The sequence below is a fragment of the Pholcus phalangioides genome, unplaced genomic scaffold (genome assembly GCF_987345545.1).
Source record: "Pholcus phalangioides strain wild (caught in Gottingen) unplaced genomic scaffold, Ppha-v1.0 ptg000009l_1, whole genome shotgun sequence".
NCBI classification, from domain to species: Eukaryota; Metazoa; Arthropoda; class Arachnida; order Araneae; family Pholcidae; genus Pholcus; species Pholcus phalangioides.
In genome coordinates, this window is record NW_028301602.1 from 30,335,807 (window position 1) to 30,407,895 (window position 72,089).

The window sequence follows — 72,089 nt, forward strand, 5'->3', positions numbered from 1 at the left end:
AGAAAGCAAATTTAATCGTAGCAGAATTCTGTGAAACACTGATGAATGTGCACCCGCCGATTTGCAGCCTTTGCGGGATTGATTAATTTATTGTCCATGGCGATAGACCTGAGCTGCGCTCGGTTTGAAAAAAAATCCTTTATATCGAAATTTCATTATAACGAAGTGAATGTAAATTCAGGAATTGTTTCTCTCATTATTTTACAATTACCTTCAGGGATGAATTTGTATTAATTTTTGCGTTAATTTACTACATTTAATTATGCGTTAATTTTTTTTTATGTGGTTATTTCGCAGCATTCCTGTATATTCTGAAATGAAATAATGGATGACACCCTCTCCCCCCCACAAAATATAAAAAATCGGGGAAAAAGGGTAATTTTTAGTGCCTCGGAAATGTTTAGACACACCTGACACCACTGTAATTTTCGCACTCAGCCCTCGTCTAATATGGGTGGCCCTGACTATGAATGAAGAATAGGGTTGAGAAAAATCCAATTTTGATTTTCATCGGAGATGACAGCGTGTATTGGGACGAAATTTGACATTGTCTTGCGATGTGTGTATATGACGGAAATTCAAATAATGTCGGAGTATAAACGGAAATTCCTGGCTTTTATGAAATCCATTACATTCCATACTTCGCGCCTATGAATATCATAATACCTGATGATGGCGTGCCAAAGCAATTCGGTAATTGATTTATCGTGAATCGGTTGTCCCAGGTCTCATTATGTCTGTTCATCTGTTCCCGAAGGAGTCAGGTCTGTCTCGATCAATCATCCGTTATCTAGACTTGTCATCAGAAACAACGGCGATGGTTCGTCGTGTGGTCGTTGCTGTTGTTTCTTCGGTCTATAGAGTTCTTGCGGGACAATATATTGTACGCGTATCCTTTAGGCTCATAGAAGAATCTATCGTTTTGGTCGGTGTCTCTATATTGTCTTGCGTGAAGAAGATAAGAATGTAAGGATAAAAAAAAGAAATATGAATGAACGATTTTTTTTGTTTCTTTACCGTGTAATGATCCCTTGCGTAGATTCACATCATCATCAAGTTTGGTCATAAATTCGCTATAGGTACACAGGGATATTCGAGTACGGGAAAAGACGCAGAATAGGAACTTGGAATTAAATTTCAAAGAAATATTGTTTGGTATAGTTTTCTTTTGAAATTTGTGGAGTTGGGAAAAGAAAATCTTTAAAAATTGTATAAGAAATTACGTGTGATGCTGGCACATGCGAAATTTCTGGAAACAACTGTAGCAGTTAATTCAGAATAAAACTATTATAATCACGGAAATATTTTGCATGGTGAATATAAAACATAAAAAAAGAAAAGGAAAAAGAAAATTGCGTGCAATAACCAAATGATGATTCAACTGAATGATTATAATAAAATGATTGAACTGAACGATTACAATAAAATGATTGAACTGAACGATTACAATAAAATGATTGAACTGAACGATTACAATAAAATGATTGAACTGAACGATTACAATAAAATGATTGAACTGAACGATTACAATAAAATGATTGAACTGAACGATTACAATAAAATGATTGAACTGAACGATTACAATAAAATGATTGAACTGAACGATTACAATAAAATGATTGAATTGAAATGATTAACTGAATGATTGAACTGAACGATTACAATAAAACGATTGAATTGAAATGATTAACTGAATGATTGAATTGAAATGATTAACTGAATGATTGAACTGAACGATTACAATAAAATGATTGAATTGAAATGATTAACTGAATGATTGAACTGAACGATTACAATAAAACGATTGAATTGAAATGATTAACTGAATGATTGAACTGAACGATTACAATAAAATGATTAAATTGAAATGATTAACTGAATGATTGAATTGAAATGATTAACTGAATGATTGAATTGAAATGATTAACTGAATGATTGAATTGAAATGATTAACTGAATGATTGAATTGAAATGATTAATTGAATGATTGAATTGAAATGATTAACTGAATGATTGAATTGAAATGATTAACTGAATGATTGAATTGAAATGATTAACTGAATGATTGAATTGAAATGATTAACTGAATGATTGAATTGAAATGATTGAATTGAAATGATTAACTGAATGATTGAATTGAAATGATTAACTGAATGATTGAATTGAAATGATTAACTGAATGATTGAATTGAAATGATTAACTGAATGATTGAATTGAAATGATTAACTGAATGATTGAATTGAAATGATTAACTGAATGATTATAATAATGGTAATTTTGAGAAATAAAAATGATGAGAAATTGATTTATAAAAACCAATTATGAAATGATTTATGAAAATGATTTGTAAAATAATGAGAAATTGATTTAAAAAAACCAATTATGAAAATGATTTGTAAAATAATGAGAAATTGATTTAAAAAAACCAATTATGAAAATGATTTGTAAAATAATGAGAAATTGATTTAAAAAAACCAATTATGAAAATGATTTGTAAAATAATGAGAAAATGTTTTACAAAAATCATTTTATGTAGAAATTTTAATTTAATCGCCATATACCTCTGGCCACTTCGATCATTGATTAATACTTCGTGTAAAAAGGTAACATTTACTCAATATTTTTTTAAATAAAACTTTTTTCTCCATGTTTTATATATGTTACTGCCAAAGCCGGAATTTGGCCAGTTCGCGAAGGGGCCGGCCGCTTCGCGAATTGGCCAATTTCGTTATATATTGACCCGGCCAATGTTCGAAATTCTGACATTAGCCTGCCAGTTCACGAAGTGGCCGATGTACCGATACGTATCGGTATGCCGACCGTAAATACGATAACAAAAGGCATAATTCGGGATCATTGTGAAGTTGGCTTGTTTTTCGTAATAATTATGCCCACGTTAGTTATGGCAACCCATCAAACTGCAGTCTATATGCTTCAATAACTTTCCCCCCCCCCCAAAATTTGGCAGAAACAACTATATGTTTATATAATTATTTTACAGTTTTTCTCTCAAATTTAACTTTTTTTTCTATCGTCACATGGAGCTAATCCAATGCAGCTGCTAAATATAGACAAGTATCACATTGGCGTTTAAAAAAAATGGATTTGGCCCCTACCGAGCCGTCTTATATGAGAATATCGAGCTTTGGCCAAGGATCGCTTACTACTTTGCGAAATGGCCGGCCAAAGTTCGAATCATTTCTACAGTGTGGACATTGGCCAAAACTCTTGGCCATTTTGCGAAGGAAGAAAATCACCAAGGAGCCAATTCACTCTTATTAGTATCAAGAGTTTTATACTTATAGTATTCCTAAAACAATGGTCGAAGAAAAAAACAATCAAGGAAACAATCTTCGTTATAAAAAAAAATATCATTATTATTATTAAAGTTCAGAAAGAAGATTTGAAACCCTCGGTGTTTGAAAAATATGAATTAGTGTGATAAATATTTGTGATTATCATAATTCTGTGCTTGATATGAAGCGGGAGGCTATCGCTGAATATAATTGACGTGTTTTATGATTATCGGCACGACAAGAAAGAAACGGGGGGATGGGAAGGAAATTCTCCCAAAAAATGAATTGCCAAACTTTTCGAATGAATTCACCTTTTCTTGATGTGTTTGAAATAAAGTGCCACTATACAGTATTAGCTGAGCAGAAAACAATGAAATTTTTCAAAGACTTCTGATTTACTTAGATCTAGAAACGTATGAGACTAGATACCTTTACTTTTTTGTTGCTCTCATTAGTAAAAAACTTCTATGAGAGAATGGGCCCCCTATAGCAGAATATGATTTTGTTTGGACTCGGTTATATTCTAAAACTATCAACTAGTTGTTCGAATGACACTCGGTCAAAGCATTCATTACATTTTTCTGAATTCACGGAATTAAGATGACTGAGATTATCGAATTGAAATGCATTTTGATGAAAAGAAAATTCAATGAATTTTACGAATTTTATTTTCTTATTTTATGAATGATGCTTCCATCAATACAGTATCTAAATTTTTTTTTTCAAATGAACTTGATAAATAGCAGCGGGGACTAAAACCTAAGAGGTTTATTCCGTTGCGAGGTTAGTGATGAGAGGCCGAGTAAATTCTTTCCTGATACGGAATGACCTCTCCAGAATCTTCTTCCGCTCATGGTTTCGTAAAAGTTTAGAATAACACATGTATGTTCATGTGGGAAAGAGACGAATAACGCATTTTACACGCTTGTTTTTTGACAAATGAACCAGACAAGAGCACCGCGCCATGTTGGTGAAAGGTAGAAACTAATTATAAGAAATATGACTCACTCACTCACGAGAGTTTCAAATGTTCCCACACCAAAATGAATTTCAAAACTCTATTTCAATTCTCTCAAACACGGGATATGTAAAGCAGCAGTAGCAGCGGCAGAGAGTAAAATATCTACTTAACCTTCAGCAACGGTTATATAGACATAGGCTATTCCCATCTTTCTCTCGACACAAATCCATGTTTGTTCGGAACAGGAATTGACTGAAATGAGATTGTTTCATACAAGTTCGAGAAGTTTTCAATGCGAATAATTAATGCAGCGTTTCTCATCACAGACCTGCGACTGTATGGATACAATAACGAACAAATACCCTCTTTTTAGTTTAAAGGAACATCAATTTCGACATGTTCGTATTTCAGAGTACAATCAATCATATTTTAATTTCGATTTGAGTATTTCTTATTATCACAAAAAAATGAGTAACTTTGCCTGGTTTTGCCTGGTAACTTCAAGTTTCATGATCTCTTCTATCTTAAAGAAATTTGACTTCCATACAATATTCCAGCCAACAAATATACTCACCTTTTCCCATCTGAAAGATCCTATCTCACCCTCCAAAGAATCTGGTATCTACTTCATCCCATGCAAGAATTGTGAAAATGGATATATTGGCCAAACTAGAAGAAATCTAAATATTCGAGTTCTCGAACACCGAAGGCATGTTGAGAAGGGACGGACGGATAATTCGGCTATTGCCCAACACTGCTGGCAACATTCACATCATTTTGATTTTGACAAAGCATTTGTTTTTAAAAAAGCAACACACAATTCGGAATTGAATTTTCTCGAGGGATATTTCATCAGAACATGCCAGAATTTCCTCGTTAATGATGGAAGAAACACACCACCTATTTCGTCAGCTTGGACAGGCTTTATTAACCTCAGTCGTGAAAAAACTTTCAACACTTTACAACAGATGGCTCCCCAATTCGCATCCAAAGACCACTCGGACGCAGCAAATACAAAGGCGAACTCTTCGGACGACCAGACGTAAACATCACTCTTCATTCGTGTGAGTTCTGACCACGAGGTCCTGATGACGGCTCTCCATTGAAGAGCCGAAACGCGTCGACCATTCGACCAGTGTGATTTATTTGTCTTAAAAACGTGGCAATTTTTGTGTAAAAGTATTTCTTATTGTTAGGAAACGGGGATCTGTGTACAAGAATGAATACATTAATGTTATATTGAAGGACATTTATTAGAGTGAATGGACATAAGTTTGGTTGATAGTTATACAATATCAGTGGGTGTCAAAGCTGTAAAATAGCAGTGGGCGTTCAAACACAAGAATTTTGCAACATATATATATATATATATATATATACACACACAATAATACCCTGACTCACATCACCCTGCATTTACGTCGTCTAGCCCAAAAAAGCTTATGCTATTATCTGTGAATAAGCAGAAATAAGGAGTTTAATTGATAGATCTATTTTTTTCTCTTATTTTTGATCTCTAAAATCATACCTCGTCCTATATGTGAGTAAATACGGTAACGGTAACGATTTTAGTTACAACTGAGGTATGCTTTTCTGAAGTAATATTGCATTAAAATCAATAACATATCAAATAATCCTTTATTTTCTATGCACAATATATTTAACCGCAAGTCCTCAAGCGTATTTTGAAAAATGACGATTTCTGAAATCACTCCGTGGTTCAGATAAATTTCCCGAATGGGCCGATGTCAGAAGTTTGTGCATTCTTCCTGCATATATTTAGCAAATGGTCTTGGAAAAAAATGGGGTTGCACAAGTTATATTCTCATAGCATTCCTCGAATCTTGAATGAAGAGCAGTGACAATAAAAGAATGCAACAAATCCCACTCATGTATACTTTATAGATTTATTATAAAACTCAAACGATAATATATTAATAACACGATAATATATATAGCACAACTTTGAAACAAAACACGAGTCGAACGATAAATATAACATCAACAGCGATGCTTTTAAATAACGATATGCGATCTGAAATTATAAATATATTATTCCAGCTAAGACAAATAATGGATGAAAGCAAGAATATTTCATTTTTGATACATTCTGATTCATCGGACCATTCAACTTCACTGCGCTATAAGGGAAACTAGTGAAAAGACTCCCTATACAAAATAACAAAGATGTGTGCGAGCCGACGCGGAGGAATACAAAAGTAGGCGTGACGGAGCGAACCGGGCAAAACATTGCCCATTTCAGCATCTAAACTACGGGAAAACTTCCATCTTCAGTAATTTTTTCAGTTGTTTTCATATTATTCCATTAGTATAGTTGTCCATCTGCACGAACACAAATGGAGATATCGTGTCCTGCCTATAATTGCACCAACCAATGGGGAAAATTGAAGGAAGATGGAAATAAACTTCAGTTTCATAAGTGCACGTGGTTTTATATTAAAAGATGCATTGATTTTTATACAACATTTGTAAAATTAAACACATGTAGTTTTCATTTTACATTTCTTCATCATTTTCTTTTTCATTTCTGTTTAATGAGCATAATTCAAAATAATGAATTAATTTCACACGACTTTTAAACTTCATAAATATTTTTTGAAATCGTGTAGAAATTGGTTATTACTATTTGGGTTAGAATTTTTATGACGGAAAAACTGACAAAATATATGCTTCATTAAAAATTGCATGTATGTCCTAAAAAACTGATAATGCCTTAAACCTTGAAAATCAAAGAAACAAAGGACCGAAACTTTTCTATTTCTGGTAAAAATAATTTTGGGAAAATAATGTGAGAATGTGGAGTAGTAAAATGCAATTAATACTTTTTATTATTCTTGCAATGTGAGAAAACATGACAGTTGTAGTCATGATAAAAATAAATCCAATAAAAATGTTAAAGAATTTCTTATATGCGCTGAGGGAAAAAAATCCCTTCAAATTTCAAATAGTTTGTATAAAATTCCATACAAAGGTTTGCATTGTAACTAAAAAAAAATATTTGATAGCAAAAATATAAGTGCTCTTGTGAATTGTGATTTGCAATATTTCAAATTATGCTCTGTAGATCTGTTTGTAAATTGTTTATTGTATAAATATTTGTTTATATAAAACTTGTGTATGTGTACACATTGTTGTATATACATATAATGTTGGAAAAAAATATATTATATAAAAAACTTTTTTTTTCTCAAATTTTTATTTCATTTCTTGCATTCAAAGTTATTTTTCAGCCGTTAATATGCGGAAATATTCACTGCTATGAATTTTCGGAAACATAATGTTAAAAATGTATTTTATAAAAAATAGTTCCCTTAAGCTTTTTTAAAAAAAGGGTACTTTTATTGTACGAAAGTAAGTATTAATTTTTATTAATTTTTTTTTAAGATGAAGAATGCATAATTATTGGCCAAAAAGTGAAAAAAAATGGAATGTATTGATCTAGTATTTGGAATTTCCCCATTGGATTAATACGTTTAGGAAATGTTTTGCCCACTTCGCTCCATAAGGGTGTGATGCGGTCGCGTAGAGACGGCTCGCAGTCCTCAATCCATCTTCCCTATAGCTAAGTGTTCAACTTAAACCCATTCGTTTTTTGATCAATTTCGCTGCAAGCTCCTGTGGTCTTCGTTGCCATTCTTCGAGAACATCCTTAGGAGTGGTGACCTGATCACCTTCGAGTCGGTTCAGCAAAGTAACACATATCACAGCACCTGAGAAATACAAAAGTAAGAAAGTAAAAAAAAAAGGAATATTTTTGTTTGGTTTTGTCAATGACGATCTAAAGTGAATATAAATATAAAAAAAACGTATTGAAAATGGTTTTGTTTGATATTCCTTAAATTTTGTTTTAATGTTTTTCTGATTCACCTTTAATTCGTGCATGGTTGCACATCGCAGCAAACACTAGCGATTCCATTTCCATATTGACGACACCTTCAGCGTGGATTTTATTCAAGTATTCTAGCTTATCTTCTTCACAATAGTTGCAGAAAGCACCATCTAATCGGCCTTGCCCTGGGAAAACGATGCAGAGAAAATAAATGATTTATCCTTAGTATGGTGATGGACAGACATATTTGTAATTCCAATAGATAATGTATCACTTTTAGATATACCATGGTTATTTTTATACACCAGCGGGGTAAATTATTTTGAGACCTTCTAACCGAGGGGGTAAACGTTTATCATTCGATATAGAAATTTTGTTGTAGTTTTTTTGATTTTTTGGTGGTCTCAAAGCCATCTATCGTCCTCAAGTGTGAACAACACCTCTGTGTTGAAAGATTTTGACATGGACTGAGCTGATTTTAAATTGATAGATGTCTTATAATCTTATTAACCTGGATTACAACCAAATCCAATTAAAAATAATTTTTTTTTGAGGAGGAGAGGAAGATGATCATATCCAGACTTCTCACGCTTGCAGGGTTTTGGATAGTATCCTTCAGTTTATATATTTGTAATGCTTATTATGATTATATATATTTAACATATAAAATTCATTATCAGATATTTCACATCGAAAAAAGACAAAATTTCTTTATGTAAAACTAAGGAAAAATTTGAGATTTTCAACCGTTTAAGATCATGAGAATTATATTTGGGATATTACCTTCGTAAAAATCGTAAGTACACATAGTTTTGCCAAGCACAGTTTGGCAATGCGGAATCTCCTCCTGAGCCAAATCTTTAAGCTCTTTGGCGAGGTTTTTGTCCAGAACGGCCGGTCGCTTCTCAGATTTTCCTAGGATATGCTAGAACGATTGAAAAAATGCACAGTTAATGAGGGTAAACTCAATACATGTATCTGTATCTTTGTATAATTAACATACATATGGCTGGGCTACGGCAGGTGTAAAAAGTGCGACTGTACCCCTCCAGGCCGTAAAAAGATATACTTCTTATATCTTATAAAACAATTATTTCAAATGGAGGAGAAACACCTAAGCCTGCTTCCTCCTAACGAAACAGGTACAAAATTTTCATCACTCGGGATAGGATTTTTTTACTTTTTCACCGACAGAGAAAATTCATTTTTAGACTTTATAAAATATACATACATTTATGCCGTGAAAACCTAAAAATATGTCTTTATAAATAGACTGACCATATGTCTTCGAGAAAAATACGAGGAATTACGAAAAATCACCAATCATTGTGAAAGCGATACGAAAAAGGTACACAAATAAACTTGCCAATTGAAGCATTTGGGCCGAATAGCGGTCTATGTGACATTTTTGTGAAATCGGTTTTATGACTGAATAATGTTCTATATTATTCAGCTTCCGTTAGCTATATTATTAATAGCTTCCGTTAACGTTCCATAAGTAAGTTTTGGCAGAAGCCTCAAGATGTTGTTGCTATGCACCTTTATACAGCTGCAACCTGCGCAAAAAAGTGTTCTTTAATTCAGCGATGACTTTTATTGTGTCTGCTCGAAAGTTTGAAAAGATGACATAGACCGTTGGTCGGCCGAATGCTCCAACCGTTGTTGACATCGCAGAAAAATCAGTAATCATTGCCAAAAAAAAGATGTCAAAAGTAAGTAAAACCGCCAATTATTGCTAATAGAGCCGAAAAAATTGTGGGAAATGAATTAAGAAAAAAAGAGTGGTCGTGGAAAAAAATTCCTCTTCATTGCACTGCTAGAATATGCAAATAATTCTCTAAAATTCCCCCAATTCTGAAAATAATGAAAATATCATAAAAATACTGAAAGTCATGAAAAAACACTCTAGTGCGTAACAATAGCGAAATATGCAAACTCCTAAAAAATATGCAGTCATAGAAATCCTAGCCGTATGATCACTGAATCACTGAATATTTAATTATTGATACAAAAAAAAATCCCCACTTTGTATTTAAAGAGGGTAGCGTTAACATTTCATTCCCATACTATGACGACGATTTAGTAATTTAAAAACTAAATCAAACTAAAAAAAAACCATAAATAGAATTACAGAAAATTTTAAACAATTTTCTTAGCCGAAGAGAACGTCTATGTCGCAAGTGCTAATGTTGCCTCTATTTCATCAACCGGCAGGCGAAGAGGTATGATTCCAATTCAAAAAATGCTCAAAAGGCATTCAAAAATTACCCTGTACCAGTTTTGCGAGTCAAAATGCAGTGTGTCACAAAATAAAAAATCTGAGTTTTTATATGGTCTCCTTGCATTGAAACCTCCAATAAGAAAGTTGTTATTCTGTCTCTTCCGAGGTCAACAGAAAAAATTCAATGTTTTCAAGAGTGCAATATTTACTAAGATATTTGAATTCAAAATATTTACTTTGTGACATACTGTATTGTCACTCGTAAAACTGGTACAGGGTTATTTTTGAAAGACTTCTGAGCATTTTTCAAATTGAAACTTCATGATGGACGGTTGATGAGATAAAGGCTGCATTATCAGTTACGGGACACCCTGTACGTTCAAACGAAGCCCCAAATGTTTGGAATTTACATTAAATGTGAATATTGGTAATCAGTGAAATCTCGCTAAAACGATACTCAATATAACAATAAATCCTCACACAACGACATTTTTTTCATGTCTTGTCTAGAAATGCCTTTGTTCTAATGTTAAACTGATGCTCTCGGTACAATGATAATCCATCTAAAACGATATTTTTTTCTTGAGTCGCAAAGTATCGTTATATCGAGATTTCTATGTATACGTTTTCCAGGAATTATCTTACTTATATACCGTACAAATACAGCTACTGGAATTATTAGGATATTTATCAGTAGGATTATTTCTTAGGATACTGGAGCAATCTTTCGTTTTAGAATTCGAGAAAATTCTTTCAAAATATAATTACTTTGATGATAATGGGAAATGAGAGAACAAATATTTTTCAGAACTGGGAAGATTTTTACGAAAACAAAATTCATGCTGAGAAAGATAAATATAGGTCTGAATGAAAATTAATTGATTTTTCTTGATTGAATTAATGAAATTAGTTGTATGATAATGAGTAGGACCAAAACACAAATAAAGCAAATCAAATTTTATTACAAAATTTTTGGTTTACTTTAGTGTCAAAAATAATTTTACTTGGTATAAATCTGTTTTTTTGAATTTTGATTATTATTCTTGATTTGTTCTATAGTTTAATATTAATTTTCAGTTGATTTTCTTATAAACTTTTGATATTTATATGCTTTTTTGTATGTATATACATGTGCATACCCTTTCCAAAACAAAGTAAAATTATTATAGACTTTAAAGGGTGCACTACAAGTGCTAATGCGGTCTTTATCTCATCAATCGTCCGTCGTAGAGGCATAGTTTCACTTTAAAAAATGCTCAAAAGCTATTCAAAAACTATTCTTTACTAGTTGGAGAGTGAAAATATAAAATAACAATATCTAAATTTTTACACGATCCCTTTGTCCTCAAATGTCCAATTAAAAAGCTGTTGTCATGCATCTCCTGAGGTTAACGGAAAAAAAAATACAAGTTTGCAAGTGCAATATTCGTTGATATATTTGAATGATCCAAACATCGGAGAAAAATTATGAAAGAGCAGCAAAAACTAACTGACAACGACTTTTGAATTCGAATATCTGAGCGAATATTGCACTTGGGAAGTTGGAAATGTTTTGTTTGGTCTCAGGAGAGACAGGGTAACAACTTTCCAACTAGAAGTTAGAGGATGGGAGGGGGAACCGTATTAAAAATTTAGATTTTTTATTTAGTTTCATACTGTATTTTAATACTCAAAAACTGGTATAGGATAATTTTTTAACGTCATTTGAGCATTTTTTTAATTGAAACTATATCTCTATGACGGACGGTTGATGAGATGAAAGCCGCATTAGCATTTACAGAGCATCCTGTTACATTACGGTAAATGTGATAAATCCGGTTATTATGCATAATTACCGACCATTTTGGTGAATGATTTTGACATTTTGCGAATTTATCAAATTTACCGGTGTTTATGTATAATTCCCAGCTTATATTGGCAAACATGATAAATCGCAAATTAATTATAGTGTTACAACGGGAAGATGGCTTCTGACTTTGCATAGTCTTCATGACGGAAAGAGAGGGCTCACACTTTAGCAGTGAGGAATGGGAAGGAGGGGGGAGGGGAGAAAATAAACGCACTTCAAGATTGCTGTTGGAGTTCTTTTTCCCCCAACTCTCCCTACTGAAGAATTAAGTCCCTCCTTTCGTGATGAAGGTCACACAGACTATCTTCCTGTGGTCATACTATACTTAAATTTACTGGATAATTTTGATCAGACTTTAGATTGATTTGAATTGATGATTGATCATTTAATTCAGCCTAGGATGATGGAGTCGATCGGTGACGTTGACTATGTTTAAAAATGTTGATAAATGTAAAGAAAGCCAATATTACAATGCTGATAATAATTTAAATGTTTTTATCCTATAACACTTTTCTTTTCATTCAATTTGATTTTTTGGCAAAATATGTGTAGTGAAAGAAACTGATAATTTGTTGAATTTAAGTGATTTTTCCGTATAATTTCTTTCACATTTATCATATTCATCTACTTCAATCGGGAACTATGCACAATCACCGATAAAAGTGATAAATTTAGGAAAATGTATCAAACTTACAGAGACTATTATAATTATTAATTTTATTATAATTATTTTTACACTACAACCGGCAATCATGCATAACTTCCGACTTATTACATTCACCGTAATATATATATATATATATATATATATATATATATATATATATATATATATATATATATATATAAGTTTTTGGTCTGGCGTTCTCGCTATGGCGAGACTTTAACTTTAGCAGATCGTGTCAATAGTGAGTAATAGCATGAAGTAAAAATAGATGTACACAACGTTTATAAATATTAATTACATCGCAATTCAGTAGCATGTAGACCAATAAATAACACTAAAGAAAACATTAAAAGTAATCAGTTGTTTTTATCATGTAATAAATATATCGAAGATGAATTTTCTGTACGTCTACACTCACCAATTCCAGATATGGCCTAAGCATTCCGTCCACAACTTCTTCCGTGATAACAAGGTTACCACCGGGAATTCCTAAAAGACAAAAATAAGGAAGTAGGAAAAAGATACGAGCTTCGAACTAAATCCGAACTAACACAAATCAGCGATATAATGATTTCATTCTTCATATATATATATATTGTAATAATTCAATGAACAAATATAAGACCGTTTCTCTCTCTCACATAACGTTATAGGAATGTATACAGTATATAAAAGCTAGATAGGGATACATTCGGATAAATTTTATGACGGCTTTCAATTATGGGCTGTTATTAAATGCCAGAAATAATAACAAAAGTTTCTTCTCTAATAATAATTATTTGGGATATGATATTTATTGACATGACATGAAACTATTTCTCGACATTGAATCAGACAGTGTCTTCCAATGGATATATTGACGATTTATATCCGAATAATATGGTTATAATAGAATACATATTTCATAAATAAAATGGATAATATTTTTTTATAAGTTGCATTCTCTCTCTACGCGATCCCGATTTATTTACGACAAATTTGATCTTCTACATGTTTGAATTTCAATTTGTACGTGGAAATGAGTTTGATGCGTGGCTTACACTAAATAATAGGCTTAGAATAAATGTATATAGAATGATCCGTTCTTACGGTACATTTTTGATTTTCCCTACTTTTATCTATCAAAATGTCCCGTTCATCCCCGTATGTCCACCAACAAATTTTCGATATCTAAGATGAAATTATATATATACACTGAAGAGCCAAAAAAACTGGTACACCTGCCTAATATCGTGTAGGGCCCCCGCGAGCACGCAGAAGTGCTGTAACACGACGTGGCGTGGACTCGACTAATGTCTGAAGTAGTGCTGGAGGTAATTGACACTGTGAATCCTGCAGGGCGAAGATAAACGGAAATTATATCTTCCTCAAACAAGATGTTAATGATAATGATGGTAATGTGCTTTACCATTTTTAGGTAGTGTTTATTATTTTGGAAATCAATTGCTTATAATTTACCCTAAACATATAAATTTATAGAATTTAACAGAAAAAAAAAGACTTTTTCCCAAATAGTACAAAACTGCATCTAATATTGGATGTACATGCACAAAATTTCTGTGAACGAAACTACGAAGTTTTCCTCGTTTCGTCACATAAGTTCATGGAAATCTTTAATAAGCAAGTATAAATATTTGCATAGATAAATAGAAGAGTGTTTTCCCCCCCGAAAGCAACAAGAAGAATCACAGATGTGGTAATGGGAATATTTGCTGCGAGGTGTGGATATTCAATGGAATATCTATATGTGCGAAGTTTATATTATATGATAGACGAAGTCTCTGAATGAATTCCGAAAGTATGACTGGGACAACATAATAAAAAATGGTGAAGGCAGAAAAGCGACATTGTGGGCCTCTGAGACCATTTGAGATGAAAACTGCAGAAAAGGGTATAGTTTTTTGTTGTTGTCCCAAACATACAAATCATAAAAAGAGTTCTAATGAGTTCATGGTGTAAGGAACACAGTGAAGATTAAAAAAAATATGGTAACACTATGTGGCACATTTAGTATTATGGACGATGAATAGCCCCATAGCCCCCTCGTAGTTGGTAGCGCAGGGAAAAAATTTTGACCGTATCCAAGCTTGAAAGTTTTTCCAAACATCATCGTCACTTTATTTCTTTTTAATAATAGGTCTTCGACCTTTTGTTTTAGGCCTTCGACCATGATTCCCTGCAAAGGTGGGGGCTGATAGGGCTCTAGTCCGGGTACCGGGATAATTCTTAATTATTATTATTACTTTTTGCTTTTTTTCTACAAAAATTAACTATACAGAAGCTTGGGAATAGAATATCTAGCCCAGAGTCCAACAAGGATTCCAGCCTAGGCACCCTACTACGGGGGAAAGGTAGCATACCCTCGATATACATCTTTTAAAAATGATCGACTCAAAATGACCATGTCTCAAAAGGAACGGGGGAATAGTCGTAAAAAGAGGGCAAAAATCAAAAATTTCAACTATTCATATCTCGGCAATTTATCATGCAAATGTAACGAATATTTCTTTCTGCATAATAGACACAAGGATGTACTGATTTTATTAATATAACGTTTTGTTTGTTTGTAGTTTTATAAAAAATTTTGTCACAATAAGTTTTCATCAATTGTTATTTTATGGAAGCGAAACTATTAAAGCTCGATTTCTCTCTCTCTCTATTTTTTTTTTTTTTGCACAAAATGAATACCGAAATCCTCATGACAACCGGGTCAGTGGCGGTCATAATGATTTGATTGATTAGTGCATATTAAATTAGTAAATTCATATATTTTTACAGGTACAGCTTTTTCCAGGACAGTACAAGTCCACACTTACTGATCATTAGTCCATTTTCTTCGAAACTCAAAAAAAAAAAAAGTTTTGAAACATTTTGTCCATTTTCTTCGAGGCAGAAAAAAGTTTTGACATTTATGAAACAGACATTTCAACCCATTAAACCGAGGGCTACTGAGGTTACATCACCATATAATGTAATATTGGCTCATTGCAATCACGGACTGGGTACCACTGGCAATTTATTTCTAAACAAAATACATACATTGCAAAATATAGTATAATTATCACAAGTATAAAATCATAATGTAGGTATAAATCGAGTTGGAAGATGATAATCTACGTATGAATCGAGTTGCAAAATCATAATCTACGTATAAATCGGGTTGCAAGATCATAATCAACGCATACAATTGTAAATCAAACATACAACAAATACAATTACAAAGGTCACAATAGACAAATTGCCCAACGAGTTGGCTGAAAAAATATTGCATATCAAAAATAATAATCCTATATATATAGTATAATCATATATTGCTTCTCAAGTCCTAATTGGATGCAAAATCCTAAATCGCGTATTAAAATGTCATGAATCTGATCTAAAATCATAATCGGTCTCATCTTCAATTTAAAAAATCGCTCGGTTTCCACAACATTATACTGTTCTTGTCCCATCAGTCCATTTTATAACCCGGATCATTTATTGAATATATGCCGAGCACTTACTTACCAATTCCACCGCATGTCCCAAGACGAAGAAAAGTGACATCTCGACATCGAGCGTGGTAAACTAGTTTGATGACTTCATGGAGTAAGATGGATAGCGACGGAATACCCATTCCATGCTGAATAGGCGATAAAAATAAAGCTTAACCAACGGAGGAATAAAAAAAATATATAAAAAAGTAATGTATATATTTTATACATGAATGATGTTTGTCGAAAGAATCAAAACTACACTTTTCCGGTAATACTTTTCAAAGACTATGCGAAGAAACCGTAAAATAATTGCCTTTTTTGACAGTTATGATATAAAATAACCACACTAAATCATCATAAACTTGCGGAATCGAAAGAAAACTTGATAAAAATCTAAAATATGATGAACTAGGTTGAAAATACGATGCTTTTCATTCTGGTTACCTAAATCCCGTCAGTACTGTATACTGGGGTTACTTGGACCTAAAAAAGTGAACATTCCTATACATTTCTTACCAAAGGAATGTAATAGGAATTAGCCTTAAACATTAATTATGTACCCTAACTTCTACTTCTTTTGTGATATTTTTCTAAGATTCTAGGCTATTTTCAAAACAAAATTCGAATTATATATACATAATAAATTATTGAAATTTGGGTTCAAGTAACCCTCGGGTTTGGGTTACTTGGACCTAAACTACATTTCCCACAAAATAAACAATTTAAATAGGTAATGGGGTATAGTAGGACCTATATAGGATCTGGGAAATAAAACCCCCAGAGACATTTTAATTGTAAGAATGTTTATGTAATTTTTTTGATACTAAATTTAAAAATACCAAATACGCCGTAAATTCTATGATGATGAATGAAATATTTTAGCACACCGTTATATCTTTCTAGCTAGTTTTACTAAGGATAAGAATAATGTATGAAAAATCTACTTTTATACACTGTGACTGAAAACAACCTCCTTTTTTATTAGATTTGGTGTGGTATAGTTTTCTTCTCTACATCGCACTTTTCACTGGTAAAAACGATTGGATGCCTAGGTCTGTTTAAAAAGCAATCCTTCATATGGCTAGGGGTTACTTATAGATCCACTTCCTTGCCAAGTGTAACCGCATTTTCAGTTTTTTACCCACACTATTCATTACTTATAAATTTTCCTGTGTGGAGAGTGGTTCTCTGTCTAGCTAAAACAAGGAAAAGGTGGGAAAAGCAGGAACGCGTTGTTTAGCTCCTCCGACAGTAGCAAGTGATGCTGCTAACCTGTTAAAGAGATCTGGAATCACGTCTATATTTGCATAACAGCAGACCCAGTAGTGATTTAAAACATTTTTCTTTTGTCTTAGACTCAAGTAACCCCAGTTTACGGTATATAAAGTTTCTGGACTGTGTTTTTGGTGATCGTATTTGTGTGTGATATCATACGGCTTAATATAGATGAAACTAAACGCTACAAATTGTCGTAGTAGGGTCTCCCGTCCTTCTCATTGAAATTTTGCATCGAAATTCGTAAATAGTCTATGATATAAGTTTGTTACCATTACTTAATCGTACATGCACCTCGTAAACATTCCTCGTGGGAATTTTTAACGAACTGGTACGGGCAAGAAAGTGTTACGTATGTGTTTACATGAGTGACCTTAACGTATTCATGTTAGAGATAAGCTTGTTTTGTGTTATACTAGTACTGTCATCCTACTTCTATAATTTGAAGTGAAAATGACAAATACCAGAATGTTCATGCTATGTAAGTATCGTGTTGAAGGTCTGCCTGTTTCCTGTCAACAGAATTTTGAAAGTTAGAGACCGTCTAGCATTCGTGCCTTGAAGTAGGAAAACCACCTTCAGCCGACCGTCACTCTGCCGCCAACACGGTTCGAACCTGTATCCTCACGGTATGAATCCAGGATGACGCCCACACGACCACAACAACAACTAGTGTGTGTGTGCAATTGATTTTCCGCGGAATCTGGGAATTTCGTGACAGTATTTCTGGGGCTCCGCAGAATCAAAAGACGTCAAGATTTTAATTAATGGTGGAATAAAAACATATCTGTATTGAGGAAACATTCATGTTCGTGGTACAGTCTCGTCACCACCAGTGATCCACGCAAATAAGACATTGGAAACCTCTTTAATAGATATCACTGTATATACTTCTGTCACATACAGCTGTTTTATTTAATATTGACAGTTGAAAGAGAGAGCCATCAATCACCAGAAGACGAGAACTAGGACGGTCGTCTATTGGATGTGGCAACACACGGCAAGCAATGTGGGTGACATCACAACCCATGAACGGCAATTATAATTTTTTTTCCAGCGCCCATGTTCATACAGGAAGGAAGCGGGAGAGACCAAAGAAGATAAACGACATTAGTGGCGGGGAAAACCGTAAACAAATTCACTGCACTTGCGCAAAAACTGCAAGACGCGTAACATACCAGTACCGCGGGATTCGTTGCTCGAATGCTGCTGGCACTCGCTCGAGATCTTTTGTGGTGGATGGCCTTCACTTACTTTCCGTGCAACGGATCAGTCTTACAAATGCAGACTGCGCGTGAATGGTTTATCGCTACTAATCGCTTCCAGTGGACGACCAGCTTTAAGAGAGGACCGTTCTAATAACAGTGTCTATTGGAAAACTTTGGACGAATGCGCAATAATTAATCCGAGAATCGGTAGGGAGATGGGCTTCTGATCAGTACACAATTGCTGATGTTCAGGCAAAAGCAAAGCCGGTGACGAAGTTTCAGCCCGAAATGCGGATAGCCTTCTACATCGATACTTATGGTACAATATCTCGTGAGACATCAGATGCCAGCGGTACCCGATACAATCGATGTTTCAAATCATTACGAGTAAATAGTTTCTGTCTCCTAATATGAAAGTAGTTGTGATTTGATACTGTTTATGACATACAAGGACATTGCAATCAGACATATGAACAGTCTGTATACAGTGTGTCCTGTAAGTGCTGATGCGGTCTTTTATCTCATTTGTTTGTCATAGAGGCACGGTTCCAGTTTAGAAAATGCTAAAAAGGTCTTCAGAAATCACTCTGTACCAGTTCTGAGAATGAAAATACAGTGTGCCACAAAATAAAAAAAAAGCTACATTTTTTTACTGTTCTTCTAACTTCCAAGTAGAAAGTTGTTGCTCTGTCTCTCCCGAGACCAATAAAAAAATTCCATGTTTTTAAGAGCAATATTCGCTGAAATATTTTAATTGAAAAATTGGGGACAAGTTGGAAAAGAACAGCATAAACTAATGAATAATGCTTCTTTTCCTTATTTATGTGGGCTTTTTTCGTTTTCAACTTATCTCCGATTTTTGAATTGAATTCATTTTTAGCATTCTTCAAATTCGAAACATTCCCCTACGACGAACGATTGATGAAAGAAAGGCCGCAGTGGAACTTATAGAACGCCCTGTATATATAGAAACTCTGTACAGACGTTGAATAGTATTTACCCGTATGATACGGATTCGCGTAGCTTTCAGCTGGAGGAAACAAATGCAAATTAATTCAAGAAATATTTCCGAGTAAAACAGATTGCTCATTTGAGAACGCCATTGATTCAACTTCTGGTCATAAGCTTCAAGACATATTATAAATGCATTCATAAGACGGTTTATGCCAGTGACTAAAATGCATTCTCGTGTCTTGAATAAAACTCTTGGCCTGTCTTTTCTAAAGCGTAAATGTGAGTTGTATCAAAGTACTGAACCTTTCAGTCATCTCTCGTCTTTGGAATCACTCTCCCACATCCGCGTTCTCCACAATACACGGCAAGATGTTGCGGGGTGGCTTACCGAACAGTATTTGGTTAGGACGCTGTTACGACGACGACGTTTGCATCATTAAGGTGGAATACTAGAAGGATTGGCGAGGCTGTCAGTTGACATGAAAGCTTAGCTTTTGAAAAGAAGTATACATAGATTATAGATAGACGCCTTTTCTGTGGAACTCTATCGTCCACTAGTCGGTGAATGATTTTCTGGACCAGAAGATAGAGAAATATATTCAAAAGCTTAAAACTTACGCTGACAGATAACACTGGTCCAACTTTGAACATGGAATAGCGGTAAGAATAACGGCTGATGTCGTACAGTGTTGTTCCGGTCGGTAATTTTATGTTGAGTTCGCTCTGGATATAATAGGCGAAAGCTTCCATTCTCCGAGGTGTTCCTCCCATACAAACAAACTAAAAAACAAAAAGAAACTTTCAGTCTAAACGCATTAAACTGTTACATTTTCATTAATTATCAGTGTGAATTTTACAATAGTGTTCATTAATTGCTCCAATTAAGAAATGCATGGAATTCGAATATAAATATTGAAACCGTGTATCGGGGGGTGGGGGGGGGGGGCGCAGATGAAACCGTATTTTTGAAAGGGGATGGACATAAAAAAGGTGAAGAAATTAACTTTTAGTATAGCCTCGTGTGCTGACTTCATTATTGGTAAAATGTTGATCCGTAGAAAGTAGTAAGAATTTTGAAAAAATTTCATATTTTTAAGTGCAATATATTTATCGAATCATAAAATCACTATGTTTTAGTAACATTTTGTTTTGGCAAGTTTTCATTGGCTCAAATATTGCCATTTTTGGGACTGTACACAATGTGCACAAAATAGAATGCACTCAACCACTTTATTTATAATAAATAACTATTACATTTTTTAAAAATTATTTCGAAAATTACAGAATTTTTGCAACTTCTAATTTAATTTACGTTTCGCAATTTGAGAACCACGACCTCAATTATTGGCCATAAATGATTAAAACTTCAAAGTCAAATAGCTTCGTTAATATTTCATTTAAAATTATGCAATTTTTTGTGAATGAATTTTCAGAGCCGCATTTACATTTGCAATTTGCATTAGCATTGTAATTAGAAATTTAAATACACAGGGTCTACGTAAAAATACGACACTTAGGAAATTTCAGATATTTTGAGTAACCTCGAGCCATTTGAAAACTTCTTGAAATTGAAGGTATATTTCTAAAGCCAACGGTTATAGAAATATCCACTGTGCAAACAATTTGGGACACCTGCATAAACGAGAAAATCCGTAGAACCATATTGACAAAAAAGTTTGACGTAAAAGTAAATTAAAAAAGTTGATAAAAAAGGAAATATCAATAATAATAATTATAATAATAATCACTAGAGCAATTGCTTTTGTGTATTCACCTTCACGTCGGAGAACATTTCTTGCAAATCGTGAGAACCACTGCCAAGTGACAAGTGGTACAAGAAGTCTTCGCCCATCTCTGCAATACGAGGATTTTGTAAGAAAACCAAATCTCCTTCTTCCTCACAGGATCTACGAAAGCATTTAAGAATAATTATAACATATTTTTTTCATTCAGAGAAATTTGCAACATCTTTTAAATGAATATATATATTTTACTTTTTCCCCCGGGTTAAGCGTTTTGACACTAAAAATGGAAAGCTGGCTTCAGAATATCCTGGTCTGAAACCACAAACAAATAAAGCCATTTAGGAGAAGTGGTGTTTATTTTTGTGTGATCAACAACTCTACATTGTAGAGCAGAAACGCGTAAATCAGTAAAAGATAAAAGAAATTATTTATCTTTACAATGTACAAAATTCCCTTCGAATTACAAACAGTTTCTTTTTTGATGATAAGAAACCAATTCTTTTTCACAATTTTCAATTTTTTTTAATTAAGCGGGAAACATGATGGTATTTTGATTGATTCATCGATAGTTAATATAAATAATTGATATGATTTCAAAAGAAAAATTAACATTTTTTTCGTCATCTTAAAAAAATTTTACAATCCATTCTGAACTTCCTGTAAAATTATCCAAAATACACTGATTACGATAAAAGTCTAACTTGGATGTATTAGTAATTAGTAGATTTCCACCTAACGATGCATAAAATTTTTATTTTATAAATTTTCTCTACAAATTTGTCTCTACTAATTTAGATATATGCCGTTTATTTCCCAGTGGTAAAAGCCTTCGAAACTAGAATCTTAATTCACACGTCCAAAAAAAAAATTAATGAATTTGACTGTTATCTTGTTATTAACAACACCTTTTTTTTAATTTCTCTCAGCACTTGCCATTTTAATCCCGTTTTCGTTGTGAACTTGTCAAAAAACTTTTACTCGTCATTTTCCATTCAAAAGAGGAGGGGGAATGCTACGATGGATGGAAAAATACAGTCGACGCTCGTTTATAACGACAATACGTTATTGCGATTGTTCTATTATAAAGACCTATAGGATAAGTTCATATACGGAGAGTGACATCATCTTAGGATAAATAGCCATTTGGTGGAAGTGAGCTTTGGCCTGAATTTGGTCCGACCGTCCATGTACGGCCCTGTTCAGTGTACACGAGCTCTGAGAAAAGATTGAGATATTCGTTGCTTTTGTTGTCTAGTGGTTTAGGGTGCTCACCCGGCAAGTGAGTTGACGTGGGTTCGATTCCCCCGGAAAGGAAGTTGAATTTTCTCTCTTTCGTAAATTCATCCTCGCATCAGTCAGCTGTTAAAAACCTTCGTAAGAATGTTAATGACCAAAACAGAGTGCGAGCCTGCGAGTGACCAAAACAGAGTACGAGCCTGCGAGTGACCAAAAAAGTGTGCAAAGCATGGGAGTTACTAAAACAGTGTGCAAGCAAGTGAATGACTAAAAGAGTGACTTTAGATATACAGATGCACTGTAGGGGAGGGGGCAAAGGTATTATAGCACTGGGTGGTGAATTCGAGGAAAGCGTAGTCATGAAAATTGGGCTAAACAAATGGGAGAAGGGCGGCAAAATTCTAGTAGCCCACAGGCGGCAAAACTGTTAACTCGGAACACGTGTACCAAAAACACGGAAAATAAATGTGCAATCTTTAGGAAATCTAGACTAACAATTTTCTTAGTCTTTTTTTGCCAAATCATATTTATCGACTTTTTATCAATAATCATATTAGAATTGCAGAGACGTACGGAAATCCCCTGAGGTTATAATCACAGCAAATCTGTAATGAATATATTTCAAAAGTAGAATATGTTTACAAAATATAAGGAATTAATGTAATTTATTTACTCTAATTTGGTTTAAAATATTTAAGACGACAGAAAATTATAGTTGATAAACAACAGTTTTTTTTTATGACAAAAAATATTACTCCCTTCTAATAAATAATTGGAAATTATTTCATTATTATTATTTTATTATTCAATTTTATTCTATAATATTTTGACAATATATAAAGAAGAGCTGAAACGAGATTATTTATTTACATATTTTGTTATATTATGAATAGTTCATATTACATTGAGATGACACATTTTTATATACGTTTTACGATAAATACGATTCGTTTTTCCAATGAATAAATAATTTGTACATTATGATAGCATATTATTTCACTATAAATTTTACCCCAAAAAAATATTCGAGATTTATGAAAAAAATCGGAAAATTTAAGAGAAAATTTAAATGACGACAGAAAATAACAGAGAAATTATAACATCGATAACATTTTTTTAGACGTTATGGAAGAAGATAAAGATGCGATTTTTTATTTATGAATATATTTTCTAATACAGGGTGGACAGAAAGTCCCTAGAAACTTTAAAAATAAATAAAAACCGGAAAAATAACCGAAATAAAAAACGGTTTGCTGGATTAGCATCGCTAGGTCACGGGAATTTTTTTTAAAGATAGGAAAAAAACTTAACAAAACAGCCGATAGGTAGAGCTAGTACGAGCGACTTCGGTGGAAATATGCAAATGAGACGGTTATAAGAACTTGCGCTCCTAATCCGCAACCAGTTCACCGTTGTAAACCGTGTATGTGGAGCTGCTGCACTCTGCCGTTGCTGAATTTGTGACTCGCCTGCAATACTGCTGCAATAAACGATTTAGAGGCATTATGTTTGTTATTTGCGGATCCTTTCATTTGCTCGTGTACGCGACGCCACCTATCGACTGTTTTTTAATTATTTTTTTCCTGTCTTAAAAACTTTTTGTAGACCTAGCAATACTAACCCTGCAAATTGTTTTTTATTTAAGTTTTTTCTTTGGTTTTTACAAATTTTTAAAGTTTTTAAAAACTTTTTGCCCACCCTGAATACTATTTAAAAGATTTAAATTATATATAAAATAAAAAATTGAAATTTTCATACTTGTAAGGCAATGCTCAATGTATTAATGACACACGGGTAATAGAGTAATCATGCTCTGTCCAAGGAGTTTGTGTAATGATGGCATACTGTTTCACGTTTAATTTAACAAGACTAAATAAAAATTGCGATTTCCAGAAAAATCATTAAATTTAGAAAAAAATTGAAACTATAAGAGACAAAAACTTAGAGGAGAGTTATGATTAACAGCATGTACTTTTTTTTTTATAAATGTACATTAATATTATAAATAAGAACTAAAATGAAACTATTTTGTAATACATTACTGTGTAAATTTAAAAACTGTCTAAATCTAAAAAAAGTCTACGAAACATAAATTGCTGGAATTTTTAAATTCTGTCATGAACGACGTGACGCACACGTAATAAGACGATTATGCTAAGTTTTTCCGATGACTAAAGGAACTGTATTATGATAGCGCATTATTTCAAAATTAGTTTTACAACATAAAATAGTTCGTGATTTCCGAAAAAATCGTAAAATTTATGAGGAAATTGAAATGATGACAGAAAAACTTGGAGGAATTATGATTGATACCATGCATGTTTTTTTATTTCTTGATATTATAAAGAACTAAAATGAAATTATTTATTAATATATTTTGTGATATAATACTTTCAAGATATACAGGGTGTCCTGTAAGTGCTAGCACAGACTTTATCTCATCAACCGTTCGTCGTAGAGGTATTATTCCAGTTTAGAAAATGCTCAACAGGCGTTCAAAAAGTAACCTGTACCAGTTTTGGCAGTGAAAATACATCGCGAGGATCTGGGTTTGAACCGCAGTGGTGGTTGGGTGAAGTTGGTTTAATGTGGTTCCCAACTTCGAGGCACAAATGCGAGCTGACCTCCCCATTGAAAAGTCTCGCCACAGAGAGCAACAGGCCTACAAAGATACAATTATTCAATCATTACATTTCACTCAAAGTTAGAAAAAACTGGTGCCAGATGGCAGCACTACACATAACAAGCATTACACAGAAACAAACTTCACGTCAGGTTTCACTGCACGTACACGCACATTCCAACATGTAAAAATTCGTTAGAAGTTCCGCAGAGGTATATGTAGAGGTGCATGTATGGTTTAGTAGTAGTAGTGAAAATACAGTGTATAACAAAATAAAAAAATAAATTTTTATACGGTCCCACCGTGCTCTAACTTCCAATGAGAAAAATGTTGCTCTGTCTCTCCCGAGGCCGACAAGAACAATTTCAAACCTTCAAGTGCAATATTCGCTGAGATATTCGAATTCAAAAATGGGAGAAAATTGGGAAGAACAGCGTTATATACGGAAAATCCGTTTCACCCGCATTTAAGGCTGTTCTTTCCCGAATTTCCTCCGTTTTTCCAATTCGAATATCTTTGTGAATCACTAAGAAACATGGAATTCCTATTGTTGGCATCAGGAGAGACGGGGAGACAGTTTTATAATTTTAAGTTAGAGCAATGGGGACCGTACAAAAATTTAAAATTTCTTATTGTGTATCTTCACTCTCAAAACTGGTACAGGGTAATTTTTGAACGACTGTTGAGCATTTTTTAAACTGGAATCATACCTCTATGACGAACGGTTGATGAGATAAAGTCCGTGCTAGAACTTACAGGACACCCTGTATGATTGAAAGCCTATAAAATATAAAATGTTGTAATTTTTCAAATTTTTCAGGAATAATTCATATCACATTATAGTGATATTGTAACTTTTTTTTGCCACTAATTACTAATGGCCACCGACAAAAACAATAAATTGATTGATTGATTGACATTACATTGGTGACTCATTAGTAATGGAATAATTGTGCTAATGTTTTTTCCAACGAATAAATAAATTGTGTTATGTTAGCACATAGTTTTATAAACGTTTTGCTCCATCACCCCCTTCATTAGAAATTTTTTTCTGTCATCGCCCCCTACACAAATGAACCCATAGGATCCTAAGTTAAATCCGTAGCTTTTATCGCATCCTCGGACCATTCCATCGCCCACCGGGGAGAGGGCTATATTGCCCACTTTGGGAAACACTGTGTTAGTATATTAGTATTTCACAGTAAATTACTGTATTTGGTACACAAAACATTTGAGATTTCCACAAAAAAATTTTAAAATTTAAGAGGAAATTGGAATGATGACCGATAAATTTTATAGAGGAATCACAATTAATAATGAGTGAGTTTTTTTATTATTATCATTTATCGAGCCAATGTTTTCGAAGAAAATTGCAAAAAAAAATGTCTTTTGAGGTTTTTCAAAAAATCGACGACCAAAGCGCATGAGCATGCACATGCGCGTATTTACACACCTCGATCATGTAACTGAACTCTGGCGAAGTATATAGGTAGAAAGAGAATTGAATAAAGGAAATTCAACACTCACCCGTCGCCGTTGCGTTGCTGCTGCATTCTCCAAACGCTAATATGGTAATTAACTGTGAAGCTTTTCTTGTTATCAGTGACCGATAGTTATCTTGGATTGACCACACACACACATACAACGTAGTTTTACTAAACTTAGCAGAGGTCGTCGGCGTAGTAAAGGACGCGGAGATAACCACACACGCACACACAACACGGCTCTAGCGATTGCTCTGAAACAGATCGATATGAAAGGGAGAGGCTCACTTTTTTTTATGGACGTCTCTTATTATCATTATAATATCCCTCACTTCATCTTTGGAGTGTAATTGATACCCATAACGAAAGCTTTATCTACTTGTTCACGCGTGTGTTACAAATGATAACGTTTGTTGTTTTAACGCCGTTGTTTCATTTTGCGAGAAATTTATTATTATTTCATTGCCCTGGCATAGTAGCATCGCCGTCATTGAAAATTAATATGATGATTCGAATATATGTTTCTCATGAACTTGTGGGTCATTGGAAATAATTTTTATATGTTCGAGGGAATTTTTGAAACAATATTCCTTTTCTTGGGAAGCTTTTTAATCAATACCTTTTCTCTATGGATCCACGATCTCGTATTCAACCGGAAAATATCCATGGTATAGCAATTAACCGGGAAAAAAAATTAAAGGTCTAATAGCCTGGAGAATATCCACCACTTAGTAATAACACGGGAAATGTTTCCATGGAGTCGGGATTACCTGGAAATTATATCCATGGAGTAGGGATCACCTGGAAATTATATCCATGGAGTAGGAATCACCCGGAAATTATATCCATAGTTTAAGGATTACCTTCAAAATACCTACGGCCTGGCAAACATATGCCAGGCCGTAGGTATTTGGCCTATCAAGTACGTGTGTGCAAAGTATCCATGGCCTACAATCACCTGGAAAATATTCACGGCCTAACAATCACCCGGAAAATAACCATGGTCCAACAATCACTAGGAATTATTCATGGCCCAAGCAATTACTTATAAATTATTAAGCAATAACCTGGAAAATGTTCAAAGCAATTTATCAGAAAATATCCAGCAATGGCCTGTAAAATATCCATAGTTTAAAAATCACCAGCAAAATATCCATGCTGTAAATTCTGAAGGAATCAAGTCCCGATTCTACTATTACGATTGAGTAGTCATATTACTTCTTAGTCATACTGACATGTGACACATCTTAGTGATTAGACATATTGCTTAGTGATACGTCGAAGTTGGTTTCGGTTATTGTTGTCGAAGTTCTCAAGGAATCACCCATAAAACATCTCCGGTCTAAGCAATCTTTTGAAAAATATCCATTATCCATAATGGTAATAATGGTAATACCTTTTGAACGCAGTGTAGAAAAAAGACCAACGATATTAGCTGAAAATACCAAAAAATACCAATTTGGTATTTTGAGCTGATATCGTTAGTATTCTTCTTTCTATCCACGTCCAGATAGTAAGTGGAAGATATCTTTGGTCTAGGAATCACTTAAAAATATCCATGATCTAGGAATCACTTAAAAATATCCATGATCTAGGAATCACTTAAAAATATCCATGATCTAGGAATCACTTAAAAATATCCATGATCTAGGAATCACTTAAAAATATCCATGATCTAGGAATCACTTAAAAATATCCATGGTCTAAGCAACCTTTGAAATGACATCTATAATCTCTACAGCAGCATTACAATAACTATTGTACTGATATTCATCACGATTTCTCACGGAAACCTCACCGATATTTCAGAGAATTCAGAAAAACGTTTTTTGATCTAAACCATAATTTTTTTTTTTCTGACAAAAAAATTCTTGAAGCACTCACCAGGGAATTAAAATTCCTTATCACACAGTAATATTACCACGAATGGGGAAGACCAGACAGTAATAACACACAGTGAATGAAATCCGTCACTCTTTACGCAACAACTCGTCAAGATTACGTCGTGCTGAAATGACTTACGACATGCTCCGTGCGTGATTTCGTACTGAATTATTTTTTGACTGTGGTTTTTTTTTTTATTTATACCGTCAGAAACACGAATTTCTCACCGTTATTCGCCACTTTTTTTTGCTGATACCGGTTTGTTTTCCGCGAAAAAAGGTGTTTATCATGACGTCACCTTGAAAATCGTCGTGTCACCGGATATGAAAGGAAATGTTTGTTTGTGTACACACTCACAGTCTGGCTAAATGACTAGTATCTTAGTTACAAGGTCAAAAAACGCACGAAAACTTTATTATCTTCCTTACCTCCCTTATAACTAGACGAAAACAACGAGTTTTTACTTGAAACCAGACTGATTACAGCATGACTGCAGATAAAAATGATTGCGATTAATCGATACTCCGTGCATTCTGAATAGATATCAATATTTACCGACGGATATAATTAGTGATTATAAAGCGCCTAATAACAGCTTGGACTTAAATTTGTTAAAAGAAATATTCAACACCAGCTCACCTGTCCTAGTAGCAGGTGACTGGAACTGCAAGTCATCTCTGTTTTTCTCGAAGTCAACAAATAGAAATGGTAAAATTCTTAGGAAATTCTGTATTGACAATTTTCTTCAAGTAATCTCTTCCCCTCAGCCAACTCATTTCCCTGGCCAAAACAGAGGAACACCTGATGTCATTGATTTTGGTCTGGCAAAATATTTTTTGTACGATATACAAATGTATACTAAGGCAATTTTGTATTCTCTTCACAATCCCCTGTTCTTCAACATTGACTTTTTAATACCCAGAAAAAGACTTTTGGCAAATCACATTGACTGGAATGCTTATAATGACAGACTTTCTTCAACCGCACTAAACACTGTTGATAACCCAAACAGCGATGACATTGACCAAGCTGTTGATAATTTGACCCATCTTATTAATGACTCAATTAAAGCCTCTTCTACTCAAAAAATCAAATCTGAGAATCAATTTGGCTTGCCTAAAGAAATTTTGGATAAAATTAGGCATAAAAACAAAGTTAGGAAAAAGTGGCAGAGGTACAGAGGTGCCTTAGACAGAATAATTTTAAACAGACTCCAAAATGAGATAAAAAAAGAAGTTGCATTTCACATCAATGACCGTTTTTCTGACTTTGTGGGTAATGCTACAGCAGAAAACGGCAATTTATGGAAAGCTTGGCGGATATGTAAGCCCAAAACTACACGAATTAACAAAATTAAAAAGACAGACAACACAATTGTTTACACAGATCAGGAAATTGCTGAAGCATTCGCAACTACTTATGAAGGGCAATTTTCACCCTATAGGAATCAGCCTAACAATACTAAATTACGACTTCGTAGAAAAGTCGCACAATTTATTCACTTTCACACAAATAATTCTACATGTCACATGGATCTAACAACTAATGATGAAATCAGCTCAATCATCAACTCATTGGATGTCAAAAAAGCACCAGGTGCTGATGAAATTAGCAATAAGGCCTTGAAGTGCCTGCCAGAAAATATCATTACTCACATAACAGAAATTTTCAACAGTGCTTTAACATTAAATTATTTTCCAAAACCTTGGAAACATTCTGTTATAAAAACAATTCACAAAGCTGGGACTGACCCACTTATGGCACAAAACTTCAGACCAATAAGTTTACTGAGCAACTAGAGTAAAATCTTTGAAAAGATTGTCGCAAATAGACTTACACAATTCATCAATGAAAATCATTTAATTAGACCCGAACAACACGGGTTTCGGCCTGATCACTCTTGTGTGACACAGCTGGTTAGAGTCTCAGAGTTCATAAATGAAGCTTTTAACAATTTTGATTTTGTGGCTGCATCATTCTTAGACATAGCAAAAGCATTTGACCGTTGTGATTATGCTACATTGCTTTCCAAACTCATTGACTTAAATATGCCTCCGCATATGGTCATATTCTTCTATCACTATCTTTTAGGTCGAAATTTTCAAGTAAAAATTCAAAATACACTTTCTTCAATAAAACAAATTCATGCCTCTGTGCCTCAGGGCAGTGTGTTGGGGCCACAACTGTTCCTGCTATACATTAATGACATACCTTGTCCCCAAAATGGCATGATATCTTTATTTGCAGACGACTGTGCAGTTTTGTGCAGTAGCAGGGATGCAAATCAGGCCTTCAACAATTTACAAGAAACCATGGATGAAATAGAATATTGGTGTGATCAATCTGCCATCCAACTGAATAGTGACAAATGCAAATTTTTATGGTTCACTAGACGTCGTAAAATTCCGGACAGACGACTTCAAATTGGTACACAATCTTTAAGCCCTGTTAGACAAATAAAATACTTGGGCTGTATCCTCAACAAAAATCTATCTTTCTCTTCACACATTGATCATGTAATAAACAAATCTAATAGAATTATGGGTATGCTCAATCGCATCACATTTCCACAGGCAAAACTTTCATTAAAGAACAAAATTATTCTTTTTAAATCCATAATAAGGCCTACTCTACTCTATGCTTCGCCAGCTTGGGCGCATGCTTGTAAAACGAATATCAAAAAACTACAGACTATGCAGAACAAAATACTCAGAAGATTTGTTGGAGCCCCTTGGTTTGTTCGTGGAATTAACATCAGACAAGATTTGGACATACCTCACATATTCACATACATTAAGAAATTAAACAATGATCAATTCGAGCGGATGTTTAGTTCCCAATTCGAACATCTGAGGGAAATTGTTGACTATGATGCTGACTGCTTAAGGAAATATAGGAGGCCCAAACAGATTGGGCGCCTTACATGGGAGAATTTGTAAAGATTCTTTCTTCTACAAATCTCATTGTATACATTCTATTTTAATACATAAATTCTCTCATTCAATTGTATATACTCACATTACTTGCATACTATGTATCTATCCACTTTTGACATTTATTCGCATCTATTCGATTTGTATCTTCTCATGATTGAATTTTGTATATACACATATATTTCCCAATTGAACTTGCATATTGAACTTCACCTGCATATGATGTACATTTGAAAAAGGTGTAAAAAAAAAAGAGCGAGAAGACTCTTTTTGAACTTGGGGTTGTTTTTCTTACATAAAATTTATCAATAGTAAATCCCCATTAATTTCTGATATGTATTATGCATTTCATACTATTTTATTATTTATTTTAATATATAAATTCTCTCATTCAATTGTATGTTCTCACATTACTTACATACTCTGTATCTTCTCATTATTGAATTTTGTATAAACATATTTATTTCCCAATTGAACTTGCATATTGAACTTGACCTGCATATGATGTACATTTGAAAAAGGTGTAAAAAAACAGAGCGAGAAGACTCTTTTTGAACTTGGGGTTGTTTTGCTTACATAAAATTTGTCAATAGTAAATCCCCATTAATTTCTGATGCACTGAGTTGAAACAGAACTTTATTACCTGTATTGCATTTTTGATGTTACAGCTGGGGTTTTTGCGTCACGACTCCCATGTGATGTTTTTTCCCCCATTCCACTTCGAATAGATGTTGCTAGCTGCAGATTGTGTGACCTGCTTCTGTGAACTGTGATGACATTTGCCTGATTATAGCCAGATCATGACTTTTCACCAATTTGACCAGTTCTTTTTACATACACTACACATTCATGCAAACACATATCTATCTACAAACATGTAGGCCTACACATTTTCTTCTTCACAGGCCTTCTTGGCCAGTTTTTATGCCGGCAGTTGGCCCTCGCGGGCTGGGAATCGGCTTAAAGTTCAATTCTGGTCTGGTCTGATATAATTAGTGTTCGGCAACGAAAACGAGGTATTTTGTACGTATACTTTTCAATCTCAAATTTAATCTCATTAATGACGAAAAAGTCACTCCTGTGAAAATAAATTTTGAAAGTATTCGGTGTTGTTCCAATATAGGGTGTTTATAAATTTGTGAATAGTTTAGAAATTCATAAACATTTAGGAATTAGTATATTTGAATGCTGTTGCGAAAAAGTTGTTCTCACGAAGGGAAGATTTTTTTTTTTTGGTGAATGGAGAAAATAAATAGTTCAAATTTTTGTTGATAGAGGGTGCCGGACAAAAGCATATCCCTGAAATATGCAAATCTGAGTCCTATACAAGGCAGGGTGTACGACTGATAACTCATTTCTGAAATTTTCTGTTGCTGGCATTACATAATATTTTGCCAACATCTTACATTCATAAGATGTTGGCATTAATGAATAAAACACTATCGCTGAAGTTGTTTCACTTTAGTCACGAATGACCGGCTGAAGCTTTACGAGCATTTCGGACACAGGAGTGGTTAAAGAAAGATTCAGGAGTAATGAACTGGTTTCCTCAGCCATCTGTCGACAAGAATTTGAAGAAACTTTTTTTTCTGTGAGAATAAATTTTTTTGCAAACCGCATTTAATATACCAATTCCTTCAAATTTTAAACTATTTAAGAATTTAAGGGACACCCTGTATTTCGGAGTGCTTTTCTTGTTATTTCTGCTCGAAGAAAAATAGTTAGTGATTTGTAATTTACGTTTTTTTTTGTAGAGCTTTCTTCAATTCCTTTTTAAAATATATCAATTTCAGTCCTTGTGGAATTTAACCGTATTCCAGACAAAAAATTTCAATTCGTTGGGGGATATTCAAGTCACACACTTTAGTGTAATTTAAAAGAAAAAAAAATTAAAAGGGAGCGCTGCGCAATTAAAAATGAGGAGGAGCTATGTCGGATCAGTCTGGTTGATGTGATAAAATATCTTAGACTATCTGATGGACTTGATTTTGGGCGATGCCTTAAAAAATGGGCCCTTTTCTTTGCGTTTTCGAAGCATGTCAGTATCGATCGATATCGTTCTTCTCTAGTCCATTAAATATTTGTGAACTGTACAAAATGACTGAAAACAAGTCCATCAGTGTGGCCTTAGACATTTTAAAAGCAGCATTGCAACATATCACTTATTAAGGAATATTGGGAAGAGACGGCAAGTGCGCGTTTAATTTCGGAGGTTGTTAAGCACATATGCCTAACGCGTGAGAGCTAATGCTAATTAGCTTGAAGTAATGAAACGACTTCAGATTTTTTAAAACTTTATATTGTATTTTTAATTAATTTTTCAAAATCTGTTTTATTAATTTTTATATTTTTGATTACTTTTCATCTTTTTTTTACTTTTTTTTAGATATTTTAAATTATTTTCAAATCTTTTAAATTAATTTTTAAATATTTTTAATCAATTTTTAATTAATTTTTAAATATTTTTAATTAATTTTTAAATATTTTTAATTAGTTTTTAAATATTTTTAATTAATTTTTAAATATTTTTAATTAATTTTTAAATATTTTTAATTAATTTTTAAATCTTTCTCAAAATTTTATAATATTTCTAATTAAGTTATATATATATATGCAAATATTTCTAATTAAGTTAAAAATCATTTTTATTAATTTTATTTTGAAGAAAATTATATTTCAATATACTTTTTCCAATATTTTAATATAAACTTTTTTACGTTAGAAAAACGTCTAAAGATATTTTTTAAATTAATTCTTTTATATCTCAAAAAGCTTTTGAAAATATTTTTTCATTAATTTTTTCATAACTGTTTTCCAATATTTTTTTTTATTTCTTGAAATCATTTTTACTATTTTTGAAATCTTTTTATTCGTTTTTTTAAAGCTCCTTTTAAATTTTGTTTTATCAATTTTGAATCATTTTCAAATGTTTTTAGTTACTTTTTTTCTTAATATTTTTAATACTATCTTAAATATAAAATTCAAAAAAATCTTCTGCCTTACAACGGTATGAAGTGATGTAATTTTTCATATCTTATTAGTTCGCAAGATTATATTCCTATCACATAAATTCCATGTGCATTCGTATAAATTTCATTTATCTGCTTCTCCTCGGTCTTGCAAAATAATACTCATATTAATAACAAGAATATTGATTGCTGAATATGGTTAAAAATTTCAATGATTATAGAAATAAGCATTTAAACATTATTAAACAATGTTTCCAATTCAATATTTAACACCTTCTTTCATGGTCTATACCAGTGTTTCCCAAAGTGGGCAATATCGCCCCCTGGTGGGCGATGGAATTGTCCAAGGGGGTGATAGAACCTAATGATTTAACATAGGATCCTATGGGTTTACTTGAGTTGGTGGGCGATGAGAGGAAAAAATTTCTGATGAAGGGGGCGATGGAACAAAAAGTTTGGGAGACTATGGTCTATACCAAATGCTATGTTCTATTTAGCATATTATATCTTCTTATCCCGTAGATTTCATAAATACTTCTGCGATTTTCGATCAGCATTGTCTTCATTAAAATAAAGTATAATACCAGGCGTCTAAAACTCAGACTTCGAAGACAGACTCAGACTTCAAGCTATTTGAACACCCTGTATAAATATTTGAAATACGCTGATTGTAGTAAAAAATAGTCATGACAACTCAGGTAGATTTCCAACTGTTGGCCACAAAATGTTCATTCCAGTGTGATCAAAAGACTCAATAGTAACAGCGACAAACTAAAATTCACCAAATATTTTCAGGACAACTTAAATTGAATTCCAAAAACTATTATTTTTAAATATTCTGCGTAAATCCCTTGTTGTTATAATAACATATCAATGGAAGCTTAATTATAATGTACAGGTGTGAAATTTCTCTACGAACCGATAATACGTAAATGAAATAATTAATTACTATTTTTTAATAATCCATAAAAAAATAATATGGGATACTTATTTTTTGGTTATGAAAATCTTCTGTGAATCTCACTTTTATTTTCATTTTAGGAACTTGTTCATTAAAAAAAATGGTTTTTTTTTCATTAAGGATAAGAATTTTTTTCCACGAGAAATGAATTAAATTAATGTTTTTTTCATGGAATTCGCATCCATTTATACTAATCTTTTTCAAGTGTTATTCCCGAGAATAAAAGAAGAAAAAAAAAATTTACCATTAATTTTTTTTTAATAATCATAACAAGTTTTTTTGTTGTTGTTGTTAATTGCTTAAAACCGAGTCCTTCATTTTTTTTAATACTTTGCATCATTATTGTATCCAATTAAAGCGTGTTATTATCTTTTCCCAGCAAATAAATCATAATATATATTTTTTTTGTCTTTTGTTTTCATGAAAAAAAAAGGGAAAAGATGACAATTTTTTTTTCGGGTTATTGCACAATTTTTCAAATGAACTTTGCGTTATTGATTAACATAGGGTTAGTTCAACTTGAAGCTTCTGCGTGGTCGTGTGCGTAACACACGTGATGGTTCGGAATCACTAAGAGTTCTGGTCGATCCACCGAACTACACACTGATGGGTGGTTAAAAATGGTTTTCTAACTTCATAACAGCCAAATGTGAGTTATACAGTTCAGCATATACATGCACTTTCGACAACCCATTCCCCACGGACCAAGTGTTTTTTAGTTTGAAAAAAAAATGTGGTCCTCGAAGTCATTTAATGTGGCCCATGACCTCAAACCTAATTTTGCAAATATGAACCCAGTGCCACGTTACCAGATCATTTAAGTGACCTACGATGCAGTTACTCACCACTTTAGTGGTCCACGTCATTTTTATAGATCACTTGAGCGACTTGCGGCACATTTCCAGATCGCTTAAGTGACCTACGGCATATTTTCAGATTACTGAAGTGACCCACGCCAAATTTTTCCAGATCACTGAAATGACCCGTGGTGCACCTGTACATCTCTTGGTGGCTCGCAACATGTTCCCAGATAACTTCAGTAATCCACGGCATATTTACAGATAAATTGAGTGATACGTGACACAGTGGCACTCAAGCGTTCCGCGGTACATTTTCAGGTCACTTAAGTAACCCTCATCACATTTCTATATCACTTAAGTGATCTGCGAAACGTTTTCATATCAATGAAGTGGCCCGCACATTCCAAAAAGTTGAGCGCCCTCGCAAAAGAGTCAATAGTTCGCTTGGAAACTTTGATGTTCAGGGTAATCTGAGGTGCTGGAATTATTCTAAATCCCTTTTCAATACTTCTCTGTTTTCTTCGCTAAGCATAAGTTTTGTTTCATTTTGTCCCATTTTTTTCCCGAATGACAGTAATTTCAGTTAAGAAGGAGGTCTTGATCGCCCGGTGGATATTCCAGACCCCTCTTCCCCCACCCATAGTAAAAATAGTAAATTTATAGTGTAAAAGAAAAATTAATATCCGGCCCACAGAGACCGGAGACCCTGTCAGCCTACTTTAACCAGAGTCTATGGGGTCCAGGCAGTTGTGTCATAAATTAAGCAGTTGAATTAGGGAGAAAATGGGTGGGAGTAGGACTCCTCCTTCCCTTAGAAAGCCGTTTTAGATTACTTATTGGATAATCTGTGTTTTCAGTTGGCCGAGGTGGACCCGGTTCCGATGACCTCGGATTATCGACATTCCACTGTATTCTTGTTCAAAAAAGTCTCATTACAATGAGCAATAAGACCCATATCATAAAAACACATAATAATTCATTTCCAGATTTGTCACATATGTGGTCTGTAAATGTGCCACGTAAATCTTCATTTTTACAAAATTAGGTTTGAAATTTTTATTATATTCTATTCTGTAATCAGACACCACATCAGATAACCACCGAGGGCCACATCTGGCGCGGGTGATGAGTTCAGCATATATGGCTTAGAGGGTGGAGTCGCAATGAATTTATTGAAGAGAAATTGTGAGTTGTTAGCCTTCATATAGAACTGAAAAATTATCAGAAATTTCTTACAAAAACATATAAAGGTTATTTTATTCTGATACTTCAGGATTTTTTAAAAATAACTTTGGCATCCAAAAAATAAATTTTTGATCGTCTAGGGCAGCAGAGGGGGAGGGGGCTCGTGTGCCCCCTCCATCGTGCGTCTCTGATCTCAATGTGCGTTGGGAGATAGAGTAGCTGAGCTGACAAAATTTTCTGACGGTGGAAGGGGGGGGGGTTAAAAATGACTAAAAATTTACTAGCATAAAATACTTGAATGTTCCTTAATCTTTGCACTACCAACAGACGAAACCAATCATCAGAAAAGTGCGAAATTTTGTGGAGGACTGCATGAAGTGATGGGAATTTATTTCGGGGGGGGGGTTAGTTGCACATGTCGCCACCAGAGGGCGTTTTATCAAGAAATAATTTCTTAGGCAAACGTTCACAATTTTAACAATTTTTAAACACTTTTACAATTGTTGCTGCAATGCTGCAACAAAACATGCTCGACATGATGGCCATCATTTTCAGATACCATGTGAAATCGCCAGATGGCATGTTCCACAACTGACCGAAGTGTGTCCGGGGAAATGTTCAGCACGTGGCGTGAAAATGCTGCATTTAAGGCCAGGTAAAGTTCTTGGATTGACACGACTTACCAGACGTTTCAAATTTTCCCAAAGCAAAAAATAGCATCGATTGAGGTCCTTGATTCGTGGAGGCCACAGATTAGTGAAGTGCTGGCTGATGACACGTTCTTTTGTCAAATGTGTTTTAAGAACATTCTTAACACACACTGCAATGTGTGGAGGAGCTCCGTCATGCATAAAGATTGTTTCTGCAAGGCAGTGACGTGAGTGCAGAGCCGGAATAATTTTGTTCTGTAACAGCAATGCATATCGCTTCTCGGTGATAGAACATGCCACTGGACCTGTAGAATGTAACTCCTCGTAGAAATAAGGACCGAGAATAAATGATGCAGTAAATCCACACCATACCGTCACTGTTGGTGAATGCAACAGAACCTCTAAGATAGTGTGCGTGCGGATTTTCTGGTTCCTAAATGCGGCAGTTGTGAGTATTGACTGCACCGTCCAAGTGAAAATGCGCTTCATCTGTCCAGAGGATATTCCAAGGCAATTCTGAATCGACCTCAACGCGAGGTAGAAACTGCAGTGAGAACCGGCGTCGAGCGTCATAATCACGTGGAAGCAACCGCAAGTTTGTACGGATAATATCGGAAGATGTTCCGCATAATCTTATGGACAGTTGGACGTGTCCTATCCAACGCCAGTGCTACATACACACCTGACGCTAGTGCTACCACGAGAATTTGAAGCTCTGTCCTATTCCACCTGAAGCGAAACCTCCAGTGCTGCGTCTATAGAAATGGGGTTTCTTCCTCTTCCAGGAAAAACAGCCAACGATTCTGTGGTTTCAAATTTCGTTATCATACTCAGAAGGTTTTACATTCATTGGACCTTTTCGAATCCTCTTGCAAGTCTAATATTTCCGTAGAGTAGTTACTGCGGAATTGCTGTCTATGTAAATTTATGTCCCCATCAAAAGTGTATCTGTTTGAGTGCAATTCAAAACTGTTTTCATTCCCTGTAATGAGCCGAATACATTACTGAAATAAAAATTCCAACAAAACGATTCGATGGCACATGAAGAGACCAAATATTCGCAATGAATGAAACCAGATATGCATTTGAATTTGTGGATTTTCTATGAGGTATAGTATAGCTGAATGGTTCGTGCCTTCGGTTTAACTGGTGACATTCCAAGGAATGGTGTTGACACGTGTATTGGTGGTCATTTGATTGCTAGTTAATGCAGATCGTTATCGGAGAGCTACAAAATTACTTTGAAGCATTTCCGAATTCATCGAAGAAAGTTTTCGTACGATTCGGTATATATATTCCGGAAACGAAAGCAACTAAAATTTTGAAAGGGCAATCGGATACGGATTTTTGATGGCAAATATATACCTAAACATAAACTAGACTCGTCAGAATATCATGTTACCCATGGTGATCATGTCGACCTGCATAAAAGCCGACGTGGAAATCATTGAAGTGAAATGGATCGATATTCGAAGCAAAGACAAATGGTTAGAGGGGCCACTGAAATGCGTCCGAACAAGAATACATTTTGCATCGATTCCCGACTCGAAAGACATACGAGAGATACGAGTAACACGAGGAAACGTTTCGTAACAAGATTTGCCACAGCTGACATGGCGGCATGGTTTGCGAAGACGTAAAAGTGAGTGACAGATAATAGGAAAATGCCTCATCATAATGAAACCAGAGACCTGCAGCTTATGATAGCGGACGATAGGCGGTCGTCAAACACAATGACCACGGCACAATTAGCTTAATAGCCATCTGCACATAGTCGGTATATACTAACCGATAAACGTTTCAGAAACGGGAAGATGCTTAATGGTCATACACACACACATACACACACTCACACGCAGAATGCTTGGTTAAGCGTACGGAATAAGTGAATAGTGCATCCACGTGTAATGCGGACACGATGCGTGATATTGTAATTTAAATTTTGAATGTTAGTGGGGGGAGAGGGGGGGGGACGTGTATCATGTTCTGTGTAATTAAATCGTCATGACGAACATCATTTAGAGACATGTTAATGCTATAAACGTAATCACTTTTGAGGTTGAGTTGACGCTTGCGCAATTCAAGTGACCACCGATAATGAATGATATTTGTATCATCTGAAGACTAGAAGTTTTTAATTAACTCGATGAATTAATGGTTAACAAATTGAATAGAGTCATGTGTCACTGAAAGTGCTATTCAAAACTTATTAATACACGGTGGTGCTATTCACCCCTCAACAATCACAGACGGGATATCACGTTGAAACACAGTGGGAGAAATTCATTTCAGCTTTTTTTTCCCCCTCTCGTTTTTTTTTAACCTATGTTTTCATCATCGTGAAACCTCATTGTAACCCTATGAACGTATAGTTTTTTCCACCCCGTTCTTTCGATACTCCTGCTTAGAGACTCCCCTTTTTTATGTAGCTTTGTATTATACATATACTACCAATAAGACAGATTAATTGATGATTGCTTACGCCCGGAGCTGTAGCATATGAGAGAGAGAAAAAGAACACATAGGAGGAGGGTGAGAAAGAGATGGTATAAAATTGCATTTGTTATCTTTTTACCTACTGTAATTTGTTTTCCCGCTTCTATTTCTTTCTCCTCCCCCCCCCCCCACCCCCTCTTCCTTTTTGTCACATGCGCGAACAAAGAAAGTTTTTTCAGAATTATTACTACAAATAGGGATCGTCCAAATTTTGTCACCAAAAGCCTCTACGTGAAAGGGGTTAATACTGATTTCACAAACGAATTTGATCGAATGTATCAAGTGACGTTGATCTACACTTTTTTTGCTCCCTCAATGTGTCTGAGAGCACGGTAAAGTGGGTTTTCCAGCAAATTGGATTTGAAAACATTACGCAAAATGCGCCAGAGTCAGGTGCTCCAAAAAAAAAAAGTTTGAATCTTGATCTATTACTTAAGACTTTTATGCTTGTGAAAATTAAAGGGAAACTTCATTTGGGTGTTCCACTAGAACTGTTTTTTAAGTTGTAGAAAAGAATTTTTTTTTCTATTTTATCAGTTTACTTCACGAAACTCCAACCACATCGCCATATTGCAATTTACTGCCATTGATGAGGTGGGTTGTAGATGAAGGCGTCATCTATCGGTGTCCCCTCAAGCTCAGTAGGAAAAATATTATCTATATCCTTTGAACCTGGGACCGTGACGGCAACCTTCACTGTGGTAGACGAGTATTATACTACCACGACACTTGGGTGTTGTCAGTCCATAGACACTTTTTTTAGAATTTTTTATCCCTAATCGAGTGTTGTTTCATATTGTGACTATAGGCTCTGGTCTTGTGAGTGTACTTTACCAAAACTTATAGGTTATGCGGGTTAAGGTTATGTTTATAACTTTTGGTTACCATAAGATTATCCTAGATAAGAGGTGTCAATTGACAAATATTGTTTTAGTATACATTTCATAAACGTCTGGCTATTCGCATTCAATCGTTTAAGTCATAATATGATAGAATCGTTTACGATCATAGTACCATAGTACCATCAATTTGATTAGTAAACCTAACAAACAAATGAATTTTTGAATGTTACATATTTTTGGGTTGGGAATCACGTTTTGACGCCTCTCCCATAAAATCCAAGAGAGAGAGAGAGAGAGAGATGTGTTGTTTTTTTATAATTTGTATATCTTAGAAAAATGAATAAATTACAATTTCACAACACAAAATGTGTCATTCATGTAAATGAAGGAAGTGCTTTGCACCCCTTACAAAGCACTCACAAACCTTCGGGGGTTCCTCTGAACACAGGTCAGAAGAAACTGTTATAGAGGAATTTATCGTAGTAAAGGATATCGTTGTATCAAGAAGAGCTTGACATCAGACTTACAATCATGAATATAATTGGGGAAAAAAATGTCGTAGAGAGAAATTTATGGGGTTAAATCGAGGTTTCGTTGTATGGAGCAGGGGTGCACAATCTCCAGCCCGCGGGCTAAATGCGGCCCGAAGAAGGTGTTCTGATAGAAAAGTGGCAATGCACACAATACGATAGGAATATACTTAGGCTGACCATATTTCCTTCATCGCATACTCGTGGCATCATTTTTAGCGAAATGCCTCGTGGCCCAATATTTTTCTTTTTAAAAATAGGTGTTAACAATAACAAATGACAATTTTTTGTAAGGAAATTGTTAAAGAAAAATCAAGTTGTGAGAATACCAAAAATTTTGTCATAGGAAGTAAAGCTGCGAACTATCGAATAGGAAGTATTCTATCACTTATTATTTAATTTAATTATTCAATTATTAATTATTTTCATAGGATGTAATTAATGAATAATGTAATCAACTACAAAAACAAACTGAATTTTCCAATACAAAAAAATGCATTATTTAAGGAGTGTGGGAATACTTATAGCCAATGGAATTGTGAAAGGGCAGTAACGTTCCTAACTGTAGCGAAAGAAGTTGTAAATTGTAAAAGGGAACTAAAATTGCTATTTATAGTAACAAAAAATTGTCCAAGGAAGTAAAGTTGTTAATTATAGCAGCAAAAAATTGACATAAAAAAGTTGCTAATTATAGCCATAGTTTATTGGTTTATAGTTGTTGCAGCTGCAATCAATAAGTGAATAACTATTCAATGAATCTGTCTTTTACATCCCAAGAAATAGTGACTTCTTTTTTAGTTTCGTTTTGAATTAATTTTCAAAAATAAAAATAAATGAATAAAGCCAAAACAAAAGATTAGTCCTAGCCGAAAAGCGCACTAAATAATAAGTAAAAAAGAAGAATAGGAATTATTTACTATGTAATTTAATTATTAACTATTTTCTTAGAATTTAATTAATTAAAAATTAATATAATTAATTACAGAAACAAGCTGAATTTTCCAATACAAAAAACTCATTATTTAAGCGCATTTCACTGGGGGTGCGGGAGAGAAAAAAAGTTCAAGAACCCCACTGGAATAGAGTTTTTCCATCTTATATGAATAAGTAATAACTTCTGGCTCAAGAAAATGAAGAACATTTTCGTTGTTTCTTCAAACAATTCACAAAGTGTAAACTGAAGAGTTGAGATTTTAAGCTGCTCATGATTCAGAACTAGGAGACTCTCTTCTTATCCGATAGATCATCAACAAGTACATACACGCTACATCACAGTAAAATAGATGGCAAAGTATGTACAAAGCTTTACTCTTTTTTTCCTATTCTTTTGTAACTCGAAGAAGTTCTTCTCAATTTGCACCTGGGATAAGAAACTGCATTTTCTCAATTTGCGGGTTGCACAGTTTTCCACTTCGTCGATTTCGAATGTGGAAGAGAAAAATAAAAAGTGTTGCAGAAAGAGAAAATGGCTAAAATAAAGATGAATCACCTTCATACGAACAGCACAGTGTACAGAGTATATATATGTATAAAGACGCAAAAAATCACTTTCTCCTTACGCAAGCGCTTACAGCATAGAGCTGGTAAGCGTTGAAAAGCTCTCCCGTGCATAAGCTTCAACACTTTTATTTTTATTTTTCGCACCGTGAGCCGTGATTGATGGCGAGAGGATAGCGTAGAAGAAGAACAACTTATATACGGTTCTTTCTAGAAAAGAAGAGCTTCTAAAGTCTTTTGTGATCTCAAATACTTTGGATGTGCTACGGAAATCCTTGCAAAGCATCCCGAGCTTAAAATAAAGCACAAAAAAAAAGTATTCGCCAAAACTTGAAAATACGCACATTATACGGTTTATTCTCTCTACGCAGCTTTCAGAATTTAAAAAGAAAATCATTGGCTGAGGCTTTATTAACTTCTGGTAGTTACACTAATAAAAATTTTATTTACAGTAAGTACACTCCATATGTGTAGCAGTATACTTTATAACAGCAGTGTTTCCTCAACCTTTCTGAAAACAAGGACCAGTAAAATGTCTGAAACAATTGAAAGAATTTGAGGGACCACTTGCGTCCCTTATTACGGGACATACGTGTCATTTTCGTTCACACACACGCACGCACGCACGCACACACACACACACACACACACAATACGGTAACATAAATTATTACTGTATTTTTCAAATATGATCATGAGATAATTTTTTCGTGAAATACTGTACATTTTTGTTAATTGTGATTCGTAACGTCCATTTATTTCCACACTGTTCACCAATTTTAGCAGTAGTTAGAAAATTGCATTTAAAGCAATAAATTAATTGCAATTTTTGGTGAAATTTATTTCTAAATTACACCAAAAATTGTTGATTAGTGATATACCGTATTTTATATCGCAGTTTCCTGCATTCTTTTCGATGATGTATGATGAACCTAAGTGTGAAGATATAATTGTATTTGAATCCGTATGGATGTTACTAATATCAAAACGGGGGAATGATTCAATCAAGTCTGCCTGCGGACCACCTATGAGATAGTCGTGAACCACTTCTAGTCCGTCAAGAAACGATGTTTTAGAAAACTTGTATAGAGGGTGCGTACGAAAGTCTCTTCATCCTGGGAATTATTAGCGAACTAGTTGATCCTAGAAGCATATTTCCAATCAATTTTGGTCAATGCGCACCTATGTGCTTGATTCACGCATCAAAATTCAATTTCAATCTCCTGAATGCGAATTGCGGCGTGAAAATACTCCTTCAAAGTTGAGAGAGGTAATTTTTTAAATATAATTATTTCTCCCTGATAAAAAAACACCCCATAAAATATTCGAGAGGAGTGAAATTACTCTTTAAAATTATATTTTCGGATAAAACTGCTTCCGACTGGAAAAAATAAACAAAATAACGGGTAGACCTCATGCACGTCATTGATAATATCATTCATAAATCTTTCAAACTTTTTACTCATTTCTAGCTGTTTCACGCCTGAAGTTTTTAAGGACGAAAAGTCCAAGATAATAACAAATCAATCAATTAACATGTAAATGTATGGTTTGTACTGAAGTACTTATAATAATCTAAGGAGTTTTTTTTTGGGAAATTAAAAAAGTTCAAATTTCCCTCGCAGGTGGTGCTGTAAAACTGGAGAACTGGAGAAACCACGAGACACCCAGGCTCCGTAAGCTCCTCGGCCCCCCCCCCCGAAGTGGGGAGGTCCAGGGTCTCTCCGGCAAAACCATGATTTAGTGATACGTCAAAGATTACATATAGTGAAAGGAAATTAATAATTATGTAAAAAGAAGAATCAAATTAATCAAGTTAAAGTCAAAGTGTAACGGGCGCGGATAATAAATAATCATGGAAAGTTGTATAAAATCATATCGCAAAGGCGCAATCAGAAATTTGATTAAATTAAATAAATAAATAAATTGAAATTAAATAAATAAATAAATTGAAATTAAATAAATAAATAAATTGAAATTAAATAAATAAATAAATTGAAATTAAATAAATAAATAAATTGAAATTAAATAAATAAATAAATTGAAATTAAATAAATAAATAAATAAATTGAAATTAATAAATAAATAAATAAATTGAAATTAAATAAATAAATAATGATTGATCGAGGATTGTTTGACAGAAAGGCAGAGCACCCCATTGCGCTCGGACAGTTCAGTACACTCTGTCCAATTCGCTTTTCATCACAGTTTTTCAAATATCTCCAGGACACTTGATTATTATAGATTTAGGATTCATCCTGCTCCCCGCCTTCAAACAGTGCCACCAGCGCACTGTCAAGGTGAAGACGCGGCGATCTCCTTAACGGAGGTGCTGGTACCGGAGCTGGAGGAGACGGATCCCTTATCTTCCCAGGATGTTGCTCAAGGAATTTCACCATTTTTCTTATCTTTTCTCTTGATTCCTCTCGACGTAGTATGCCAAGCATCCATGGTCTGTGTAGATGGGCAGCCTGCGAACGGAAGTGATAGGGTGTCGTTTCTGGACAGCATGTGGCATAGTGCAGGGGCGTGCCAGGCTCAAGACAAGAACATTTGTTGCTGTAAAACGAAAAACTCGACACAACACGTAAAATGTGATATAAACACTGTGCAGTTAATATTTAAAATCGAGATTACACCAGTATTTGAACAATCCATTCGATTGTATTTGCTCGAATGCAACATATGAGCTTGGCTGAATTTTTCAAGTTTTGTAAAAGGGATTTTATCAAACTTTTATAGTGTAATGCCGACCTTTTGAAATTTTTACTTGCTCAAATTTCATATTGATAATATTAGTGTGCCATCTCTTGGAGCACACAATGTTTGCCATACAATAAAGATTGATTGAAAGAATCGATTACTTCAAATTATAACGAAGGTTATATGAATTTATACATCTCTTTTACATTTAAAAAATTTACAGTGATGCAAGCTTCACTCCTGCAATAATTTATACCTCCAAAATAATACAGGAAAAAAAAAATAGTGAGAAGAATTCATAAACATTTTTACATAAAAAAGGAAATATAAGAAATAAGAAAATAAAATAAGTAAAGAAGGCATATAATGGCATAATTGTCTTACTCCCCGACTGATAAGGTATCAGAATTTAATAATTTCTTTATGGTCTTAACCAGGGGTGCACAGCCTCTGGCCCGCGGGTCAAATGTGGCCCACTAAGGTTTTTCATCCGACCCTCGAAAGGTGTTCCAGTAAAAAAAAGTATCACTAGTAAAAGGCTGATCATATTTCCTTCATGGAAAATACGGGATACCGGGATCTATGCGATCTGTATAAATATTTTCAAAGGTATGTAAAGTTGCCGATTATAGCCAAATACATTTGTCAATGGGGAGGTAAAGTTGCTAATTATAGCCAAAGAAAATTGTCAGGGGGAAGTAAAGTTGCCAATTCTGTGGTCAGATGACAAAATGTCGCAAGTCACTTTTCCCAAAAAATTGAGTTGTTCGCGTTCTGAAGCCTTATTCGTCGATATTTTGGAAGGTGACAAAATTTCGTCCATTTCTTTAGGTTTATGAGGAACCAACGGAGACAAAATGCAAAAAGTCACAGTATCACATTCTTACAAAATATTGTTAACAAATTTACCCTCGTGAAATTTTGAAAAATTTTGAAATTTTCTTATTATATTTTGTCATCTGTGAGCACAGAATTATAGTAGCAAAAATTGTCAAAGGGTACTAAAGTTGCTAGTTATAGTCAAAGAAATTTTTTTTTTAATTGGATAAAACAGAACACGTTACAAAATACAAAAGAAAGACAGATGACAAGACAAAAATACATAATAAATAAACAAAAATACATAATAAATAAACAAAAATACATAATAAATAAACAAAAATACATAATAAATAAACAAAAATACATAATAAATAAACAAAAATACATAATAAATAAACAAAAATACATAATAAATAAACAAAAATACATAATAAATAAACAAAAATACATAATAAATAAACAAAAATACATAAAAAACAAACAAAAATGGACATGAACAAAAATGAACATACATATAGACCCACTCTGTGACCCTCAAGGGACTACTTGTCCTTCCAGAAGGTCGAATATACATAATTTGTAATACTAAATTTCTATTTTTCAATTAACCTTCATTATGGTTCTATTATCATAAACAATAAACAGTAATAATTTATGCTCGTGTGCACGCACAATGATTGGATTTTCATAACGTCAAAAAAATATGTTGAAAAAAATTTCAAATTAAAACAATAATTATATCTTGTTCATAGTATTATCTCTTTGAATTTTAATTAGTGTTCATGAAAATTGTTGAAAATATAGATATTTATGATAGATATCTCTATGCACAAAAATTAAACACATGTATTTAAAAAGTTAGAAAAAATTATTTTTCAATGTAAATATTTCTATTGTATTAGTGTTTCAAATACAATGCTCTTCACGAAATCAAAAATATTATAATTCAATCTTTTATTAGTATGATTAGCAGTTTGGTATTTATTTAATATTTTTGGAGCAGTGTAACTAAAACATTTTTGTGTGTTAATAGAGTTTTATTTGTTTTTGGCACTTGATATTCCATACTTAATCTATTTGAAGATCTGTTTCGATTCTTTATTAACCATTCTTCATTTGCTATAACAAATTTTATTATTCTGTATATATAGTTTTGTCTTATGGATAATGCATGGCACTCCGTTTTGTTTTGGTTAGTGGAATTAGTTTTTATTGTGAATCTGATTTTATTATATATTTTATCTAATTTATTTATGTTAGTATAGTATGCACCTCCCCAAGCACAGATTCCATATGTTTCAATTGAGTATATCCATACATAAAATATATCTTTAAAATTGTTTTCATCTATTGCATTTTTAAGTCTATATAATATTGCTGCAAAAGTTCGAATTCTTTTAGTTATTTTTCCACAATGCAAATTCCATTTTAGGTCGTCCTGTATTATTATGCCTAGATAATTGTAAGTCGAAAACTCTGTATATTTCTTTACAGTTTATTATTGCCAAGGGGAAGTAAAGTTGCCAATTATAGTAACAAAAAATTGCCAAAGGGTAGTAAAGTCACTAATTTTTGGTCCGCGAGCGGCAAAAATACCGCACATCTGGAGCGCGGTCTTAACCTTTTATCGTTCAAGAAAAAATTGTGAGAGAATAAAAACAAATTAGACCTTTTTACACGCCTAAAATTCCCTTTTTATAAAACCGGAAAAAATGAATAAATATTTTTTCTTCTAATTTCTAAGCGTGGTTAAGGGCCTTATCACAGTTTGATGAATGAAGACTGAAAAAAAATATAAAAATAATAAAAATAAACACGGCGGATATCCTATTGTCTCTTCTGCTACGCGATGCTCCGAGTGTTAATGGGCACAAAGGGGTTCCATTAAACACCCATAAAAAAAAGAAAAAAAATGATAATAGGAACGAAATCCACGAACGAAAACAAAACGTTATCGTTGAAACAAACGCTTATTATCTAAAAATTAACGACTAGGAAGCTAAATTGTTACCCAATGAATTGCGTTAACGGAACATTTGCATCAGTTCAGGATAATGCACATTAATTGTCCTCTACAATTCGTTTGCTTTTACGGCCGTAGTCTGATGAATAGTAGCTGGGAAATTTTGTTCGGCTGTGATCTTGCGTTTCTGCCCATTGTTTTGCCACTGCTGTGGTGGAGCTCTTCGGGGGGGGGGGGGAAGGGTCATTACTCCATCGTTAATTTAAGGATATAGAAAATGGAAAGATCTTTCACTGGAGCCGGCTAATCACGGTAGGCAATAGCGAATGAAATTGGAGAAGTTTGTGAAGAGCTATGGTATCTAATTGGTTCAGACAGTCTATCTCTTTAGGCAGAGATCTTCAACCTTTCAGTTACCACTGGCCAAATTGAAACTTCTCACGAAGCCCTCGGGACACCCAACTCGTGTAATTTAGTGACATCTTAATAGAAGGGACCACAGAGACCCAGAGTTGAACAGGCACTAAAAAAATTGAATACTTTTATTTATTCGGAAATTATTTCTTTTATTAATTATCAATTTTATTAGTTCTGAAATAATTTTTTTTACAAATTCTGAAGAGATTTTGATCAATTACTGATTAATTTAATTAATTCTGAGATTAATTTCAGTCTGAAATCACTTTCACTGATTCTGTAATTATTTATTTCAGTAATTCTGAAATCATTATCCCTTTTCAATATATTTGGAAATCGTTTCTTTCATAATTATGCAATTATTCTTTTATTCATTGAGAAATAATTTCTATCACTAATTACGAAATTATTTCTGAAGTTGTTCATCTCCCTCTCAAGTTGTTCTTTCCCTAATTCTGAAATTATTTGTTTCAAAACTCTAAAAATATTTCTTTCAGTCATTCTAAGTTTTCATAAATTTGTTCCGGGATTATTTCTTTCATTTATTCTAGAATCATTTCTTTCACTTATTCTAGAATCATTTCTTTCACTTATTCTAGAATCATTTCTTTCACTTATTCTAGAATCATTTCTTTCACTTATTCTAGAATCATTTCTTTCATTTATTCTAGAATTAATAATTTTTCATTTATTCTAGAATTAATAATTTTTCATTTATTCTAGAATTAATAATTTTTCATTTATTCTAGAATTAATAATTTTTCATTTATTCTAGAATTAATAATTTTTCATTTATTCTAGAATTAATAATTTTTCATTTATTCTAGCATTAATAGTTTTTCATTGGTGTCAACCATTTTCTAAAAATGATCGGCGAGGCACGAGAAAAAGCTCCGAGCGATAAATGTTGCCTGCAGGCCATGCGTTGAAGACCCATGTGCGTTACGGTATCCGACTACGTTTAAAAGATTATTTTGAAAGAACACATATCGATTTTGTTTAAAAATTTCTTCTGGAATAATTTTTTTTTCATTTCTTGCGACTCCAAAAGAGCCCTTTGTTTTGCTTATATGACGCTTAGAACCGAAGTATCGTGTTGCGTTTTCACACACCAGTAATCCGTGAATAATAAGTAATCCGAGAACATGTTTTTTACGAAGAATGCTATTTTTGCAATGTCACTTGAGATTTGAAATATGATATCTAAAAATCCATCAATTGTACAGTTACAAAGTTTTAATATGATATGTCGCCATATATTGTCAAGGTTTTGTACCAAATCGAAGGTTTATACATATATTTGGCTAATTACAGTGTTTTATACACGATATCTTGTACAATGAAAATCCGAAAATTTCACACGAGCATCTACAGATTTTGATGTTATTCATGAGCATGCCGTACAATCCGTTAAAGTTTGATCCATAACCTGCATCATTGCTTGCAATGTTATTGTGGAAATAAAACATTTCATTCGTAAAACTTTTTGCAATCCAGTTTCGAATATTACATGAATTTTGCTTAAAATATCACACAAAATGACTTTTTTTTTATAGAAAAGATGTAAGTAGTCCATTTTACCATTTGAGACTTTTTAATCAAAAATTTTTATGAAAGTTTACTGCAGTACCATTTCATAGAAAAGTGACAGGAAAGGCAGTCGGAAGAAAGTTTCTGACGTCAACAATGGGGTGGTGTCATCACTGAAGGCACCACCAGAACAGCAGATAAAACTTCTGGCGGAAGTTCTAATCCAAGGGTAAGCAGTTGGGAATATCCGCTACATCTATACGAAATATATCTATTCAATTCACCATGATATTTCGTTCTTCCTATATCTTAATGTTTACTCAATAAATTCAGTTTTTCTTTGATGGAAAACTCATAAAAAATTAAGTATAGAAAAAACTATTATGAAAGTTTCTCGGAATTATATACAGTCAATATGGAAACAGAATTGTAAAATAGAACTTATTTTTGTCATGAAGATTCCAATTAATTTATGATGTTCCAAAAAAACTACAAGTAAAATACTAAATACGTATTTTTCAAATAATTTCTACTATACAATACAATGTATATTAAAAAAAGTTTACTTATTGTAATTTTGTTTTACATAAAAGATTGTATTCCAGATTTCTTTAAATGCAATTTTTCTGGAAATGATTTTTTTTTACCCTGAAATTTTACATGCACACACAAAAAAAAAATTCAAGCGAATGAATTTTCATTCAAAATTTGCTTTTGAAATTAAAAAAAAAATATTTTGATTCCAAAGAATTAAGAAAATTGCATCAGACGATACCATTAATTAGTGAATTCTCTTTTTGATTCAACGACGTGATAATAGAAATCTTTCATTCCAGTTATCTTTGAAATAACAGTAAAAAAAAAAATAAATCGAAAAATTTTGGAAAAAACTTCTTTTAAGCAAGAAAGAAAAGCAAATTATTATTTTACTTAAATTTGGACTTTTCCTCTGAAAAAAAAGTAGTTCTTTAGAAACATCAATTATACTAAATAAATGCTGGTATTCTTTTTAAATAGAAAAACGGAAATGCGGAAATGAATTAAAATTGTAAATTCTTTCTATGTTGAAAAAAAAAGTCTTAATATGTTTTAATCAATACCAAAATTCAAAGAAAAATGTATTGTTTATTTTTAATGGGGAAAACATTCCATGTTGTTACCAAACTTTGGAATTTTTCCGAAGGAAAACCAAAGTTCTATTTATTTTTAAACAAAATGTTGGATAAATACACGTGCGAAATTAAGTTTTAAAGCCATTCTTAGTGAGACAGAAATGTTATCAACAAAATGAGTCACTTATTTAAGAAAAGAGGCACAGTGAATTCTGTCACATTTCAGAAATTATATTTTAGTATTAGTTTTATTTCCGATTTATGTTATAACAGATATATGAATAAAGAAACCCCGCCAAACAGAGTGAAAATTGTCCCTGGTACGCGAATTGTCAGACGATGTATCCAACACATTGATATATTGATTGTATGGTATTTACAGCTTCATTTTTTGAATTCTATGCAGAAAAATAGGGCAAATTTATGCTCTTTATTCAGTTTTGTTATGTTGGTATTGTTTCTAGGATACTTGTTCCTCCGTTGTTGGATAATGTTGACAACGTGTGGTGCTCGAGCTGCTGTTGCCGCGAAGATAAATATTTTTTCCTTTCATTTCATTGATCAAACTAAGATTACCACGAATTTTTAAAAATTAGTGAAATTATTCTCGATTTTGGAGTGAGTGTTGTCACAGATTTTGCACTGGAAGAGAATTGCACTAGCCGAACTGTACTAGAAAACTTAGTTTTTTTTAAAATATAGGATAAAAAGAGATGCTGCAAACATTTTATTACGCAAATGACAGAAGATAAAGGCAAAGTTTATGTTCTCACTTCATCTGCGAACTTTCATGGTAGCGAAACTCTCCACTGATTTTTTTAGAAATCAATCATTCCAATTACCCAAATTTCTAAAAATTCCCACAAAATAGTCTATCTTGAATTTTACGTTTCTCGCACAATCTTCAATAAATAAGCAATAAAGAAACAGAAATCCATCATCAAGGTTGAACTCCACATCATTCCACCCCGATGATAAAACACATATACGTAGGTAAACTTTCCAAAATACTTGTTTCGTAAAAATATACTCCAGATTTTTTTGATACTTTGAGTAAACTCTGATGGAATATAATACAAAAACGAGAAGAAAAAAAAAATCTCTTAAAATTTATCTCCTCTTTTCAACTTGAACTAAAAATGAAAAAAAAAAAACCTGTGAAAAACGTATAAAAAAAAAAAAAAAGTAACTTTCACTTCAGGCACATTTCATCTTTCATACACAGTTGACTTTCGTATTTTCTCGTTAAGGTCGCTTTGCCATCAATTTTTGTGTATGGCAGAAAAACTTTTTTTACACCTTTTCACACATATATAGTCAATGACGTATTTTTTTTTATATATATTTTCTCTATTTAAAGGGACGAAAAAAAAAGAAGTTTTTGAAATTTTTCAGAATCCTGTAAAAAAAAAAGATAAAGAAATAACACTGTGTTGTGTTCCTTGAAGGTAAACTGGATTTCACAAAACTTTAAAAGCAGCAGCAGTTCTCGCATGTGTGTGTATGTTTGCCGCTGATAAATACACAATATTCGGCTTATCGGCAAACGACAGACCATGGTAAGAGACCTTTGGGATGAAGGACCTGAGATTTTCAAGGAAATTGTGTTTGTTAAAGCGTCTTTGTATATGGGAAGGCCTATATATATATGTATGTATATGCGTGGCTATTATTTATCATGCGCCGGAACTGATCACAAGGGATATAGATGATTTTGGACCGAAAAAAATATACCAGTAAATCATTTCCATTCAAGTGCAAATACTTATAAATTTTTAAAATAGCTTTTTCTTTTAATCGAAAATCTCAACCTATAATATTTTTATACATACTAGAATTTTGAGTTTTCATAGGTTTTTTTTTTGTATTTTTGATATTATTCTAGAGAACGATGAAGTTTTCTCTGTTTTTTTCTCCCCCATTTTTGAAGAACGTCAGAAATTTAAATTGAGCTTGAAGTTGTTCGAAGTCCGATGAAAGGGTAATTAATCACGAGAAATTATACGCATGACACGGAAACGTCCATTTACTCGGTGTTTCGCAGTTTCGTAAAGATGTGTGTATGAAAGGAATGAAAATTCTACGGTTGATTCTAAAATCAAAGTAAAATAATTCTGTATATTGCGGTAGTTTTACGCATAACCCGCTGAGGTGTATAATCCACAGATGCAAATTTCAATACTTAGCGAAAAAAAATATCATTATATATATATATATACCCCTAGTGGCGTATAATCCACATTGGAAAATTCGTTAATCGAAAATGGAATATTAAAGGAAGGGTTGTTTGCCATGTTTTGCAGAAAAAAGTCGGTTTTGTTATTTAGTGGTAAGGAATGACACAAAGACACATTTTACTGGCCAACCGTTGATCCTAGAAGCATGCTTCTGATTAGAAAAGTATCCGAATAACGTGTAAACCTCAGATACGTCATTCATATTGCAAAGGGTTGTATAATTATCAAAATATTTCAATTTCATTGTCATTATTGTTGCAAAACATATAAATAAAAAACAAAAAAAACAAAAAAAACCATCAAGGGATTCTATAGGATACATATTGGAACTAATCTTACATACGGACACCCTGTCCTTAAGAACCCAGTTAAAAAGTTGTTGCCCGTCTCTTTTGAGGCCAGAAAATAATTCCTTGTTTGTAATTGCAATTTTCACAGATATATTTGGATTCAAAAATTGGATAAAAACTGGGAAAGAACAGCAAAAACTGAGGCAACGCTTCTTTACCTTATGCATGCTGTTCTTTCTCTGTGTTCTACTTTAAGTTTTCAATTCAAATATCTCTGTAAATATTGAACTTACAAACGAAGATGTTTTTTGGCCTCAAAAGAGGCAGGAAAACAATTTTTTTAACTGGGTTTTTGAGGACAGGGTGTCCGTATTAGTTTTTGTATATATTTTGGTAACTATACAACCACCCCTTGCAATATGAATGGCGTATCTGAGGTCTACACATTATTTTGATACTTTTTCTAATTGGAAGTATGCCTCTGGAACAAACGGTTCTCTAGCAAAATGGGCCTTAGTGACTTTTCTTACTACCCTGTATACTTGCCGTCTAATAAACATAATCATTTTTCACGAAATATTTCTTAAACCACTTACATCTGCTCTAGAATAAGAAAATAAAACTGCAGAGATAAGACCAGCAGCAAATAATCCAGACAAAAATATTCAGATTTTTTTTAAAGTAAAATTCTCTCGAATTATACGCAGGAAAATACTGCAGTAAGAGGAGAAAATTTATCTCCGTGATAGTCTCACTCTCATCTATATAACATGTCTTCGCTATCTCATAGTAATACACATAATTATAATTAGGAAAGATATGACATTTTAAATTTTCATATGGTATCTATCAACTTAAAAAAATACCAATTAGATCAAATTTATGCCTCTTTTATTGTATTGAAAAAAAATTTTCCCAGTGTGGTTTTTATGGAAATCCATCGAGATATAGATGATTGAAATTTTTGACTTCTAACATTAAAAGTACCAAATACCAACTAGAATACGGTTAATAGTCTGAAGTGGAGAAAAAAAATTGTGGAATTTCCATCATCGATACGTCAACAAACAAATTGTGTCAAGGCGATAGAATATAAAGGGACGCGAAATTTTCTAATTGGTTTATTTTTTGATTCGGCCGGTAAAATTCAAGGAAAAAAATTCCTGTATGTTTCCTTGTATTGCCCATGTCCTTAGAAACAACTTGAAATTAAAAACAAAACAATTAAATTTTATTTGTCCTTGAAAATAGATGATTTAAAAAAATTAAATTTGTGGCACAAGTGCTGAAATGAATGAAGTTTTCGCTTTGCATATTAAGCTTGGAATCTCACGTTTTCAGGAAAAAAAATCAAGTTATTTCATGTAAGAAAAATATTTTTATTAATAAATTCGATGTTTCAAATTAGGAACATTGGCCGTTGAAAGTTTGAGGACCACATAAAATCTTATATTTTTCGTATTTCTTCTAAGTATCATTTCATTGGAGGGAAAATCATTTCAACTACTTTCTTCTTTGCTGATAATTAATTTTTTCATATTTTAGTTAAATTTTAAAAATCAAGCACAAAATTTTTAGTTTTGTCGAAAACTCTGCATGACACATGCGCCGATATGAGAGGTTTTTGTTGTGATATCGCGTTTTCTATCATCCGCATTAGTCTACATATAGATATTTTTTGCATTTTTGAGGATGCCAATAATTTTAAGTGGCATAGAATTAAGTTATTTCAAGTTCGATGAAAGGGTAATTAATCATGGAAACTTCCATATCATTAAAGAAGAAAAAAAAATGGAATGGCGCCGTCACAAATTTTATTCACGTGCATCATCTGCAGCGCAAAATTGTTCTCAGTAAAATAATTGGACAAGGAAAATTTTGTGGTATGGCGTAAAAAAAGACAAACAGGGTAATAGTAGTGTTGAACGAGTCGTGTTTAACCCCGGGCTAATGGTTAATGCCCTTTTCTCTTGTTCTTGGTGTCCATGAGATGATGGTGGTTGTGTGTGAAAACATCATAATTTTCTGTCATCGCTCCGTCTAAACCAGTGATGGGCAAAATTTGTAAGGAGTGGTCCAAAAACAAAACAAATTTTTTTTGTGGGCTGAACATATATTCGGACATTGATTCATAATTGGAGTTTTTATGCTTAACAATGAAGTGGGGATGTGTTGTATATACTACGAAGACTGGTTTCACTGCAAATCAGAGAGAAAATGGTTTATTCTTTACAACTGTGAAAAAAAGAAATGAGCATATTTTAATGACTTTATATGCATATTTATGCACACCTATATCATTTTTTTTCACATGCGAAAGTTTTTAAATCAGTTTGTATTTAAATTCTCACAACTACATTTTCCCATATGAAAAAATCGGAACACCAATTCAAATGATTTTTTTAAAATACTGAAGTTGGAAATGTCTATATTATTATTTTAAAATCTGCGATGGGCCGGGTAGAACCACTTAGCGTGCCGCATCTGACCCCCGGGCCATAATTTGCCCATCAGTAGTCTAAACCTCGAGTCTTTGACGCATTGCCACTGCCAGTAGATCAATCGTGGACAACATGAATAGTTAATTCAATTATAGCTTACCTACCAGGCAAGCGTTCACTGTTATGTGCCATTTCTGACGCGCATCCGACTTTTATACTGTTATGAACTTTTGACCCCTTAAATAGAGTTGATTCATATCCAGAGGTATATGCGTTTTTATTAAAAGAGCAACCAATCAGGATATCCGTTACTTAAATAGAGGTGTCTCTTATTTACAGGGTCCCTTAAACGAGGCTGTTACTGAAAAAGTCTGAAATACGGTCAATTCGGGAATTGGCCAAAGTCCGATATGCAGAAATGATTCTGGCTTTGGAGGGTCAATTTGCGAAGTGGCTTTAGATCTTTGACCAATGTTCGATGCGCTGATGTGATACTGTACGGTAGGTCCCAAATCAATTTTGTTTTATTCTTAATATGTGATACATGGCTATATACAGTGTGTCCTGTAAGTGCTAATGTGACCTTTATCTCATCAACCGTCCGTCGTAGAGGTCTGATTACAACAAAACATTCTCAAAAGAAGTTCGAAAATTTCCCTTTACCAGTTTTAAAAGTGAATATACAGTGTGCCACAAAATAAAAAAAATGTAAATTTTTACCCGGTCCACTCCTCCTCTTACTCCTAATTAGAAAGTTGTTTCCCTGCATCTCCTGAAGCCAAAAACAAAAATTCCATGTTTCTAAGTACAATATTGGCTAAGATATTTGAATTCAAAAATCGGAGAAAAGTTGCGAAAGAACATCAAAAACTAACGGACAACGTTATTTTCTCTCATTTATGTGCTGTTGTCCTTTCCCAACAAAATTTATATATTTTTTTATCTTGTGACACGCTGTATTTGCACTCTCAAAACCGCTGCAGGTTACTTTTTGAACATCGTTTGATAGTTTTTTAAACTGGAATCATACCTCTGTGGCGGACGGTTGATGAGATAAAGGCCGTATTAGCACTTACAGGACACCCTGTATAGTAGCTGTATTGTATAAGCTCCATGTAAAGAGAGAGTGAGAGAGAGAGAGAGAGAAAAGCAAAATCAGAGAGGAAAATACTATTTTTGTAATAATAGACAAAGTTTTTTTCTATCAAATTTTAAAGGAAAAAAATAGTTACCGCATTGTGACTGCGATGCGATGGGTTGCCGTAGCTAACGTGGACACAATTATCACGAAAAAAATACACCAAATAGCGATGACCCCCCCCCCCCCCGAATCATGCCTATTCGTTTCGGTTTTTTGCCAGGTTTCTCCAGCAACTTCGTGAACTGGCTGGCCAAAGCCACAGCTCACGAACTGGTTAATTTTGGGCTTTGGCAGTAACATATGGCTGATGAAATCCAAGGATCAGACGAAAAAAAAAATTGTTTCATTTTTAAAATACAGTGCACAGCTCCGATGAGGAATTCGTATCTTCAACCACTATAAATACCACACATATTTTAAACCTCGAAGCATTTAATCTTTATCTAAAGTGAATTATTGCAGATTTGCCTTCCAAGCGGAGGAAACGTTCCGTATATTCTGCCCCATATAATAATGTTTACAGGTGAGTAACTAAAGAGAAGCCCGTCCAGGAAAAATAAATTTGTCTTTGTTGTTGTTTTCTGATTTAGGCCAGCCGCCAAACGGACAATAGATAAGGACAACATCGTTCATAAAAATACTTCCAGGTCATCTTTCTTCTCTAAAGTATCGTTGCAGAAAGAATCCATCAGATTATACGATATTGTGACATAAGCTGGAAAAGTATCTCAGCCAGACTCAGAAAAACTGGTGCAGCGATTCTGATTACAATGTAAAAATAATATATAATTACTGATTGAAACGTTTCATTAATAGTTCATTTTATAAAGATTAACAGTTAGTTTAAATTGTCATAATATTATGAAAATGTTTGTTCATATGTCCAAAAAAAAAAAAACAACAAAAAACAGAAACTGACATCATTAACCCCTTCAAGTGCTTCAAAGCTTTTGGCAACAAATTTGGAAGATCTCTGTTTGTCGTATCGGCAATAAAATTAGCAACCGTGTTCACTCGTTTTAGAAAAAGGAAAAAGAGGGAAAGAAAAAAATATATAATATAAATAGGTCATAATAAAATAAATATATCACTGGTGTTAAGCGAGATGACTCGCTCCGATGGATTATATATATTTCTTTATTTCACAATAAGATTCTCATTTCTTTTTTGTATACTGTGTATACAGTCAAACCTCGTTAATGAGTCACTTTTGGGAGAGCAAAAATATGACTTAGTAAGCGGAGTGACTCGTTAAATGGAGTGAACCATAGCTGTGCCAAGTCCTTCCTGAGGACAATTGGGACTTCCAAAAAGTGACCCGGTAAGCGGAGTGACGTGTTAACCGGGTGACGCACTAAGGAGGTTTGACTGTAAAATATGGCAAGTGTAAGATAACAGATGAGATGGCATGGGGGGGGGGGCCTCAATTGCTTTTGAAACATACCTCCATCCTAATATGTGTACATTCATCTTAACTAAACCCCGAAACTTTTCTCCAACTCCCAATCCCATCTCGTCTGTAATCACCACAAAATTTGTTAATCACGACAGTACCTATTTGTCCGGGGAAAACATGATGTGTTACTCAAGTTTTACTCTATATGTGTTCCAGACTCTGCCACGAAGCTGGGCTGGAAGAGATCTCGGCAAAGGGATAAGTCTAGTGGCAAAGTTCTGGCGTTCATTCATTCATACATTCAGTCATATGGTGACTTTACAAGGATCACTAGGCCCCCCCCCCCCGCTTCGGAGTGAGAAACCAGCCGTCATGATCATTTCACGACAGAACATTCCAATAACTCACTGACTAGAAATTACAGTAAACATAATTTTAACACATCCATAAACTATTTTCCGCTTTATTGACGATTTCTTTCAAATTTGTTGCTTTCAAATTTAGAGAAGAAGGGAAAAAAAATCGCACTATTTGTGTGATTTCCATTACAAAATAGTGCAAATTATGCAAATTGAAGCAAAAAGGAAAAATTTCAGAGAAATCACCAAAAAGAAAAAAAAAGTTCCATGATAAAAAACCTTCACCCTTTTTTTCACAATGAGGAAGAGGAAAAGATGCGAAAACATGTGGTGCGAAAATATTTCAAAAGATCATTCTTAGGTACAAAAAAAAAAAAAAATGAAAGAAATTTTATGAGGGGAGAAAGAAAAATGGAAATTGAATTTCCACGTTTTTGGAAAAATGGCCGTAAATGGGAAATTGAATTCGATTTTTATAAATCACCAACTTAAAACTCCATTACGTGATTTCGAATCGTTTCTCTTGATCAGGTTATAATAATATACTGGGTGCATAGCAAATAAGGGGGCGTATGGCATTTTACTAGCGAACAGTTGATCTCAGAGGTACATTTCCAATTAGAAAAAGTTTCCAAAAACTTTGCAGTACTCAGATATGCCATTCATGTTTCTCGAGTTCTTGTATAGTTTGTAAAATAAAGAAAATAAACTTTTTTATATATGCAGTCACCGTGTGCACAAAAACCCAACTAGAAAGTTGTCTGCTGATGGCAGCAAAAAAAAAAAATCCACGTTTTTAAGAGTAATATTGAAATTTTGAAATTGAAATTTAATTAACGCATGAAGACAAATACAGAACACAAATACAGAACACAAATACACAAACACATATTACATTCCAATATTAACCCAAGGGATCGTACGATCCGTCCAGGGTTCATTAATTGATAATACTTGGCAACAGACCAACCAGGTAAAAAACAGCACTCTTATCTGGACTTGAGTAGATAAAAATTAGTATTCGCTATGCTTGCACTTTGAGAAATTGATGTCATTAATTTGCAACTATACATTTATCCTGCTCACTGAAATTTAAAATTGATCAGATTACAAAACAACAACAACAACAACAACAACAAAAAACATAAATACAGTCAGATATAAGATATCCAAAAAGTAAGAGTGAGGAAGATAGATTGCGTTCTACTTGTTACTCAAGAAATTTGATATCATTAATTAGTAATCGTTTAAATTTTCTAATACATTTTTCAGATTTTATATCATGATTTAGATTATTATATTCTTTAGGTGCGATATATAAAAACTGTTTCTGTATTATGGTTTTATCACTTCATATTGGATTCGTTCTCCTTGTTTGTCTTACTGTTTGCTTTAATTTGAACCATGCACAGGGTTTTTCTGGATAAATAAAATTGTTTTATAAAGATAAAGTTTCTGAATGTTAAATCTATAGTCATTATTGCAGTCCTGGATCATGAAAATTTTTTGAGATGCATTGTTGATTACTTTTTGCAAACCATGTTAAGCTTCTAACCATGTTAACATTAGTCTCGTAGTCACCACCCCAAACTGTGATAGCATATTGTATAACTGGCAGTACCCAAGCGAAATATATTGATCGAAGAAAGACTGGGGAGACAATATTTTTTAATGTATGGATTCTAATGTCGATAAACTTTAATTTATTACTTATAGCAACAGCTTGGGATTTCCATTTAAGGTTTCTATTGAAGATAATACCCAGATAATTAAATTCATCCGTTTCTGAAATTTGTTCGCAAGTACAATGTTCCCGTGGGCAGTCATTTGTATGACACCGGATTATGATAGGTTCTCTGTTTTTAGTTGAGTATAACTGAAAATAAATGAATTCAGTTTTCTTTAGATTAAGTGTTAATTTATTGCAATTTAGCCAGTTTGAGATTATTGAAATATCAGATTCCACTTTAATTTTGAGAGTTGTTTGATTTTTATCAGAGATAACTATTGCCGTATCATCCGCGTAACTTATGATATTGCCATTTGATTGTAAATGCTGAATATCATTAACATAAATCAAAAACAACAAAGGGCCAAGTATAGATAATTTACAGAGATATTCGGAATCAAAAAATGAAGGAAATTTGGGGAGAAACAGCATTAAATGCGGGTAAACCGTTTTTTTAAATTTTTTTTCTTTTCCTTTTGAATAAATAATTCACTTCGCTCAAATTTTTTCAGTCAAGATGATGCAGGGTATATTCATCTTCACATGAAATTTTATTCCTAAATTTTATTAAAAATAAATCACATTTTTCCCGGAGGCATTTTCTACTGAATGTCACCTGAAAAACATCCTGAAAGTTAAACTTTAAGCGCTTGCCGGTGGTGATGCCCTTAAAGTTCATATTCACCACATTTCTAACTCAAAATTTACACAGTCTTTTAAGCCAAAGCTGAACTTTCTGAGGTTAAAAGAAGAAAAAAAATCTACAGTGAGAAAAAGCAGCCCACACATTTGTACACCGGGATCTGAAAGGGATTAAGAAATTTTTGAAAATACGATAATTAAGAATTTTCATTCATAAATATCTGTGTGCAGAATGTTGCAGAGCTAAACCACCGAAATCGGCGTCAACACAAACTATTTTTGTGATGGAACCTAGAGTCGTAAATGATCCTTTCGGTAAGGGCATGTTGACTTATAATTTATGCCACTGTGTGGTGCCACCATAGAGAGGTAAAAAAATTCTAAAATAGTCCTGCGTGTGTGAGAGGGGAAAAAAATGTTCATATATTCAGAGTATAGCGTTAGAGAGAAAAAAATGTATGGTATTTTTTACTCTATAATTTCCTGTGACCGTATTTTGGCGACATCTGAAGTATGGAAAAATGCACATAAACCCGAATAAATTTATAGCGACCCTGGGTACCGTTGGAAAAATTGTTTGGCTTGAAGAGTTCTATCATTCCTCTCATTCTGGAGGTAAAGCTCTGAGACACCCTGTAATTACGTATACCCAAAACACATTATTTCATGACTTGTGGTATCTCCTGTGCAGATATCACTTCCAGCATGGCAATGTACCTTACAACTACTACCATTCAACCGTAAACGCAATTCGTACACATTCCTCTGCGGAATTTCTACAGAATCGGTACATGCCGGAATGTACCGATGCCGTAAATAGGGATTTCCTATTTATGTTTTTATTTTTATTTTTTCAACGAATATATACAGTAAAACCCCTCTCTACGGACACCCCCTCAGATGCGGTCACCTATCTTTTTTTACTGCCATATAATTTCCCCTTGTATAATAAAACTATGCATTTCTCAAACTCCTCACTAACGGTCACTCCTCTTTTACGGACGACTTTTTTTTATCCCACCGATGTCCATAAAAGACAGGTTTTACTGTATTACCGTTGTAGTCTTGTGGTCTACTACTTCACCAAACACTAACTCTGGCCATATCGCTATATTGCAATTTACTGCCATTAATAAGATGGGTTGGAAGTGAAGGCGCTGCCTATCGGTGGTCTCTCCTCAAGTTCGTTAGGGAAAATATCTTATCTATATCCTCTCTTGGGTTCGAAACGTAGACAGCAACCTTCACGATGGTAGATGAGCATCTTACCACCACGCCACTCAGGCAACGAGGTGGTCTTATGGCAACTTGTGGTCTGGTGCGCTCACCTGGCAAGTGAGAGGAAGTGGGTTTGATTCCTCCTGCACAAAAGGGCAGTTGAATTTCCTCTCTTCCCTTAATATGTCTTCCTCTCTTGGTGGTGTTTGGTCAGAACATAACTCCCCAAAATCACATTTTTGAGATACAGGCATTTTCTCTCATTGTCATTTAAAAATAAAAAATAAAGCTTACACACAAATACAAATGAAAATATCATACATCAGCTTATCATTTAACCGTACGCATGTGTTTGTGTATTTTACTCACGTCTAATTAGCTATAATTAGCAAGACTTACTACTAGATGAAAAAGCCATTTTTTTGGAGATATCATGCTCTGACCAAACACCAATTTCATCTTAGCATCAGCCAGCAGTTAAAAACCTTCGTATGGGTAGTAGAGAGCGACATCATCCTCTCCGATTCATGCTTTTAATTCTTTTTTTTGTTAAGTATCAAAAATGCAAAAAACATTATGAAAATTCCAAAAAAGAAATGGATACTCGGATGTGAAAGAGGGTCATACTCAGAAAAAAATTTATCAGATTAAAATTTCTCGGAGCCGAGAAAAAATTCTAATGCTTCAAGAACTTTTCAAACATAAAATATGAAAAAAAAACCCCAATTTTTTTCTGAAAAGTCTCTTAAAACCTTCTCTTCTCATATAGTCGTTTCAAAGCATTAAAATCCATCCAGGATCTTCCGAATCCTGGTTTTTATTCCTGGGAATATAATGTGACTCATCACAAGTTATAGCCGTATTTATGACAGGAGGGAACACAAAAAAACCTAAAATGAGCTCACCTTTATTTCGAAGAAAAAATAATAATTATATGTTTTTCCCGATAACACAAAGGCTAGGCAATATTCCCCACAGGAGTGATTATTACCTAACCCTGGTAACAAGAGAAAAGAAAAAATACTTATTCACCTCTGTCACTAGAACATCACGGAACACAAATTTATGATGCATGGCCGTATTTAGAGCAGCATGTGATAATAATAAAAAAAAATAAATAGAAACCATCCCCATAATTTTCTGTTTTTGTTTGATGGCGATGCATACTCTCGTTGTATTATCTTTGAGGAACACTAGGCTTGTTCGGAAGGACTTGTATGCGGTATCAGCTATTGCTTATGGAATAATACAAGCCGTAAATCCGTCACATTCACGCCGTAATGTCTGACTGTGAATACGAACGGTCGACCTACAAGCTCGGTGAGTAAATATGTTTTTACTACTTCTTACAAGAGTGCTCGCGCGGTTCGTAAAAGTGATTTAGAGACTCCAGAAGTAACGTATACGATGGACAAAAGCAGCATTTTTTTCTATTATGGCGGAGTATTACGTCCTCAGAGAGATAAATGGAAAGATAACAGCAGGAATACCAGAGAATATCAATTTTTATAAAAATTTTGATTCCATCGCGAGTTTTTATGGGGATATGCGGGAATTTTTTTGAGGAGTTTTATATACAGGGTGTATGTGTTACTGCCAAAGCGTAGGCGGTGATAGATTTCGAAGTCTGGGGGGGGGGGCATTGTTATTATTGCTGGGGGGGGCAAGATGATGATGATGATGTCAATTCATATATCCATTAGATCAGTCGACTCCATCTTTGACGCTGGGGGGTGCCCCCCACGTGTTTCCTCCCATGCGCCAAAGCCTGAAAATATCCAGTTTGCGAAATGGCCAATTTCGTTGAATATTGGTCCCACCAATGTCCGAATTTCGGGCTCTGCCCGGGACTCTTTGCCCACACTGTACAAAAAAAGAGTTTCAGTTGTAGTAGGGGCATTTCCATAAGAAGTGATTTGGGGGCACGAATTCTTTTTTATACGGCCTCTAATCGAAAAAACTTCAATGAATAAAATTTAAGCAGTAGCTTTTTTTTACTGAAAGAATATCATTTTGTACAATTCAAATACAAGGTATCGGAGATTGAAATAATTGATTTTTGTAGTCCTGATTTTTTGGAAGAGTTATTTTGAAAAGTTAATCAAGAATTTCGATCATCGTTACAACGGTGAATTCTTTGCAAATGAGACATTATAAACAGCTGCATGACTCTGAAGTCTCTATAGCAGCCATCTTTAACCAGCTGCTCGCGAGCACCTTTAGTTGTTCCCTTAAGCACCAAGAGTGCTCAATGCTCAAGCGAGATTTCATGGTCGCGAACACTTGATCAACTCTTCAATTAAATACCCCTTAAAAATTTCATTCAGGAATAACGATTATGGAGATTTCAAGACTACATGCCTCCAGTTATGGCCCGCGAGACTAATGTGGTCCTCGGAGTAATATGATGTACATCGCGAACTCAAACCCTAATGTTGTGAAAAATAACAAAGCGGCACATTTTCAGATCACTCAAATGACCCGCGGTATATTTACAGGTGACTTAAGTGGCCTGTGGCAAATGCACAGATCATGTAAACGACCCGCAGCACATTTGGATATCACTTAAATAGCCCGTGACAATTTCTCTAGCCAGTAAAGTAGCCCGCACTCTCCCGAAGGTTGGGCACTCTTGCCTTAAGGGGTGCTCTATGTTTGATTTGTATGCTGATTTCACATACTAACGGAAAGAGAGATCTCCGTGACCAAAAATCTTGAAATTTTAAATCCGGATTGGAAATATCATTATCACACTTGAACCAAGTTCTAACATATTTTGAATGATGACTGAGGTTGATTTTCCACAGGTAGAATTCACACCTATGGGAACTTACCGTAAAGACGAAAAAAATATCCAGCTGACAGAGAATTTTAATGAGGGATTCTCTCTCTCTCTCGCAGGTTCGAGACTTCCTCAGACAGTACTTGATTAAAAGTTTTCTTTTCCTCACCAGATAAGAAACCGTCCCTATTTACTTAATTAATTTCTTGGTCTGGATCCCAACACAATCATGAACATAATTAGGAAAAAAATAGGATTAAATCCACATTAAAAATGTCATTCTCAAAACTGTATCCAAGCTCTTGAGACACTCTGTGCAAGAATCTTGCAACTACTAAATACGCACACAGAAGAAAAGAAACAGTTTTATTGTTGCTGTTGTTGTTTTCACAATCTTGAATCTTTACAAGTTTTAAAGTTTGTCTAATTAGAGGGGAAGAGTAGAAAAAAAACAAACAAACAAACAAACATAATTAAGCATTTCTTAATTTAATGAAAAGAAAGCTTAATGAGTGAGTATTACGGTCCTTTTCTTCGTGGTCATTAGAGAGCACCGGGATCTTAAATCTACCTTTTATCTACTTAATTGAAAGTTTAGCGGGTCTTTTAATTCCTTTATGATTCTTTAATTTCTATTTTTTCGTTTCCTTCAGTGAAAACACTTGGGAATCCCTTTACAATTATCATAGAAATGATTACATATGCCTAGAATATCAATGATTTTTATCTACAAAAATCATTTTATCTACAAAATTCATCACAAGGAGATGGCAACACGCCGTCAATGTTTACAAACAGATAGTTACCGAGCTCCGAAAAATACATATAAATTAAGTGTTTTATCAGTAGATTAAGCGAAAACAACAGCACTGGAAGCTGCAGGACTGTGGGAACGGTAATTATGTTCAAATAATATAACAATATGATAATTAAAAAGTAATGAAAATAAATGAACAAAGTACAGCGACGTAACTAGACAACAAAGAAATAAGGAATCGGAGTCGCCATCTATGAAAACAATTTTAAACTAAGAAGTTAGAATATACGATTTCTTCATTGGGGAAAACAATCAGAGATGGATGGATCACGATGTAAGAAGTGTAACGATAAAGTGATAGACGTGAACGAATTTTTCTTGTGTACAGTGTGTAAACAATATATACACCCCGTTTGTGCTGGATACAACGAATCTGCATTTAGAAGGATGGCAAAAGACAAAAGAAGCAATTTCACATGTAAAATCTGTGAAAATGAACAAGATGAAGGAGCCACAGCGGTGAATGATACACAGCAAGACAATTTTGACAGGATAGAAAAAATCATAGGTGATTTCAAACTGGAGGTAAAGGAAACCATCCAACAAGTCACAGAAAAAATCATACATAAACAAGAAGCAATGGAAAATGAAATGAAGGAGGTTATAAAGTCTATAGAATACAACTCAAAATGCATGGAAGATTTTTCAAAGCAGATAGAAAACTTGAAAGAAATGGTTCAACAAATAAGTAGAGAAAATCAAGAACTCAAGATGGAAAATAAAAACATGAAAGCAGAAATAGGAAATTTGAAATATCATATGAATGAGTTAGAAACCAAAATGAGACGAAATAACATTGAGATAAATGGAATACCAGAAAGCCCAAATGAGAATATACAAGAAATAATTCAAGCAGTAAAAACACAACTACAAATACCTGAAAAAACTAAAATTGAATGTGCTCACAGAGTCCCAACAAGAAATGAGAATATACCCAAACCAATCATAGTAAGATTCAATAGTGAAACATCAAAAAACATCTGGATTCAAAAGGCTAAGCGACAAAATACCCTTACAGCAGATAAAATAAACCCGATCTTTCAAGATGTCCGAATATATGTGAACGAACATCTAACAATTGAAAACAAGAAGTTATTTCACCTGGCTAGACAAACGAAAAACAAACTGGATTTCAAGTTCGCGTGGGCGAAAGAAGGGAAAATATTTCTCCGGAGGGATGAAACTTCAAGAGTAATCAGGATAACAAACCAAGAACATTTGCAAAAGTTAGAATCAAGCCACAGTACAAATGATCACAGAGAACTTTCTCGAAATGCAGGACCAACGACCTCTGGAGGACATTAGTGAAGCAAAAAAATTTATGAACTGCCCCAGTGAACCAAACTCAACATTGACGTTTCTTGCATTGAATATCCAAAGTATAAGAGCAAATTTTGACAGTCTGGTGGTATTTCTTAGAACTTTAAATGAATTAATAGATATTATATGCCTAAGTGAAATATGGATTGAAAGTGAAGAATTATTTAATTACTATATTGACAATCTTGAGGGAATAATAGATTACTATTGCTATATAAACAGTAGAACATACAATAGAGCCGGGGGAGTAATAATGTATATAAATAAAAATATCAAATCAATACAAAAGAAAAATGTTAAATTTTTAACTGCTGAAGAATTATGTATATACCTCCCTGATTATGACATTGATTTATTACTCTTATACCGTTCGCATTCTTTCTCCATCTCACAATTTAATGATGAATTAGAACAAAATTTACAGAAATTGAAGCAAAATACTTTAATAGTGGGTGATATTAATATAAATTTACATGGAGATGATAACGAAACTTCTCAATATCTTAACATAATGGCAATAAATGGACTGGTCCCCCTTCACAAAAATATAACAAGAGAAACAAATAATAATAAAACATGTTTAGACCATGTATTCTATAGATCAAAAATAAATTCAATAGAAAAATTCACAGTGTATAAAACTCAGATAACAGATCACTATCCAGTATTAGGATACATAAACTTTTTACAAAAGAAAATAGAAGAAAATGAAAAAAACAAACATATAAAAATAATAAATTATGATAAATTTGAAAAATTCATTGAAAATATAAATTTCGTTAGTGTCATAGAAGAAAGATGCATACAAAATAAATACAAACGATTCGTGGATATCATACAATCAAACTCTAATTTATGGACGAAACAAGTCAAGATGAAACCCAAAAAAAGTAAAAAAAACTGGATCACAAAAGAAATAGTAAATAAAATAAATTATAAGGAAAAATTATACAAAAAATACAAAAAGTACCCAAATATTATGTTATACGAGCAAGACTACAAAGAATACAATAAGGAACTGAAAAAGTATATTAGAAAAATAAAACAGGAATATATCAGAGATACTTTTACGAAATGCGAGAATAACAAAAAAATGCAATGGAAATGTATAAATCAGAATATACTTAATAAAAGTGCAAAGCAAAATATACTCCCAATCTGTGATAACCATAACATTTTAGCGAAGAAATTTAACGAAGACTTTGTTACAAGAAACTTGGAAGAAATAGAAATAAACACAGTCTGTAATTGTGAAGATGACCAAACAATGACTAATTCTAACAATTCTATGTACTTCTTTGAAATTAACGATTATGATATTGATAAGGTTATGTCAGAATTGAAGACTAATAAAGCAAGTGGAATTGACCAAATTACCCCTAAGATGATGAAAATAATTGCCCATTATCACGTGGATGTAATAAAAAACCTAATTAACTCATCTATAACGGAAGGAGTCTTTTATAGTGATTTAAAGTATGGCATAGTACACCCCATTTATAAATCAGGAGAGACAAATAACTTACTGAACTATAGACCCATATCAATTCTTCCAATATTTTCAAAAGTAATAGAAAAGTGCATAAAAAAACAGCTCGTAGATTTTCTTAATTATCAGCATTATTTAGCTCCTAACCAATACGGGTTTCAGAAAAGTAAGAATACAGAAATGGCCATCTTAGAGCTGTGCAATTATTTAAATACCGGGTTCAACTGCAATAAATTTTCTATAACGATATTTCTGGATTTAAAAAGAGCCTTTGACTACGTAGATTTAGAGATACTCACAGGAAAATTGTCAACAGCTGGTATACGTGGAAACATATTGAGCTGGTTTAAATCATACTATTCTAATAGGAAACAATCAGTTAAAATAGGTGAAGAAATGAGTACATTCATAGAAGTAAAAAAAGGTGTCCCCCAGGGATCTGTGCTTGGCCCGATATTGTTTCTCATTTACATAAATGATATATTCAAACTCAACATAAATGGTAAATTAATCTCATTCGCGGACGATACAGTACTGTATGTTGAAGACACTGAAATTACAAATTTAATAAAAAAAGTTGAAGAGGACCTATTTAAAATCAGTAACTGGCTCAAGAAAAATAAACTAAAACTAAACATACAGAAAACTAAATACATATGCTTAAAAACAAGAAACATAAATAGTTTGGCAAATTTAAGTATAAAAATGCATGATCATTGTCCGTGTCAACATATATTACAATGTAACTGTCAAGAAATTGAAAGAGTACATGAATACAACTACCTAGGGATAATAATACAAGATGATTTAAAATGGAAATCACAGTGTGAAAAAATAATAAAAAAATTAAGAATAAATGCAGCAATTCTTTATAGACTAAGAGACACAATAGACAATAACTTTCTAAAAGATTTATTTTGTGCTTGGATATATTCAACAGTAATATATGGAATCACTGCTTGGGGAGGTGCATATCAAACAGATATACAAAAACTAGATAATATATATAACAAGATAAGATCCCAAATAACAAGCACCACAATAAACACCAACAAAACAGAATGCCATAAGCTAACTATAAGACAAAACTATGTTTATAGACTAATAAAATTTTCATTCTTAAACAATAATTGGTTAGAAATGAAACAAAATAGAACGTCGTCTAGATTAAATAACATATATAAAGTGCCAAAAACAAATAAAACGTTATTTCAAAAGAGTTATAGATACACCGCTCCAAAAATAATGAATCTATACCATACAATCAATCATACAAATAATTACATAAGATCTAATAACAATATATTCACGTTTTCTATGAATACCAGTCTAGAATCTATATTACAACAATAATACAACCACATGATACAATCCATCTGTATGTAAAATTTCTTTGTAACATAAATACAAAAAAAAAAAAATTTAACAAAAAGTGAACAATTATAAACCGACCTAAACCATAATAGGCTGTTGCTAAGAAAAATAATCTACGGAGAAACCCTGTAGACCTACTGGAAGGACAGGCATGTCCCTTGAGGTCAAAAGTGTATGTTTAATGTGTTTTTGTATATGCTTGTATATATGTTTGTATGTTATTTAAAAAAAAAAAAAAAAAAAAAAAAAAAAAAAAAAAAAAAACTCGCTTTTAAAATTTTATAATGAACATATTAACAATATTGCCAAAAAAATTGTTTTTCGTTTTATCAAATTATTAAAAAATTGGAGAAATAATGTGAGTAGTATAAGGTATAAATTTCAAAAATAACGTGCATGTGACCAAATGGTTATTGCTACCACACTTCTAAACGAAACCCATAACTTTGATTTCCCAAATATACTCGTATCTACACCAACTACCAAATCGCCAATAATGCAGCCAAATACAAAGAGGTCAATTAAACTATCGATATGACAGCCACTATGATGCAACAAGGAAATTGATGAATTGAAGTTTCATTGTAAAAAGAATTTGAAAATTCATTGATAAATCATTTTCGTTTTAACCTTCGATCACGGTACCCAGGGAGTGCCAAAACGCCAGAGGTTTTTTGCACGGATATTTGTCTTCAAAGTTTGATTTCAACTATT

General features: G+C 33.4%; 1 protein-coding gene across 2 annotated transcripts; it reads right to left on the reverse strand.

Moving 5' to 3' along the window:
- Window positions 1-6,141: 6,141 nt before the first annotated feature.
- LOC149082681 (uridine phosphorylase 2) lies at window positions 6,142-28,905 on the reverse strand. Of its 2 annotated transcripts, XM_089235953.1 has the most exons (9): window positions 28,731-28,905; window positions 26,890-27,100; window positions 21,533-21,665; window positions 20,377-20,538; window positions 16,353-16,467; window positions 13,264-13,334; window positions 8,892-9,033; window positions 8,147-8,293; window positions 6,142-7,989 (listed from the first exon to the last, which is right to left on the reverse strand). In XM_089235953.1, the coding sequence occupies exons 2-9, from the start codon at window positions 26,913-26,915 to the stop codon at window positions 7,850-7,852; spliced, it is 936 nt and encodes a 311-aa protein (XP_089092079.1). In that variant the 5' UTR covers window positions 26,916-27,100; window positions 28,731-28,905; the 3' UTR covers window positions 6,142-7,849. The 2 variants fall into 2 exon arrangements, with proteins under 2 accessions (XP_089092079.1, XP_089092080.1); XM_089235954.1 differs by lacking the exon at window positions 26,890-27,100 and having other exon boundaries at window positions 6,153-7,989; window positions 28,731-28,900.
- Window positions 28,906-72,089: the final 43,184 nt, after the last annotated feature.

What these genes read in the sequence shown, in the direction of transcription:
- LOC149082681 (XM_089235953.1), bottom strand. Translation starts at nt 26,915, where the DNA reads ATGCAGCAGCAACGCAACGGCGACGG. An exon ending in CAGCAACGCAACGGCGACGG is followed by an intron (nt 21,666 to 26,889) that starts GTGAGTGTTGAA and finishes ATGCTTTCGTAG; the next exon opens with ATCCTGTGAGGAAGAAGGAG. An exon ending in TACTTACGATTTTTACGAAG is followed by an intron (nt 8,294 to 8,891) that starts GTAATATCCCAA and finishes TCGTTTTCCCAG; the next exon opens with GGCAAGGCCGATTAGATGGT.